Genomic DNA, 72,089 nt, shown 5'->3' with positions numbered 1-72,089 from the left:
GGCTTTGACTTTCGGTCTACACATTATGCTTTGATTGACTGTTCTGCTGATGTTGTGCAACTCGCTCTACCTGCTGCTATTTACCCTCCCGATAGTGCTCCGATGCAGCTATGTTCCACAGAGCATATTCGCCTCCTTCACTGTGCCGTGACCTACATAGGTGTCTCCCGCGTTCCACCTGTCCCAGACGGTGACTGCACCGTATCTCCTAAGCCGGATGTCCTGCTCTCACATAACGTCCCTTTCCCTCACACCATCGTTACCATTTCGGACAACACATCCTGCTTTCCGCTTGTGAACTTTCGACTGTGTACACAAGTACTCCCGCGCGGAATATCTCTGGAACAAATAACGCCAGCTAGAGACTACCACATTACGGCTTTAACTTGTGACAGCTCCTCGTGTTCAACGCTTGCTTCATCTCGTGTCCCTGCAAATTTGAATGCCCTAACAAAAATGATCTGACCTTCCTCCCCAGCGTGCCCAAGAACTACGTTGCCTCCTTGCCTCATACTGGGACATATTCGACCTTGGAGAACGCCCTCTAGGACAAACATCAGTCGTAAAACATAGAATGAACACCGGTAATGCGAGCCCGATCCATTGGCGACCCTACCGCGTCTCGCCTACTGAGCGACATATCGTCCAACACGAAGTTGACAAGATGCTTTCACGAGACATCATCGAACCTTCTTGCAGCCCATGGACATCCCCTGTTGTACTAGTTAAAAAGAAGGACAACAGTTGGCGATTTTTCTTCAATTTGAATATTTCATTGTAGCCGCATCTTTCACTTTCCACCTCGCGCTCTCTTCTTTCATGTGCCGCTACGCTCCGTCTTTGCTTTCATCTTTTGCTGTTGCTTATTTGCTCGGTTACGAGGTGTGGCGCCTAGGCACAGCGACGCTCAGCGGAGGAACGGGCGTCTAAGACCAGCGCACTAATATTCCATGATTAATCGCATGTCGAACACCATCAACTCAGGTTTAGTACAGACGTGTACGGGAAAATGCTTTGAGCACACCTTAGATTGCTTTTATTTCATTCACACCTTAGATATCCATTCGAACAAGTTGATAGCACCGTAAGGTGTCGTCATGTGGGAGAATAAAGTGGGCTGGGCCGAACTAGTTCACAAACCGCTTAATCTTTGCGAATTGATTTCTTAACCGTTACAAAGTCTAATTTCTCCGCAATCAACCGGAACAAAATTGAATCGCGTTCAACACCGGCCCAATTGCTATATTTTTCGGTTCGACATCCTTGCAATCATAGCCTGGTGTCTGTCCTTGAGATTCACATTTAAAATTTGAAATCTCTTCAACATAAGACTGTTACGTTTATCTACAAAAAATAGAAATGTGCGGATTTACCTTATAAGATCTCTAATGCTTTCAAAAGTGACCCGTCTTATGATGTTCATTAAACGTAACGTGAAATTCGACGTAAGCATGTGCATACATCGGCAGCATAGTCTTTCAATGTATACACCTCTAAGCACTCATTTTTCCTTTCTGCAATGTGCGAGACGAACCAATAATATCGCGATTGACCAAGTAATAACTTTCGCCTAAAATTAGAAACACTAACCATTACCAAATGACCCCCTCGTTCATCCATTGCGAGCGCTGAATATAACACCCCATCAAGATTTCAACTTTACAGCGAAGCTGCTAGCCTTAACTATGGCGGCATTTTTCGCTCTGTGCTTACACAAAAAAGAGTAACGCCACCGCGGCAGCCAGAAAGGCGCTTATGTTTGAGTTTCCGCATAACAGAATTACGTTTTCCCGCATATATGAAATACAACGTGATGCTATCATGTCTACCGGTTCTGTAATTTGTAAAGTCGTACTTTACAAATTTTACAGCGCAGTTTCCTTTTAGAAATTGAATTAGTTCTATAACGCACTTGCCCTAGGCGGAGGGCCTGCAAGAATGAGGCTTTTTGGTCAACTTTCTGTCAGGTGCATGCGCACGTGGCTAACGTGTGCGCGCACATAAGAATGTTAGCATATCGAAGCAACTAACGCTAAGAACGGCTGTAAGGCGCCTTGAATTCGAGACATATAGAATAGCTCAACTGCGGCGTACTACAGAGGGGTAATGTGTTCAGGGAGGGTCCGTGACTGAAGCTGATTTTGTGAAAGCCGGCAGGTGGTGTTCCTTCAGCATGGGCTTTATTAGTAAGATTAGGATGAAGAACAATATGGAGCTGAGCGGACGTGCGCCGCCTCGACTCTCGCAATCGGGACCCGTTTGGACCGGATAGCATCCTCGGCGCCCTCGGACCTTAATGCATCAACGAGATTTCAAGCACTGCACAATGCTGAGAGCAACTTCCCACCTTTAGGACGTTTTTTTGTCTCCGCAGCCGGCCATGAAATATGCGAGTCGGTGACCGGATTGTAAAGCCTATGCGCCGCTAAGGCACGATAACCATGGAAAACACTCGTAAGCTGGTACCGCAACACTATGGGCTCTGAAACAGCGACCGATTGTTGCTACTCAAGATGCATACGATATGGAGGAAGAATTGCCAGCCACAACCGCGTCAAACGATCCCAGCTCCGAGAACGGTGACGACATTCAAACGCGAACTGACCTGACCGGTCGGCCCGCAGACGAAACAGACTAAGCCAATTGGAAACTGGCTCTGACAAGAAGCCAGAAGATGCAAAGGTGGACAATTCTTGCTACAGCAGCTAACGTCCTGGTGACCGGCTCGAGTGGTCTGGTTGTGGGGCGTTATCCAAGGCATCGAAATAATTACGACCTCAGACGAACTCCTCGGACATCTAAGGGTGCACACGCAAGGTGTCACCATTTCGCACGCACGCATGGTGGGAGAGTCGAAAACAGCAGTGATAACCTTCGACGGACGACTCGTGCCAAGGTACGTACTGTAATATGGCGGCGAAGTAGCTTGTCAGACATACATACCTACCCGGCAAGTGTGAACAGTTTTCAGGCAGCAGGAACACCGGTCCAATGTCAGTCCCACACTGGATGTCCAAATCTGCGCACACTGCCTCCCCATCGGCCCCCAGGACAACCATACCTACACGCCGAAAGGCGGCCTCTGTGAACACGTCACAGGCACACGAGAACGCCCCTATCAGCAGAAAACTCTCCGCCAACGCCCAGCCCGCTGAGACCAGGGCAAGAGCAACCCCGCAAGATGCCGCAACAGCAGCATGCAGCGAGACCAACAACTATCACAAAGCAGAGGATAAGCAGACAGACAAAGAAATTTACTAATGGTCCTGAGGAACACCGTTGGGGTACCTCCATTTTCAGAGAGTCCCCGTTGCCGTCGCGGGCCGCACCCACGTCGGGGTAGGAAGATCGTGGTCCTTCGCCCTGTCGCAGGCCCTCTGAACAGCCCGTAGTTGCTCTAAGAGGTCGCAGCTTTTAAGGGCTGCCTCCCAGTCGGTTAGAGTGGTTAGCGATGAGTTGCGTAACGCCGGGCATTGCCAGAGCATATGGGATAAGGAGCAGTACGCCTCCCCACAGTCTGGACAGTGGGGTTTTACATTAGGCGCAAAGTGACTGAATCGGCCCCTGGAGGGAAACGACCCCGTTTGTAGCATGCGAAATACCGACGATTGTGGTCTATTCAGTTTAGGGTGTGGTAGTGGAGAGGCTCGTCGAGCGAATTGATAATGTGCCAAGATTTCATGGAAGGTGAGAAGTGAATCCCTGTGCAGTCCTAAGTCGCCGCCCGTGAGTCCACCTGAACCACCGCGGTGTGTAAGACTTTGGGCACAGTAATGGGCCAACTCATTGGCGTTAGCAACCTCAGAGTGCACACTGATTCCCATATGGGCCGGGAACCATTTGATGTTATGAAAACCAACAGCGCACTCGCTGTCGAGGATGGCCGCCGCCTCCGTTGAGATCGAGCCGGAGGCGAAAGCTCGGGCTGTAGACCTGGAGTCTGTAAAGATATTAGGACGTAGATGGTCCTTCAGTGCTATAGCTATAGCAACCTGCTCGGCTACTGTTGCGGCTCGGCTACTGTCAACCGAAACTACGGCATAGTAATCAGAGCGCTCGTACTGGGCGGCGTCAACAAAATATGCCAGATTCGGAGTGGCCGCGGCCGCTTTTAACAGGGAACGAGCCCTGGCTACCCGGCGCCCTACATTGTATGGAGGGTGGACGTTACGTAGCATGGGATCTACCTTGAACGAATCTCGGACCACGGGTGATAGGCTCACGTTGCGCTCCGTGATTTCCTGGTGACCGCTTCCAACGGATTCGAGGATGTGTCTCCCCGCTCGCGATAATAAGAGTCGTATTATTTGGGCCACACGTTGAGCCTCGATCACCTCTGATAGGGTGTTGTGCATGCCTAGTTGCATGAGACGCGCGGTGCTGGTAGAGAGTGGTAAACCCAGCACGCGCTTGATGCTTTTGCGCATGAGGGCGTCGATTTTTGCCTCATCCCGTTTAGACCAGCGTAACGCGGAGGCTACATTGTTAACGTGGCTCATCAGAAACGCGTGGCAGAGTCTGAGGAGATTGCTCTCGCTTAAACCCCCTCTGCGGTTCGAGATCCTGAGGATAAGCTAAAGCATATTCTCCGTCTTGGAGGTAAGGCGTGCTATATTCTGTGATCTACCCCCACGAAATTCCAGCAAGAGTCCGAGGACCCTGATGGTATCCACTCTGTGGATTTGTTGTCCGTCCCTCGTATAAAGGGCTATGGGAACTTTATCTAATGCTGTGGTGCACCTAGCCCACCGTCGGGTGGGCCTATACAATTGAAGTTCGGACTTGGTTGGTGACGATGGTGCCGCTCTGACCGGGACACGTCCATAAGCCGCTCAAGCTCCAGCTCCCAGTCGTTTCCGGAACTACACCCAGCGTGAGGACTACGCCAAGACAAATCTCAAGAGCAACCAAGAAAGAGCCAATGGAATAAAAACAGAAAGCACACACCCTTCCAAGGCGGCGACAGCAGTGTCAAAGTAAGCTGGCAAGCACAGTTAGCGCCACCATTGCTGCGCATATAAACGACAAACACAAATTTCAGGAGAAACAATCAAGCACATAAGATAATTAGAGCTCCTCAGAATTAAGCAGGGACAGCAAGAGCGCCTCATGGCCGAACTCCGCGCCCTAATCCGTGGCCTTAAAAAGACAAAGGACGAAGGGACTACACCTTAAGCAAACTTGCCAGGGGTAGAAAATGGCGGGTACTTTACCATGACCACTCTGCAACAAAAGGTGCAACAAATGGTGAAGCAGATTACCTAGGCAATAACTAGAGTCAAAAGCTCAATCAGGAAAACATATGACAGCCAGCAATGTAAGGGACAAGGTAGAGAAAATCTAGCACATACTAGGACCAGCAGCCCAGTCAATTGACTCGAACACCTCAGACACCTCAGGCAAATTCTCCCTCTACTAACTTGGGAAGTACACGCTAGGCAGAACACGAACAATTCGACATATGGCGGTGGAACTACCGTATATATGGCAGGAAGCAAGGAATTGTCAAACAATACATCAACGCACACATAACGCCGCCTACCGTAGTTCCCCTCCAGGAGACCGGACGAAGACCCATCCTTCAAGGATACGAGGTTTACAAGGGCCCAACAGAGGGAAATGTGGCTATTCTAGTCAACACGACTGCAACAGCAATTGGCCACGATGTTATTCCGAACACAAATGTAGATCACGTTATAGTAGAAATTGTAACGAATGAAAACAAAACGTAAGGCTAAGAGCGGAATTGTTGTGGTCAATCTCTACTACCCCCAAAACAAAAAAAAGGCCACAATTTTTAGAACACTTCCAAGGAGCATGCAAGCTATCCAGTAGCAAACGTTTGATCATCAGAAGAGAATTCAACGCCCGCGACACAAGCTCGGGCTATTCGCACACAGATACAAGGGGGAAAATGATTATAAAGACAGCAGGGGACCTGGACTTCCAATTGCTCACAGACCCAGCCACCTCTGCGCGAATCCGAAACAATGTAAATAAGTACATGAGCTTTGACACAGCATTTATCAAAGGAGGAGAGGACATGTCTTGGCTAAATTTAGAAGGGACACTAGGAAGTGACCATTGTATACTGCATACGAAAGTAGCTCCAGGAGTCGCGAGAAGATAAATTGGACAAGCGAAGATAACGAACAGGATGACGTTTCGAGCAGTTAGCGAGGAACAACTTGGCAACATAACCACGCTCAAAAATGGTGTCAAATCCTAACGGAGATCGAAACTATTGCAGAAAACAGATAGAACGAAAAGCAGACATACCGAAGGTAGACGAGCATCTTATACGCGTGTGGGATGCCAGACGTGGTCTAGAGAAACGCTGGAAGTTCCAGCAGCATAACAGGAAGTTCAAGCGTAAGATCGCTGAAATACAGCCAAAGCTGAAACCTACGCCATTGTGCCAGCTTGCCTCAATGGGCAGCAACTGAGCGACTTCTTGGCTGGCACATTAGGTGTGGCGCGCAGTTGGAATATTCTGCGAGCATTCTTTGATCCCTTAAAGTCCAACGGAGAAACCATTAAGGCGCTTATGATATTTATTCACACTCTTGAAGGTGCGGGAGCTGAGCTGCTTGATAAGCACGAAAGGAATGCTTCGGAACGACCAACCGCCTAGCTATTACGGCCAGTATAAATGCGCTGAAAACTACGCATTCGACAGCCCCATAATAAAGGAAGCGGTCTACTCAGCCATACGGAAGAGCACCGAATATACTGCTCCGGGGGATGAGCGCGTAGGAAACGCAGCGATTCGCTACCTTGCAAAAAGACCATTCAATATTTCACAAAATTCATAAATGACCAATGGGAAGCAGAGACCGTACCAGCAGAATGGAAGCACGCTTAAGTAATACTCATCCCAAACCTCGCAAGAAGCTCCAGCTTGAGAACCTTAGGCGGATATCGCTTACGTCAACTCATAGAGACTCCAAAACAACATGGAAAAGAGAGATTTGAACCCGCACACTATGTTTGCTTTCCGGACAAAACAGGGCGTGCTCCTCCATCTTATGGAAGAAGTCCTCAATAACGTCACAACAAGAGGGGAACACATTGTTATCACCCAAGACATCAAGGGGGCTTGACAATGTCAGCCGTTAAGCCATCCTCACTGGACTAAACCTGAACTGCGGTAAACGCATGCATGGCTATGTAAAAGCATTCCTCTCAGACAGACGAGCTACAGTAGGCATAAAGGATTGTCCGCACAAATAGGCTCCAAGTCTTCAACAAAGGCACACCACATAGATCAATAATCCCACTGTTGCTCTTTAACATAGCCATGATCGGACTTGCCAGAAAATCAGAAAGCATCCCGGACATAAGACATGCAATTTACTCGGATCACATTCCGATTTGTATCACCAAGAGCGCCCTGGGAGAAAAGGAAGCAAAACTACATGAAGCCGCCAACTGCGTCGAACAGTATACTATACAAGGAGAATTACTGCTATGCTCAACGGAGAAATTCGAGTTACTCAAAGTCAGCAGACACACACTAAACAGGATGGTACCCAGGGACAGAAGTCTCCGCCTCAACGTGTACCTCGTGGGCCAGGAGATAACAGAGAAGACCATGATACGAGTCATTGTTTTGGGATCTAATCTAACAAACAGAGCAACCACACCCAGACGCTCCTCAAAAATAGAACGCAACAAGCTACCAGAATAAATAAAATAATCGCCACTCGTTGAACAGGACAGTGGGAATAGGAAACTTTGAAACTAGTAAAACGCACAGTCATAATCAGTGTATAGTCTACCATATCAATGGCTGAATCTCGATAAAGAGAAGAAGCAGAAGTAATCATTCGTAAAGCGTACAAGACGGCACTGAAACTCCCAGTCAGTACGCCTCCACAGAAGCTCCTTGCCTGGGGGTGCACAATACACTCCAAGAACATCAGGAAGCTCAGCTTCTGGCACCAAAAGAAAGACTCCTACAAACACCAACGGGCCGAGCACTCCCCGAACTCCTTGGCTATACCGAACATATGATGATATCAAGAACACCTAAATTACCAGGTGAAATCTGTAGGCAGCTCAGAGTGAAACTGATACCGAAGAACTTGGAAGCGAACTTGCACGAAGGCAGGTGGGCAATACGTCCAGGATACATCCAACGCTTGCACTGCGCCAAAAACGGCGTAGTGCACGTAGAGCGCAGCCACCCAAGATTATAAACGAGGATGCTGAGTGGCCACGGTCATCAACGCAATGTATCGCGAAATCACAAGCGCCTCAATAAGGCAAAGCCCCGTGACTGAAGCTGAGGAGCTAGCTGTCGCTCTAGCAGCGGCGGAGGACTTTAGAACTGCCAAAAGTGTAACAATTCTAGGTGATTCTGAAGACGCTTGCTGGCATCTCCGGAACGGCAGAATATACCACCGCGACGGCGGGCGGCGTAACACACCACACAACACAACCACCGCCGATCCAGCAGAAAATAATGTGGGTGCCGTATCCTGCAGGAAAAGCGGTGGATGAAGAGGCGGACAAGGTCGCTCGAGCGTTTGCAGTCGGAGCACACGAAGAACCCGCCACCGAAAGTCTACCGGCTGTTCCACATGAATACATCACTTTATTGGCACGCCACAGTGGAACCCGGATACGATATCCTCCCCCAGATCGGTCACTCACGAGGGCGAAGGCCACTGATCGGAGGCAGCTCCAGAGAGGAATGTTCCCCAAATTAGACCTACTGAGTAAAATTTGCCCCACCACATACCCAGCTAAATGCCCGAGGTGGGGTCAAAAGCCCACCTTGTATCAGACTAAATGGGAATGCAAACTTATACCAGCCGTACCCAAAATGAAATCCAAGTCCAGTACAATGGGAGACACTGCTGGCAAGCCACCGCTGCGAGGGCCAAATTGGTATCATGCAGCCAGCACGCAGGGCAGCAGAGGCCATTGGAGCCCAGGACTAAGGGCCCCACCTATGCTAAACCTAGTCAAGAGCCTCCAAGAAGACAATGACGGACTTCAACACAAGATCCTGCAGAGATCACTAAGTATTTTTGATGATGACGATGTTTAGTAAGGTTAGTAAGAGGCGATTGGACGATTACTGCAAGAAAACTAGGCAAACGACAAGCAACACAAGCGTACAAAAATGTTTTAAATAGATTTCCGAAATTTTGGTGATAGGAATTCTTTTGGGTAACTTAAAGCGAAGCTTCGGATGCCTATTCCTTCGACTTTCCCACTGCTGCGGCTGCTGTTGCTCCTCTGGTCTGTGACACCGTGTCAGGGGGTAGTTCAGTGCGTATGTACACGTGCCCGGAGCGTGCTAGAGATGGATAGTAGCAGGAAAAACTCGTTTGGACTTTCGCACCACGTCGAAGCTGCACAATGCTCACTGGAGCTCCCTTGGTGTCGCCACACTATCCACTTGACAGCTGTAATTTTGCGTGACTCTCGCAAAAGCAATGCAGAAATTGCAGCCCTTAGCTTTCTACTAACGTGCAAATCACGAGGGAAGCTAAATAGAATGTTAAAGAGGAAGTGGTGAGGAGGCACACAGTGGCGGGAAGGGACCCACTCATCAAACGAGTGAATAACAATCTTGTCATCCAAGCTCGCATCCCTAATATAAAGATGGCGGGGAGATCGGTAAGATGACGTGAGAAGGCAAGGGAACGCTACTGCTATAGACACAACAGAGGTTGCGGGCGAACGGGTAAATTGAATTTCAAAGTACTGTACGCTACGTGTCTGCCATTTCTGAAAAATAAACACCATGCAAATTTGTTAAGCGAAAAATTTACCCAGCACGTGCAGAAACAGAGCCACATCATAATGCACCCTAGGGTCTACGCGACGCTACGGAAGCGGTCACGTGTCAAATGGACACTTGTATGCCGCACGCGGTACCTTTGCGACTATGGCATTTCTCGATATCATGAATTTAATGTCAACTGCGGTAGCCGCGTTTAGGCAGCGGCCAAATTAAAAAAGAGTGGTCCACTTACATTTTTCGAAGTCTTAAAGTACACCACGGTGTCAAATAATACGATGTCCGCCATTACGGCGTGCCTCATAAATCAACTGTTGTTTTGGCATGGACAGCCCGATAAATAAATTATAGTTTAATACTTCTGCCACGTTGCGATGTGCAATGTGAGACAATGAAGTACTCGACCCTCCAGAGGTGAAGTACGGCGCTAAATACCTCAAGCAAGCACCCGTTCCTCTGTGATCTGTGTACTACGCGGACTAACAGCAGTGGTGCAAGCAAGGTAACGTATAACATGAACTCACTACTCTCGTGTTGCACTATACTTTTGAGGAATTAAACAACCGCAGTCAACATCAACGCTAATTTTCGGCAAACAGAGGAAACAGCACAGAAATTTCAATTTCCTTGATTTGCATCGACTTCCACAGTGCGTGCGATCCGCATATTTTTTTATATTTTTTTAAATTAAAATTTCCACGTTGGACAATACATTACCAAGAGCTTCGTGGCGCAATACACCGCCGCGCTTCAAAGAGGACGCTGATAGCAACCATCCTTCCATCCATCCATCCTTCCATCCATTGACCCATCCATCCAATAATCTATGCATCCGTGAAGCCATCCTGTTTGGAAGCTGCTATGTTCCCAGGACATGATCGGCAATTACCGCTTGTTATGTCGATAGCGTTTGTGAATGTTTGCAGCTTTATATATTATTGCGATGTACATTTTTCCCCTTCGGCGTCATGTTCCGTGTAAAGCCCAAGGGCGACAACATGGTCGCCGCGCGCCGTATGCTCTATCTGCCAGTGTAAGCACGCTGGGGGGAGCCGAGGACGACGGCTCAATATGGCGCGCGCGAGTAAGGAAAGTGCAGAGCAAACACGCCGTCTTCCGTCGCGCGAATTGCCCTCGTGGTTAAAGGAAAAGAGGTGGAGGGCGGTGTTATCCTCCCGCAGCAATTGAGTATTTTGCGACCGGGTGCAAGGAGAACTGACGTTTCCGGCTAAACCTCGAGTGGCAAAAGGGATGAAAGCGGTGACGTTCAACACCACCCGCATGGCTCTGACTAATAGAAATAGGAATAATGTTGGCGGTGAGAAATTAGTGTTGTCAATTTTTATTAAATGCAAAAAATTCATTTCACTTAATTAACCGTGACATTTTTACGCATAGACATAATCTTTTCGGAATTACTGTTCATCCTTCAGAATTATTGCACGGTTATCTTTAACAGGGATAGGCGGGCTAGTTGGTGGTGGATATTGGAATGCATCATGTAACCGCGCAAACAACAAAGGACAAAGAAGGAAACCGCGCCTGTCCTGTGTGTTTGCTTCTTTCTAGTTTGTTTGCGCGGTTACATGACATTTATCTTCACAACAGGAAAGAAAGGGTACTCATATTTCTTGTAATGTCTGATACTAAAACCGTTAAGTTCGGTATTTCTGAATGTTAAATTATTGGCCCTATGTGTTTTATTTACATGTTTAAACTGCATATACGACTAACTTCCAGTAATTTCCTATAACATGCGAACGACGACAATCTATTTTCTTATCCCCATGACATCAACAAACTAACAAACAAGCATCGTGGCAACATTACTAAACTTCGTTCATTGTACACAAAAAAAAAAAAAAACGGGTGTGTTACCTATAACTGCTGGTCGAACAAAGCACATAGTATATTCTTGAAGCAAGAAGAATCGGACGAAAATCGACCTAAATATTAACTTGTTTCCTATCATGCTTACGGATCAATGCAAGTTTTCTGCCGTCATGTTAAATCGTAGTGTGAAATTTAGGGACCCATAATAATCACTCAAAGTAAAAGACAACATATGGTATTAGTATACAGTTAAGCGCTAGCTATTTTTGCAATAGTCCCACCATGGTTGAGCTTTACTACGCTTAATTACATTAGTCCCTACAATACGTGCACATTGTAACGCACATTGAAGACAGAGTCTTGCAAAATAGACGCTTCTCAATAATGGCGGGCCAGAAAGAGAGCGCGCAGCCTACGTTCTTCATCGTCGTTCATGGCGCCGACTTTTGCGCGCGCCGCCCTGAGGTGCGGGAGCCCCACATCTTGGCGTCAATTGCCCCCCCCACGCGAAAAGCGACCGTCTCGGTCGCGTCAAATTGCTCTTGCGGCGACAAGAAATGGAGCTTTCCAGGTGCATCTCGGCGTTCACGTACGCGCATAGTATGGTTTCATACGCACTACATGAACAACTTCAGCGCGAGGACGATGACGGAGCGAACCGGGGTCAGAACTGCAGGGGACGACTTCGTAGGTCAATTCGCTGAGGCGGCGCGTATCCTTGTAGGGACCAAAATACCGACGGATCCACTTTTCCGAGAGGCCACGGCGATGGATGGGCGTCCAGACCCACACGCAGGCGCCGGTATCCTAATGGACGTCGCGTCGACCCTGGTTGTATCGTAGGGTGTCGGTATGCTGTTGGCTCCGGATACAATGCCGAGCAAGCTGGCGTGCCTCTTCGGCTCTTTGTACGAACTCTTCCAGGTGTTCGCTGGTCGGACAATTATCAGCCAGAGGTAGCATGGCGTCAAGTGCTGACATCGCAGGACACTGACGCCGAACTACACTGCTTTCTCAGCATCTCAATTACGTCATATCGCGGTCGTCGTAGTGGAGGATCTTCAGCGTTCGCAACGTCAGCGACCTTACCTCCGCAGGTCGCTGTACTCAGCTTTGCAGCGAGGCAGGGCTGGGTGAGTGACACCTTGTTGCTCTCGGCGTGAAGAGGGGGCTGGAAGACCTGTTTCGGACGGGTGATGGTGACCGGGGTTCACAGAATCGTGGGGCAAACGAGGTCTAGGCGTCCGCGAGGTATGCTTCAATCTCCAAGGGGCGTTCACCATTCCGCAGGACCGGCGCATCCAGTAAAAATTCACGGAGGCCAGCTCGGCGTTAAGGACACGCTTGATAGAGGTGATCGTCTTCACCTTAATTAAAACACAAGGGCCTCCGGTCTGCAGTGCACCATGCGTCACTTTTGCGAGGTGGTCGTATTTTAGCCATGAATGGCGTGCGGCGAGGCCTGAAGTCGCCAGTTTGTTGAACGGCGCTCACACCATGAAAGTCCGGGATGTCGCTCACATCGCCAAAAATCGGGGACCACGAACTTCGTGCAGCTTACGCAAACGACATGCGAGGTTTTGGCTGCCGTACATTGTGCTGTGGTGTCTCGCTTCACTCTGGAACTTGGACTGCCTGCCTGATTTCCTCCCGGACGACCTCAGCCAGAGCGAGTCACTGTACCGATTCTGGAACCACGTGAAGCTTTTGGAGCTCTTCTGGAACAACACGCCTGATGAGCTCCCACAAGGCGTCGGTATTGTCGAGGGGTATAGCGAAAGAGTCACGCGAAAGGGTTGACACGTCGCGGTTGTACTGTGTTGTTCGCTACTGCAGTGCCTTTTCCATTGGTATGGCTTCTGCGAGAAACTCTGCAACGGTCTATGGTGGGTTGCGTACTAGGGCACCGAACAACTCTTGCTTGACACCGTGCATCAAGTTCCTGAGCTTCTTTTCTTCTGGCATGGACGGATCCGCGCGTCGGAAATGTCGGTCCCCGCTTCCCAGCTTTCCTTCCTTGCGCGCCCGAGATTGAGCCGCCATTGTCGGCGCACGCTTTCACTCGCCCATACAGCGCACGACGCGTAGGGCCAATGTTTTGACGAAACAAACCCGGTACGTCCTATTCCGCACACAGCACCCGTAGCAACTGCTACAGGAGGTCGACCCACCTGGACCTTCCTCTCGATGGCGTTCCTTTGGCGTGCGCTCTAAAACCCCTCAATTTTTCAAAAATTGCGCCATTTTTACATCATTCCGCCACTCCGCTCTCCCCGACGTGCCCTCCTCCACGCCTCCTGTCGGCCCAGCCTCCTCCGCTCCCCCATTGGCCAATCTGTCAAGTAGAAGCCGGCGCGGCGCTTTTTTATATATTTTTTTTTCCTGCACGGTCCGACCGCCATTATTGGCCCTGCCCGACGAATATACGTGCAAACAGGCCGATCGAGTGCGTTAGCGGAACAAATCGAGTCTGTTAGGGACGAGAACTTAATTGTGAGGCCGTGCTGCTGCGCCTTCGGTTGCCGCAACCGACACAGCCCCGGCAAAAGGCTTCTTTCTTTACAAACTGGCGAGCGCAACGCACAAAGAAGAAAAGTGTGGATACATAGGATCGGGCGGGTTGACTTCAAGAATGTGGCAAGAAAAAAAAAAACGCACGGCTTCCTGAGGTGCCACGGTTCCTCACAACCTCTTCTTTTGAGCCTAATTCACGCCTGCCGCTTTGAAAAGTTCATGCTGTACGTGCTTTTAGCGCGTTTAAGTTGAATTTTTTTCGGATTTCCTCTCTTTGTTCCATGCAGTTTCGTCTTGCGGCGAAAGTGTACGCATCCGCAGCTGGCCTGTGACGTAAAAGCGACCTTATTCATGCTATGTTTTGAGCTCCACCAGAAGTTCGTATATTCTCGAAGCTTTTGCAAGGCTCACTATGACTTACGGATGCAGTCGCTTAGCTTCGAATGCAGGCCCACGTGTATTGATTTGGCTTGTGGTGATTAACGTTGTTAACTTCCCGAAGCGACTAAAGCTGTCAGGTATGTCGTAGTGGATGGCTCCGGATAACTTTATTTAGGTCGCCTGGGGATGTTAACCGTGCCGTTTGATCGTAGTTGTACGTGAGCCGGTAAATTCTTCGTTGGCGTTTTGTAATTTTGGCTAGCACTAAGCCAGAAATTGGCACTTCCGCGTGATTGTATTTCTTTATTGGATCTTATTCACTAGTTGTAACAACGTGTCATTATTTCGTATTATTGACGGCGCCTCCAGGGCACCAAAGCGGCAACTGGAACACCTGTAATGTCACGCGCTCTGCAGAGGCCTCTGTTAGCCGTTACGTGTGCCCTCCTGGAGCAGTACCTGTAAAAAAAAAGCGAATCCCGAAGACACTTCCTATCCAATACAGTGGTAGATAAATCACGATGGTAGGGTACTAGCGTGTGGTGGCACAGGTGGTAAGGAGATCGTTTCTTCGTGACAGCGTTTTAAGGTGCATTCGCTGATATGCGGCGCCTCCGGTGGAAGATGCAAACGTTGTCGTATGAGACACTGCGCTTCTGGTCGCAGCGTCTGCCATCAGAGGCCCTCGCAGACCCTACACGGGGTTCCCAATTCGTTCTTGAGAAAGTGGCACTCAAAGTGCAGGTTGGCTTCCGCGTGCGAGTAAGGTCCTATGGTGAGGGGAGCACACACATAACATAGAGTAAGACATGTTTACAAATACCCACCTCTCAAAGCAGGCTAAACGCCTTCTTTTATATCAACCAAGGTTAGTTCTTCGTGTATTTCTCGTTTCAAGTAGTTGCCTGGTTTTTTCAGGAGAGTTGAAAAACCATTACGTATCCTCTGCCCGTTATTATCCTTTGTGGCATCTGTGTGTTTACGGTTTCCTAAGAAGTCAGGTGTGGATGCTTTCCCATATATTACCTGACCCTTCGTATTTATGAGTGCCATATAATAATCATGTTTTGGTTGCCTTTCATTTAGAGCAACAAGAGATGCTATCTCAAATCTACAGAACTTAAACTATTGCTTTGCAGATGCAGGTCTCTTAATTGGCTGTGGTGGTCGCCCATCGTTCTCATGGTACTCGCCCTCATTGCCTTGGCGATCACTTTCTACTATATAAACACCGCAGGTGCATCCCTTGATGTCATCTGTAGACAATATTTCTCTTTCGCTCTTACCGCTGTTTTCATGGCTTGTTGCTGATCGGTTATTGCCGATGCAACAGGCGCGTTCTCTCGCGAAATTGAGCTTTGGAGTGCGATGGTCGCCAAATGCCAGCTATTATAGCTCCCTGAGACGTCCATGCACGAAAGCTCTGCGATGTCTGAAGCAAGACTCATACGATTGTCACGCGGGCAAATGTAGTAGAAATTTTAGTGAGTGCACTTCGTTGCTTGCGTGATTCGCAGGCTGTCACACGGGAATGCTTAGTGACACTCGCTGCAGAGAACACTCGGCGACGAGTGCGTTCGGTGAACTCACCGAACGCACCCTTGAATACGTGAACCTGCCTAGGCACTACGGCGGAAAAGCTTCTTTGTTCGTGTAGCGTGCGTTTGTCCCTAGGCATGCTGACATGGCGGAGGGGGATTGAGTTTGTTTGCGCTCGGAAGCTGGCTGCCGGCGCGGTCCAGCGCGCACTGAACCCCATTTCGTGATCGCTCTGTCTAAAAGTACGACGGGGAAACTTTCTCGCGCGAGCGGCGCTGGTGCTGAGTCAGTGACGCCGGATTATAACTTCACCTACCTTCAAAAAATAAAAAATAAAGCAATGATTTCACCGAGGGAGCCATAGGGGCCGTAGTACAGCCCGTGCCTGCTCTCCCTAATTTTTCAGGAACATTTTTGAGCGGTTTCCTTTGAATGAAATAAACGCACAGCACCTTAGCAACCACGGCTAAACGAAAAGCCAGGATTACTGGCTTTGCGTCTCGTCTTACGTTTAGGTTAGCTTTGCGTTAGCTTGTGTTACGTTGGGTTAGCGTCAAAAACGTTATGGTGCCGCAGCGTCACAGCGTTTATGCCGTGCGGATTATTGTCTTTGAGTCTCGGCCACGTTATGTTACGTTAAGTTAGGCTAACGTTACCTTAGGTTGGGTTACCTTAACGTTGCGTTACGCTAGGTTAGCGTAAAAGCCGGCGTGCCGCGGCGTGTTCTCACAACGGTTACGCCGTGAGCATCGTCATCCTGTCCCGGCCTGGTTAGGTTGGATAAACGTTAGGTTAGGGTAACGTTAGGTTAGGTTAGCGTACAAGGCATAGGGGGCTCGGCGTATTCTTATAGCGGTGGCGGGGTCTTCGAGTCTCGCCGGCGCCCTCTCAGCTTCTCGCGTTCAGCCGCGGTTGCTAAGGCGCTGAGTCAAGGAGCGAAATCCCCCACATTTTTTCTCTCGCATCCGCTCTTACGCGCGCATACGCGCAAACGTCCGGCGCCTCCGCAAGTGCCACGCCCCGCTCTACTTACTAGAAATTCTAAATACGCCGCCCGGAGCCAGGCAAACCGTCTGTTCTGAACACGCCCCGCGCACTCCCTCCATCGCCGCATTGAAAATTCACTTCGCCGCTTAGGCGCTTCCGCTTACGGCGTGAAGTCGCTTTTTCTCATAGCGTGAATTGACGTAAGCGGGTGCGTTAGCATGGGTAGTGATCTATCGTTCTAGCCACCCCTTTCTAGAGAAGAGCAGACATCGCGGCGGCAACATTTGATGATGATGATGATGATGATGATGATGATGATGATGATGGTGGTGGTGGTGGTGGTGGTGGTGGTGATGGTGATGATGATGATGAAACTCTGCCTTGGCAGCTTGATACAGGGCTTCACGCTATGTGATGGTTGCGGCATCATGAGAACACGCCGCTGGCGCATTGAAAGCGTACCAGAGCCGTAGGTGGCAGGGGGGGTGGGGGTTGAAGCCTGGAAGCCGTGACTGTGCACTTGGCACTATAATATTGCGCACTAATCGTGTTCTGCAGGTAGGCGCCTCCATAACGTATGTTGCTTTTGTTCTCTTTAACAACAGAAACAAACCTTGGACAGACTATGTCCATCTAATCGTTTTGGCGGATATGTACGACAAGCATGCGCTGTTGTCGATTACGTAATTCATTTTTGCTTGACGTGTCAGTGCTTAGGTAATAACGGGAGATCTCAATTGCACCACGGAAGTGACCTGCTCTTCAAGAAGACAGTCATGTTCTTCACGAGTAATCAGCAGGCTACAATGATCGTGGCTCTGGGGGCGGTGCACGGCGGCGTGAGGAAGGCAGCCAAGCTATTTCCGAGGTGGCATTGTGGATAACGCCCTGTCTGTCAACAAAACTTAGAACATACGACTTCCTTTGCGAGACGGGTAGCTTCACCAGAAAACGACACAGGATTGCGACGGCAGTTGAAGCGGAAATGGATGTTTCGGCATTCCTTGCAAATACCCCCCCCCCCCCCCCCCCTTGTAGTGTGCGCGACGCCAGTGTTGAGGCCGCACCTGCAAGGCCATCAGTGTGGAGCGTTTTAAAGGACCTCTCACCAGGCCCCATAGCAAATTTTGCTTATACGCTGGAAGTTGTTACGTGTCTTTTGGGAGCGTTCTGCCGCAAAACTTTTTCAGATCGGCTCAATAATAGCCCAGACAGGAATGTTTCAGTGCCGCGAACCCATGTTTGCAGCAGTCCAAAGCCAAGCAAGACGCTCTCCACTCGCCCCGTCTAGCCTAGGGAAGCGAAAGTCCTTCCCCGCGCTCGTCCATATCAGGCCTTGAGGATCGCATCACGCATGCGTCACAGGCCTCGCCTTCACTTTTTTTTTTTTTTTTGCTCCGCGCTTTTTTTTTTCGGGGCTACGCACTTCCGCTGACAGCGTCCTGCGCAATCTGTTGTCTCCTTCGAGTAGCGCAGAATTTTGCGCGCTGTGCACAAAGAAACATGACTAGCGGTATAATTCACTGACGCACGAATACTGAGGCAGAACAAGCGGATCACAGAGCATGATCACGGCACTGCAACACGGTACAAAATGACATTGTTTCGGTACCCGCGCACGTGACTGCCCGGCGGTGGGAAAAAGCAGACGAAGTGTTACTACACCTCTCTTGCTTCGGTGCGAAGTAAAACAAAAAAAACACGCATGCATTCCGGGTGTGTGTTTCACTATTTCTGTAAATTTCTATTCATCAATTCAATCAACAGATCACACTGATAACAGATGTCTTGAATAATTATCGAAGTCACGCGTGACCACGAGCGACGTCACACTGCGGACACGACTACGTAGGCACAGGGCACGACTCCGTTACCGTCCGGATTGCAACGCGGCGGCTGCGAGAAGGAAAAACGGCGTTCGCTTTGAAATTTCAGATTTTTCCGTGGCGCGTGGCGCTCTAATACTTTGCAGACACGATCATTATCGCACAATGTGTTCTCTGCGCTTGTCAGCTCAACATAGCCAGACCTGGCGAGAGGCCCATAAAAAAATGTCATGTGCACCCGTATCGTGTACATATTCATCGAAAACTTGAAGACCGATATTTTGAAAACACTTAGTGAATTGGATTTTCATAGAATGTGAAGGACTGGACTTTCTCACTCGCGTGCTTTCGACAGATGGGGCTAATATCTTCACAAACGCCCAAGTTAATCATCACAACGCGCACTACTGGAGAGATAGGAATCCCCACTGGCTGGCCCAAACACCACAATAACACTAGTCGTCGTTTAAGGTGTGGTGCGCTTTTTTGATCAAATCATTCGTACCCATCGTTTTTGACAACACACTAACGACGCAACGCTACGTCAACTTCCTTGAAGGCCCCGTGAACGACCTCTGTTGCAGCGCTCCAATTCCCCACCTTCGGAACATCTGGATTGAATACGATACCCGCCGTGGCTTCTTAGTGGCTATGGTGCTGGGCTGCTAAGCGCGAGGTTGTGGGATTGAATCCCGGTCACGACGGCCACATTTCCTTGGGGGCGAAATGCGAAATCACCCGTGTACTGAGATTTAGGTGCACGTTAAAGAACCCCAGGTGGTCCAAATTTCCGTAGTCCTCCACTAGGGCGTGCCTCATAATCAGAAAGTGGTTTTGGCACGTAAAACCCCATAATTTATTTTTCAGCACGATGATATTCCTGCTCATAGTAGTAGCCAGCCTCAATCGTGGCTCGACCAGCTTTTTCCTGGACAGTGCACTGGCCGGCAGCGGCGTGTACCCTTGCCTGCAAGGTCGCCGAACATGATACCGCTGCACTTCTTGTGGATCTACGTGAAAAATCGCGTGTATAGCAGCGGTACCAAACCGCACACCCTAAATGCAAAATAGGCAGCATCTGCCGCGAGATTCTAGCGTCGTTGGTCAAAGCTGCAACAGCACAAGTTTTGGGAAGAAGCAAGTACAGGATTGCTTCAGACGGTTACCGTTATGAGCATGTGCTGTATAAGTGACATTGGAAAATAACCTCTCCAAACTGGGATAAAACGTGACTGCTTAACGCACCTTCTTGATGTCGCCTTATCCTTACATAAAAAAAGCTTGCGAAAACATGGAAATAGGTAAAAACTGCTTCATTTTGCCTCTTTTCCGGAGTTCAAGAGACAGAAATGTAAATGGCTAAGACACTTGCTTCTTGGATATGGTAAAAACTGCTTCCTTCTGCCTCTTTTTCGGAGTTCAAGAGACAGAAAGGTAAATGGCTAAAACAGTTGCACCACTGGATGTTTCACTGCGCGTGAATGAGACGCCTTACCTCCTTTTGGTTTATTTTTTATTGAAATAAAGCCGTGAGTAGCTCTGTACAGTGCTTCCAAGAGCTGGTTTTTTTCGTGCTCTTTAGCGCGCAATTTTTTTTTAACATTTGTTGTATTTATTTTGTAGCTTTCTTTCTTAATACGCGAAGGTTAAAGCTATCCGGAGTGCCTCCTGATAGAGCTCAACGTTCTTACGTCCACATAGGCTCACGTTTATCGTACCAAGCTAGCTAGGTCGCGAAACCTCTCCAGCAATCGTACATGATGGAGCCTTGTACGATGCGGCGATAAACTAACGCAACCGTATATCTTTGAAGGGTTGTTTGGAGGCGCTTGAATAGCGACGCGCCATCTGTTTCTTCGTTCGCATATTTTGCGGGCTTTTGTTTTCTCTTCGAAACAACAACCAGGCACACCTCAGAACGAAATAATTGCTTCATCAGGGAATTCTTTAAGGTGCCCTACAACTTTATAGCTGTCATGTTTGCAATTCAGCGATAATACAAAAGTTCACTAATTGAAAGCCATTAACTAGTACTTCGTGATGAAAAATACTGCGGCTGAAAGTACACACGACTGCCGCTCCTGTGCAGTCGGGAGAATTTCTCTAGGGCTGATTTACTTTTAAAATCTTGGTCCAATTAAAAGGAACACCGGGTATACATGAGCTTCAACAGACAGGAGGAAGAGCGGAACATACCGAACTAGGGATACATTGTCAGATAGATAGCCACGATGAAGAATGGAAAACCGCAGAAATAAAGAGCTGCCATCATCCGCGTGCAAGATACGCGAGTTCCTTGGTCAGTTGCAATATCGAAGGCTCAGTCTCGCACATATCGCCTTTTTCTTAACGCAAAAGGCCGCGTGCATTTCACGTCCACGCTGATCACCAGTACCTCCATATTTTGCATTAATCAAACAATGCACGACAATCACAACGGGAGCTGTGCGCGGCTATGTGGCTTCCAATACACCCGTTCCCTACATTGGAATGTTGCACGAGGCTGTAATTTACACAACGTCCAGTTTGGCTGATGTAGCGTCAGCAGCACGGTAGGGTAATCTTAAACACTACGTTGTGACACCAATCAACAATTCTTTTTTTTTATCACACGTAGGAGGCCCGGTGTCTTCGCTATACACCTCTAAAGCGCCCGTACCCACGTTGAGCTTCTGCGTTGTACCTCGTAAACGAGCGAACGATCAAAGTCAAAGACGAAAGCGAACGCCGAGCGCAGCACTGCATGAAACAAGAGCGCGCGAGCGGCGCCAGGATGAAATTGGAGGATCTGGGGAGGGGAAGCGACCTACGCATATGCTCAGATGGTGGCGGCTACGGCATCCACCACCACGTGGCGTGCTCATCTGCGCTTTCGATGGGGGACCAGGGTGGCGTGAGCTGGGGAGGGCTACGCTCGCCCGCGGCGTCAGCTGCTGAGGTCAGTTCGCGGTACCAGCATGTGTGTCGTGTAGCACTGCTCCTTCAAGAAGCGATGGCGAAGGGCTACCAGTAAGGCCCGATGTGACGCTTTCTTGGGTTTTGTCGCCGCCGTCGCCACAGGTGGCGCGATTTTCCCGCGACAAAGTGCCGCTCTCATCGTTGGTGGATGGAAGGCGTGAGAAGAAAAGCGCAGTGCCGTGCAAGACGGTGCGCGCGGCGACGATGGCTGCGATGTAGCACCAGAGAAGCGCGCGTCGTCTGTATTGATACAAAGCGCGCTACACGCCCCACATTGTTCTCTTTACAATATAAACCTATATACAATCGTGGTAAACATATTGGCAGGCGAAATGAGAACACGTAGAGAGCTGCGCTCAGCTCTAGCATAAGGGAATATCGAAATCGTCAGTAATTTTTATTTTCTTTTAAAAAACTAACTCCGATGCATGCCTTATGTGCTATCTTTTTCGTACAATGAGACACTTGGTCCAAATAAGGAATGACCGCAGTTTTTCAATGTGCAGTGTTATCTTTTGGATTGCTACTCTTTGTCATGTTCTGGCATTGTTAATTCCCGAAACGACGGCCGACGCGGGCGCCGGCACTGGATTTTCAGCGACATGGGGCCCTATCCCCTTTAGGGTCGCTAGAGAAAACTTTGGCGCTGGTGTCTGCAAGAACTGCAGTGGTGCCGGTTCCGACAACATGGGAGTTATGCGAACTACATGAGATTTGCCTAAACTTTGTCCTTTTGGCTTCAGGCGGCTTCGTGAGTTTGTGAGCTCATCATTTGCAACAAATTAATGCGTAATAAATGAATAAACAAACTGTAATAAAATTGCCCGATGCCAGGACTGAAACACAGGACCTCTAGCACAGAGACCCAATATTGAAAGCATGACGTTATACACGCGTACATCAACAAGCGACATGAAACGCCTTTTTGAATTTATCTCGGTCAATATAGTGCCTCGAGATTTTGATGCGTTTCGATTTGGCCTCCTAGACAAGTTGAATCGTAGCAGTTACTAGGGATTGCGCGTCTCTGCGGCATCTTCTGCACTTAGGAAAGCATATATTGTTTTGAAAGTTAATACAAGAAAGGAATATAAAGCGTTATCAACAACTCCACAAGAATACCTGAATCCATAAGCATGAAGATCACACAAATACTTCTGCATCCTGTCATTCCCCTGCTGGCTGAACGATTGCAGCGCGAGTTTCGTATAATAATTATTGTACGAAATTCTATGGGTAGTCAGTCAGCTATTCGCAGTTTGATCACGTGGGAGTCAAAACCGCTGCGCATTGTGTGAAGGCACGACCACGATAAGGCCGTCCCTAAGCAAGATTCGGCAATAGCGCGCTTCAGAAGATTCGAATGCGCCGAGATGTAAGGTAGGAGGCTTTTCTTGGAGCGGTGGCATGCAGCCAGCTCACATGGTCAGATAAAAAGAGTTATAGGTCAATGAAACCTAGTGTGTTAGTAAATTCAGTCATACTTGGAAGAAGACTACGAAGGCGCTTCTGTGCGCACGCATGCAGAAGGGCCTCCACTATCTTGTGTTTTCTGGCCTGGTCCGCTTGGTCCGAGGAAGGAACCGATTTTATCCTCACGTTGAACAAATTAAGCAGCATGGACTGCGTGACTCCACTCCCACCTGAGTACGCCCAATTTAGACCACTTTTTCGCCTGAAAACCGTCGTTAGGCATACCTCCTTCTTTAAGTGGTCGCGGCCGGACAGGCCCGCGACGCCACGCCAGCATGGAAGTCGTCGTGGAGGGGACGTCCATCACCCCGAATACCTCGCAGATAAGGGATGGCACACGCTGCAGCGTGTCAAACGTACACAGTGTAAGTCACTGATAAGTTCGCCCCCCGAGAAGGCGAGCACACCCGGAGTCGTTGTTAGGCCTAACCCGGCGCGACACCTCAAGCACGCGAGGGAGCCCCCTATCCCTCCGCACTACTTCAAAGTGGTGTTGCGAATCAGCCGTGGTTTTTATGTGTCCGTACAACACCCATCGAGCGTCATGGAGGCACTGTGTGTTTCAACGGGGCTGTCAAAGCAAGCTTGCGGCAAGGACATGGTACGTTTGGACGCCGTCGGCAACTTCGTTGTCGTGGGTACCGAGGATGGGGACCGAGCCGACAGTTACGGGACGCTATCAACGCTAGAAGTGGGAAGTCAAACCTATCTGATTAAAGCCTACTTCCTAACTAAAGATCAATGGAAAGGCATTATCTACCAAACTCCTCTGCACCGCACCCAACAGCACATTCAGGAGAATTCATCCAAGAGCGGTATGAATCCCCAAATAGTAAGGTTCCGCCGTGTAGGCGAGTCAGAAACTGTCCTGCTAGTCCTCAGGAGACAGGAAGTTCCCCATTACGTCATGTACGGCGGGGCATGGCACCGATGAAATTTACTCCGGCGCAGAGTGCAAGCCTGCTTGATTTGCTACCAGACCGCGCATCGCGAAGACGTCTGTGCGAATCGAGGCACAACCAAGAAGTGTAGAGAAAGCGCAACACGCAAAACGACTGACGGGCCCGAGTGCACGCCACTTTGCCTGCTGTGCGGCAAGAGCCACGTCATGGGAAGCCGGGAGTGCCGGAACTAGTTTGAGACTCCTTTCATCATCCGCCAGGGCCGACGCCAGCGTCGCGAGCGGCGGGTGCGAGAGCAGGAGGAGCAGCTGCGATCGCCGCCGCCACGGGGCGACGGCCACCGCAGCCGGTCGAGGGAGAAGCGCTCGTCGTCAGTCTCCTTCGCGGACGGGGGGTCGACCTGCGACGGCGGCGCCACGGCCAAAAGATGTCGGTCAGCGATTCGGGGTCGAAGCCGGAGCCGGGGTCGAAGCCGGAGACGCTGCGGCCGGTCCAAATCGGGGAGCACCCCGAGGCAGCAGCCGGGGGGCCAATGCAACCGTGGAGGCCGGGGCCAACAGCAGCAGCAGCAACGAAACCAACAAGGAGCCAACTCACAGGTGACGCCCCGAAGAAACTGTACCAGCATAGTGGCAGGGAGGGGGAGCGAGATGCATCCCGAAATAGATGCACTTTAGACAGCTAGAGTCTACAGCAAACCATCGAAAATATGCAGACAAAGATCACACAACAGGATACAAAGATCCGCGTCTACGAGAGCGGTCGCTTCCCACAACCAATGGACAGGGACCGACGCCACAGACGGCAACCAGCGCCCTATCAGTTCCCTCCTCGACATTCCCGCTTATTAGCATAACAATAACTACAGAAAGTGAAGAGTCCGAGATGGACACCCAGGGTCCATCGCAAAAACGCAAAGGAAGCCTCATTCACAGGACTCCTACTTCAGCCGCAATTGAGGACGAAAACCTAGTGAAACGCGTAGAGCAACACGTTGAACGCCCGGTCAAGGCGGCTATGGACGCCATCCTCCCTGCAATTTTTGAACGCATCCATGAGTTACAGAACCGCATGACGGCACTCGAACAGAACCACAGCACGCTAGCCCCAGAGGTCGCACAATGCATCCCAAAATTAGCTCCCGTCAAGCCGTAGCAGACTCTCCCTCACCCCGCGGTCGTCCCTCAGGCGGCACCCAGCAGCGTAACCGTGGTCCTCTGCCCTTCCCGCCTGGACCAGGCCATCCACACACTCCCCAAGAATCAACATGGCTGTAACAATCAATAACACCTATCACGTTTGGCAGGGAAACTGCCGCGGATTCAAAAAGAAGGCCAACCTTCACCAGTATGTTAACAACACGGCACAGCAAGAATCCTACAAACCTGATATCATAGCGCCACAAGAAGTCAAAGTGAAAGCCGGCCTTTCCTTTTACCGGGCTTTCCACTGCCGTAACAACTCCAAGAAAGTCACTACGCTCGTTCACCGAGAACAGGTGACGGCGATCGACGACATCGAAACTTTTCCCCCCTCGGGCATCTCCAAAGTTTTTGAGGAGATCATCCCGATGCGCACGTCAGATCGCAGCCTATTCGTCCTCAACGTATACGTCGTTCCGGAAGATGACCCGAAGCTCGATGCGCTTTTTCGCTCAGCCCTCAAAGCCAGCCACGACTGCCACCTGCTCATCGTTGGGGACTTTAACGGCGGTCATACTCTTTGGGGATACCTGAGTCACACCCGCAAGGGCAGACATCTAGCAGAAGCCGTGCAAGAGTTGGGCCTCATGCTAATCAACGATACCACCGCCCGCACCAGAATCGGCAGCCGAGGTCAGGTAGACACCAACCCGGACCTGACGTTCGTCGTGCACTCGCAAGACTACGCCTTGACGAACAACGGCGAAACTCTGGGAAGCGATCACCGCATCCTTCCCAGGGAAATCTGTGCACGCGGCAAGCGTCGCCGGAAGCATCGCTTCTCGGTTACAAACTGGGACAAATTCCGCGAGTCCAGAAGAACGCGAGCCAGTGAGGGATCCATCACCATTATGTCATCCTGGACGATCCAACTCCTGGGCGACGTGGAAGAGCATACGGAACATCTTGACCTGGAGGACACCCCGGGAACCTCCAACGTCGACAGCAGGCTGCTCCACATGTGGCAGGCAAGATCGAGCATGCTCCGGCGTTGGCAACAGCAGGGGAAAGGTAACCAAGCCCTCAAGGAAAGAAACACTCGACTCAACACAGCGATCTCCTATCATGCGACCGAGGTCAACCGGCAGCTATGTACCAAATACGTGATCGTATGAGGGGACGCCTCGGCGCTGCCCGGACGTCGCACCTCCTACGCCACCTCCTTGACCCGGACACCACCAAGGCCGAAGGCAGAAGAAACATGGCCAAGTGAATCCACAGGCATGCTCAGGACCCGGGGGCGTTCCTGGCCGAGATGCGGGACAAGTACGTCGGCCCGCAAGTCAAGACACCGCCACCTGCAGCCTACCGCGGCCGGCCGAACGCGCACATAGACGCAGACCTCACGTTCGCTGAGGTATTGGCCGCCGCCTTCAAGCTCCGGACGTACTCGGCACCGGGTCCATACCGCGTGACCAACAATATCCTGCGCAACCTGGACAAGGCCGCAATGGAGCAGCTCACCGAATTCATGAACGAATGCTGGAAGACGGGTGCCATATCGGAAGAGTGGAAAACGTCCACGATCGTCTTTATACCCAAACCAGGCAAACCACTCAATGCGGACAACCTCAGGCCAATTTCACTCAAATCATGTGTCTGCAAACTGATGGAACACGTGGTCCTGGACCGTCTCAATGAACACGTAGAGGACGGGGACGAGTTCCCCTAATCCATGTTTGGTTTCAGGCCACAGCTCTCTGTCCATGATGTACTCCTTCAGTTAAAAAGGCAGGTGATGCAACCCGAAAGTCCGGCGGACGCTCGCCGGTTCCGGTGCCTCCTGGGCCTCGAGCTGAAGAATGCTTTCGACAATGTCGACCATGCAGCAGTGCTCGAGGGCCTGACCCAACTGGGGGTTGAGTCAGGCCCTCAGCGCAGACCTGGTCACCTCAGCGCAGACCTGGTCCAGTGGCAATAAATAATGTAATTCTTCAACGTCGGCTGAAATACAGCTCACTTCTGACGGACACTAGTGCTGAAGTTGGTCGGATGCTTCCTGTGGCTTGCTGTTAGCCCACGGATTTTCCACACCAGGACAGATAGGGAACGCTGTAGGACCCTTCCCACAAGGCGCTGCCAAGTGCCTTCTTCCGAAACGATGTGTCGGACGGGACCCTCTGCTTTGTGAGTCTTCGCCGAAAAGAAGACTAATAGGTTCAAGCGCTTCGTCGATCGCCCTGGAGACGCTGGCTTTTCAAGTCCGGCCTATTCACTAAATTTGGTAGCAGCAGCCTTGACCTTTAGAACATTGATGTTGATGACTTGGAAGTTGTTTGCAACGGTAGCATCAGCCATCTTGTTGTAGACGACAGTGGGTGCAAGAACAAAGTCGCCTTGTTTATCCGCTTGAGGTAGCTTGAGTACTGCTGCACGTTGCGACGCGATAACTGATATCTAGCGAGACCTACAGACTTGCTTCGTGAACCATATGCAGTCGACACCATCTTGAGCGCACCTGTCTTCAACATTCGCGCGACCTGAAGTGTTCCTTACCAACTTGAGAAGCACCACCTGGTTAACCTTTGTTGGCTTGGCTTTTTAGTTTAGTAGAAGACAATTTTTTACTGGCCTAACTACTGTAACACACAGCTTTGCTGCTGTACAAATTCTTGGTGTATTTCATTCCTGCGCGAAGAAACCAGAACTACTGAACTTCTTAATAACAACGAACTTGCGTTGATGACCTCACCCCACGCGGTGCCCTAGCGGCTATGGTGTTGCACTTCAGAGCACGAGGTCTCGAGATCGAATCCAAGCTGGCGCGCCCACCCTTTTTTGGGGACGAAACGCAAAACGCCCGCGAGCCCTGTATATTAAAATTCTTCCGGAGTTACCCATCACGGCTTACCTCATGATTAGATCATGGTTTTGTGAGGTGAAGCACCAGAAATAAATTCAAAGGTTTTTAAGCTGTTTTTATCTGACCTTGTGCGCTGGGAATATGCCCCCCGCTCCAAGAAGAGCAGCATATCTTACAGTTTGGCGCATTCGAAGCTTGTGAAGCGCGCGATTGGGAAATCTTTTTTTGTGGGGCTGCCTTGCCGCGGCCGTGCTTTCTCACAATGCGCAGCAGTTTTGTTTCCCACCAGCGCAGACTGCGAATGGCAGGCTAGTGGAAAAAATTGTCGTTTAGCAGACTTAAAATGTCGTTTAGCAGACTTAAAACAGCCAAAAACATGAAAACGTAACAATCAAAAAAGAGAAAAGTTCGCATTCAAGAACCGCGGTAATTTCTGATTTGCACCGAGTGTGTCATTGTATAAGAAGGTAGAACATAAGGCACCCACCCAATTTTTTGTTTCTGAAATACAAATTCCGCAGTGTTTCCGAAAACGTGAATAGGCAAGACACAGGCCTAGCAGGTGTGATAAGGAAAAAAAGAAGGTTTGTGGATTGCTGTCAGAGCGTAGCGTATGAAATTACCCTCTCTTGCGGTCGGTTATATTTGCTAAACTGGCCGTTGTGTGAATTACCGCCTCGGAGAACATTCCAATTTAATGATGGGCTGTGCTGGCAGCCACCTAGTGGCGAATAGCGCCCGTTTTGATTGTCATGCATTGACTAATCATTGCAAAATGCTAAGGCACTATGGTGACCAGTGTGCACATGAAATATACGAGGGCTATTGTATCGATAAAAAAGGCAGTATATGTGCGAGTGTGCCTTCGATATCGCTCCTAACCAAGGAATACGCATATCTCTCACGTGGAGTATGGCAGTAATTTAGTTAGCAGAGGAATTATAGAATAGTGGTAGCAATACTTCGTAGCTATCTCTCTGACAATGTATTCGTAGAATGGTATATTCACCTTTTCCTATTGTCCATTCCAACTCCTATATATATTACTGTGTGCGCAATAATATAACGAATGAAAGTCAGCGCTTCGTCTCTCTAAGCCAAGTCCAGTCCTTTGCGCTGTTACGTGTCTGCATCATTTTATGACTCGTGGTTGCGTCCTCAACTGCTAACTGTATAATTTACTATTCGGCTTTAGAAGAACACAGAGTCCATTGATGAATCTGGTCAGAATGTTACCCCTTTAAGTTCATTCCAACTATCTTAAGATGGTGACGATATATTATTTTCTGTATTTTCCGTCCTTCGCCAGCTGCTGCAAAGCTAGGTGATCAAGTATCACAGTTATTCTGTTTCAGTTCGTGAATGCAATATGAAACTAAAATAGAGGTACTAGTCATTTAGTTAGGTACAGCTGAAATGAAATTCAGTTAATCACTCTCAATTGGTGATACTAAGGGGTCATTTGAAATAGAATACAACCAGGTGACACCTTCTCCATACATTGAGATTTTAAGTTCAATATTTCCGAGTGTTGCCGGTCTCCAACGCATAGGTGCTGGAAGCTTCACAAAAATATTCATTGCATCAGCTTACTGAGGTGCAGACTCACATTTATTGCACAGAAGCTGGGAGGAACTGAAAAAAAAACACATCAAAGCACGCCAGCTGACATCATTGTGATGTTCAAGTGCACATATATGTCTGGCGACAAGAAATACTAAGTTACAGAGAAAGAAGGCACTGCTGAATGATTAAAGTGCGCGTAGGAAGTTGAAATTAAAGCTATACGTTATCGTCATTGAAGCAGTAGTTTGGCCTAATAGCAAACAATGTATAAGTAAAGACCAGGCACTCTCGTTCGTATACTGTTATGTTAAAACAAGTCATACGTTTAATAGGGATCGCCATCTAAAAAGCGGCTAATGTCCTTATCGTTCGCGTTAAAGGTTTTCGCACTGTGATTTCATAGATTTCGATGTATAAGCCTTCATAAAGTCATTTATCTTCCTGATAAGCTTCAGCCTTTTATATTGGCCAGTGTATTCCACTTTGGCGCAAGGACTGTCGTCCATGTCTGCGTCGATGTCGTACACAGCAACGCCGTAGTCCATGTCGATGAACTCTGCTTTCACGGCGCATAGCTGCACAAATAATACAAGAAGACAACAACACAAGTTTGCTGAAATACCCATGCTTTAATTAGAGCACTAAGTATTTTTTGTCACTATGCATGAATAATTGTGTCTGTAGATGACGTCGCTACTTGCGAGTAAAAAAAAACATTTCATTAAATTAGCTGTAACTGAAATTCAGGAACTCAGTTTCAGTTGAAGAAATATGGGTACCCATTTTGATCGAATATTACAACTTGCTGACGATTTATTCATACATCGTGATTTTACGTTTAGTACTTTGTAATGCTCCCACTCTTCAACGCACGCGTTTCACAAGAGCACCAACAATTTCACATGAAATGAGATTGAAGGTGCAATATTTGCGTACCTCGACATGCTAGTGTAATAAAATTGCCATGCAAATAAACTAGTTCGTTAAATGAAAATATTTAATCCACTTAGAAGCATCTGAGAGAGCCTTGAGAACTTCTCTTGTCAAGTACCTTCGCGTTAATTTTCATGACCTGTGCTACGTGTCTTGATTGCGGCATGCTCGTGCTCTCCTTAGCCTTAACTGCAATTTCATGTCGTCTTACAACTGTGTTTAACTGCATTTTATTAATTGTAACCGCGTGCAGAGCATCCATCTATATTGGACTGCGAAGGACAACGTATGTTACCCGCAGTGGTTGCTTAGTGGCTACGGTGTTGGGCTGCTAAGCACGAGGTCGCGGGGTCGAATCCCCGCCATGGCGGCCGCATGTCGACGGGGCCAAATGCGAAAACACCCGTGTACTTAGATGTAGCTGCACGTTAAAGAACCCCAGGTGGTCTAAATTTCCAGAATCCCCCACTACACCGTGCGTAATATTCAGAAAGTGGTTTTGGCACGTAAATACCCCATAATTAAAAAAAACAACGTATGTCCCGTTCCTCGCTATGACGACGCACTGGACTAGTTCCAGGGCACCAGTTATTTATCGTCAATCGACATTTATCCTGGTTATGCGCGAATTTGAGTGAACCTAAAGCACAGTGATAAAGCAGACTTTGTTACTACAGGCAAGCAATGCCAGTTCTGCTTAAGACCCTCTGCCACCTACGCACGCTTGGTGAAGCCTCTTCTTGGAGGCTCCAAACAGTCCACTATTGTGTTCTGGCACGCAGTCTACAGTTAAACTCTTCCATATTTACCTTGGGTCTACATAACATCAATATCCTCGCAACCTCGTAGATTCGAATGGTGCGCAGCCTGCCCCTGTAAACTTCGCGCTGTCTGTCATTTCAGAACTGATAATTTTCACCTGCGTGCACTGCTGCAGTGGACTGTGCTTCTACTTCAGTTGTTTAACCCACAGCGTTACAGATATGTCGCGCTTTGTAAACAACCAGCTAAAGACAACCCTCCTTACACCGCATGCATGTCTGAACCGTATGCTCATAGGCATGTTTTCCATACCATCCCCCATTGTGACCCTTTTTCTTCCCCTCTTCCCCTTCCCTTACATAGAGTAGCAGGCCAGATGCTCCATTATCCGGCCAACCTCTCTATATTTTCCACTCATTAAAATACTTCTTCTTCTTCCATACATTTTGTAAGTATAAACATGGCACCGCAAAGAGAAAAAAAACATGGACCTGGGCGGGACACGTAAACTGGACGCACATGTACAACTCGAGTTTCCATAAAGGTGCAGGGAAAGTTGAAACCTGATTGTGCATTTATCATTTTTACAACACGCAACTCATGCCAGTGGCCATGCGTGCCAGCGGAAATACGCACGCGGGCAGCATGTAAACTACTAAAGTGACCGAAATTGCAGTTAGAATGAAGAAGTGGATACCAACTCTCAGGAGAAGTCACCCGAAGTGCATAAAGAGAGCATGTGAATCCTACCAACAACGAAAACACAAACGAGAAAAAGATTGCGCGTTCGCGCCTTCTGCAACACCTCCTCTGAAGTACTAACGAGCAGGCACAAACGTATTCGGTATATTCAAGCCTATAATATTTTAAACAAATGAAATGTCCCAGGATGCACACCACATGCACATGCACTGGGTGTCCCACGTAATTTTAGCCACATTTAAAATACAAGTGCCTCGTAGCTGGACAGACCAAAGGTACTGTTGATGCGGACTTCCTTCCTGCATCTGTTATAACTCTGGCTTGAAAAGGTAATTGAATATTTGACTTCAGTGCTTTGAATGTCTTTTGTTTATGCTGGTCGTGACATGTCACAGTACTTCTAAGAAACTATATTGTTACGGTGAAGTGAAGGAACATGTTGATTTGGACTAGAGGAAGACGAAGTCTGGCAGTTGCCAGAACGCCATATACACCATTTGTAAATATACATTATTTTACTACCGTGGGCCTGCTTTCTTTCTGCGACATTTTGGTGGAAGGTGCAGGGTACAATCACGGAACTTCGCAGCGGACGTCATCTACCTGCCGCCACAATGGCAAATCAACTGACACAAGCGACAACGCTTCAGCAGCCCGTGCCAGCGGTCATCCTCACACTTGCGCGGGACCCGGGGACATTTTGTGCCACGGACAACGCCAATCTCGAGGACTGGCTTACGGTGTACGAGCGAGTGTGTGACAACCACAGGTGGGATCCAACAATGATGCTAGCCAACGTGATATTTTATCTGGGGGGAACTACGAAGCAGTGGTACGACACACATGAAGCTGACCCAACGAGTTGGGACGTCTGCAAAGAAAAAATTCGAGACCTGTTTGGCAGACCTGTCCGAGGTCAGCTGACAGCAAAAAAAAACTTGCGTGCCGCACTCAGACGTGCACAGAATCCTATGTCGTGTACATACAGGATGTGCTGGCCATCTGTCGCAAGGCTAATGACAACATAACCGAGGCAGACAAGATTGGTCATCCACTGAAAGGTTTTGCAGACAATGCCTTCAATCTCCTGATGTGTAAGGATTGTGCCACTGTGGATGCAATTATAAAGGAGTGCCGGCGCTTCGAAAAAGCGAAGGGCCGGCCACCGCGTCGCTCAAACTTTCGACCGATTGCCCAATACCGCCGCGACATCTTCTTGCGAAGACCCGCCGCGGTTCGTTTAGCCTGCAGGACCAGAAGAAATAACGCTCATCGTTTGCCGTGAGCTTGAGGCGATCGCCCGGCTCGAGTTCGTTCAGACTGTCGGGAAAGCGTACCCGCTATCTCCCTTATACAAGTGGTCGTTTGGGAGGAAATAGCAAGTTTGGGCATTTCATCTCTCTGCTCGGTACGCCATACAAAGACCTACCAGATTTCTTCGGCCGCTCGCTCCCAGAACCAAAGCTTTCCGCCACTCCGCCACCCAGCTGACTGGCGCACAGCGGATGATAAACCCATCTGCTTTGATTGTTCCAGTATTGGACACATCGCCCGTCATTGCCGCAATCACTGGTCGTCGCCTCCTCAATGGTCGTCTCCGAGAGATTACCGCCAAGTACCAGACAATCGTACTTTCTCGCCCTATACGCCGACTAGGAACATCAGCGCCAACAGTGCTCCATCAAGATCCAACCGCTCCCCGTCTCCGCAAGGTCGTAGGTCCCGTTCGCCTCTCGTTCACCGCTCTTCGTCCCCCTCTGCAACTCGTGGCGCTTCTGCGTTGACTACCGTCACCTCATTAGGATACAAAGAAGGATGTTTATCCCCTGCCTGGCATTGCTGACACTCTTGACTGTCTTCATGGATCCCAATACTTTTCATCAATTGACCTCTGCTCCGGCTATTGGGAGATTAGCGCCGATGAGATGGACCTCGAGAAAACCGCCTTCGTCACACCGGATGGTCTGCACCAATTTAAAGTCATGCCCTTTGGTTTATGCAATTCGCCAGCTACATTCGAGCGCGTGATGGACTCTGTTGCGCAGCTTGAACTGGTCTACATGCCTCTGTTACCTCGACGACGTGATTGTGTTTTCGCCGAACTTTCAGAGGCACCTGCTGCTCCTCACAACCATACTCTCCATGTTTCGCAGGGCTGGCCTTCAGCTAAACTCTTCCACGTGCCATTTCGGTCACCGTGAAATTAAGGTGCTCGGCCATGTCGTAAACGCCGCCGGAATCCAACCTGATCGACAGAAAGTTCACGCCGTGCGAAATTTTCCTGTACCTTGTTCAACAAACGATGTCCGTAGTTTTCTGGGCTTATGCTCTTATTTCCGGTGATTTGTTAAAAATTTTGCCGACATCGCTCGCCCTCTCACTGACCTTCTTAAGAAAGATGTCTTTTTCTCTTGAGGACCACTGCAGGACAAAGCCTTCTTTACCCTGATTGAGCGGCTTACAACTTCCCCGATTTTATCACACTTGGACCCTTCTGCACCCACTGCAGTACAAACTGACGCGGGTGGTCATGGCATCGGCGCTGTCCTCGCTCAGCGTCAACAGGGCCATTACCGTGTCATCGCTTGCGCTAGTCGCCTTCTTTACACGCCCGAGCGAAATTACTCCATTACTGAGAGACAATGTCTCGCGCACGTATGGGCGGTCGCCAAATTTCAACCGTACCTTTTCGGTCGGAGCTTTTGCGTCATAACCGATCATCATGCCCTCTGCTGGCTCTCCTCTTTGAAGAATCCAAATGGACGACTTGCAAGTTGGGCATTGCGTCTACAAGAATATACATATTATATTATGTATAAGTCAGGACGCCTGCATAAAGACGCTGACTGTCTGTCACGCAATCCCGTGGATCAGCCGTACGATACCAATGCAGACTTGGACATCAGTGTTCTATCCCTCTTAGGCTTCCTCCATATTGACGACGAGCAGCGCAAAGATCCTGTTCTTCGAACACTTATGGAACGCCTAAGCTCGTCGCCCAATGACCCGTCCGTTCGGATGTTCGCCTTGCGCGATGGAACTTTATACCGTCGCAGCGTTCGTCCTGACGGCCCGGAGATCCTCCTCGTCGTTCCCAAGCACCTTCGACTCACCATGCTCCAGCAACTTCACGACGCTCCTACTGCTGGACAGCTGGGCATCACTCGTCGTTACGACCACCTGTGGCGCCGCTTCTTCTGGCCCGGCATTTATCGTTCTGTGCGCCGTTATGTCGCTTCTTGCGACCTGCGTCAGCGCCGGAAGACGCCTGCTATGTCTCCCGCTGGTTTGCTTCAAACAATTGATATACATAGAGCCCTTCTTCCGTGTGGGCCTGGAACTCCTTGGCCCCTTTCCAATTTCTATCAAAGGAAACAAATGGATTGCTGTAGTAACCGGCTATGCCACGATTTATGCCATCGCACGAGCGCTGCCAACCAGCTGCGCTACAGATGTCACCGACTTCTTACTATACAACGTCATCCTGCACCACGGCGCCCCTCGCCAGTTGCTGACGGATCGCGTCCGCTACTTTCTATCGAAGGTCGTCGAAGATCTGCTCCGCTCCCGTTCTACAGAACACCAGATTGCTACCGCGTACCTCCCTCAAACGAACGGCTTCACCAAGCGACTCAATCGCACACTAACTGAAATGCTCGCCTTGTACGTTTTCGACGGTCACCATACATCACTCTCGCATACAACTCGCCCCGTCACAACACTGTCGGGTTTTCACCATTTTACCTTTTGTATGGCCGCGACCCACCTTGCCCTTTGACACGTTGCTACCTGCCTCAGTACAATCACCCAGCACTGGTTACGCTCGCGATACTATTGACGTAGCCGCCCAGGCCCGAGATGCCGCCCGTGATCGCCTCACAGTCTCCTAAGCTTTTCAAAAGCGACGTTAAGACCTTCGGCACCGAGAACACCATTTTTCACCTGGCTCGTTTGTCCTTCTCTGGACGCCTTCACGACACGTCGGCTTGTCGGAAAAACTACTTTCCCGTTATTCTTGTCCGTACCAGATCTTACGCCAGCTGTCCGACGTGACATACGAGATCACCCCAGTCGGTCAGCCTTCAGTGTATCTCAAAGTAACCAGCGATGTTGTTCACGTCGCCAGGCTCAAGCCCTGTGTCCCCCCCATTAAGTGAGGCTCTGAAACTTTCACCGGGACAGAGCTACCCCACCGGGAGGGTGATGTTACGGTGAAGTGAAGGAAGAAGTTGAATTGGACTAGAGGAAGACGAAGTCTGGCGGTTGCCTGAGCGCCATATACACCATATGTAAATATACATTATTTTACACTCGTGGGCCTGCTTTCTTCCTGCAACAATATTTTGCATTCCAATTATGAAATTAGTGCGAATTAACAAATGAACTTCTCAAGTATTATATTTCAATGAAAAGTGTGAACGAGAAAATTCTTGTGAAAGATGCATAACTCCCAATACAGCATTCTGTTGCTCAAGGTGTGCTACATAAAAGTATTTTTCCGAGCGCGAAGTAACCCCGCGAATACACGCAAAACTGCCACACGACTGGCCGCTCTAGGCAATTCGCGCGTATTCGCGGGCTTCCCTGACACTCACAAAGAAACTTTTATGCAGCACGTATTTAGAAATAGAATGCCGTATTGAGAATTTGTCATGTTGCTCTATAATTTTCTCATTGTGCCGTTGTGAAATACATGGTACAGCTAAGTTTTTTTTCGAACGTGAAAGAAGACCGAAATATACATGGTGTGATCGGTGTGATTTTTGACCGCCAAGCTAAATAAATCAAGAGAAATCGAGGGAGAGACGTTCCATAGAAATTGCGCCGAGTATTTCGCGGTTTGTCTTCGTTATGGGGGTTGTTGTGAAACGTCCATCGTTGAAGAAATCCTGAAAATTGCTATCTGACCGGAGCCGTAGCTTGTGTGAGCGGTACATGTCACCAGCACGTACACGCGAGCAGAGCAGATTAACAGTTTCAGGCTAGATATGGTTCTGCGATTTCTATCCGTTTGTTAACATGCTACGTTGCTATTAAAGCGACGTTTTTTTCACGCTGACTTCAGGTAGTGCTAGTTCGTGCTTTTTCGGGCCGTTTCGCTATTTACATGCGCTGTGCGCTGTAAATATTACGCGGTGCCCCTCACTAGAAGATATGGTTTTCGGATATCATCTCCATTTTCTGGTTCGCTGCTTCCATGCCACTCGGGATATACGAAACGCCACAATGTTAGCGTCGTATGATTTTACTAAAGGAACAATTTAAAGAATACGCAACTGCACTGAAACGCTGTGTCGATGACATAACAGCATTGCATTCGACGTTCCTAGTCCTACTGCGCGCGTGACCCTTTAGTTTCATCCTGTGCGTGGGGGCTTTCACATGCATTTCTTCCGGTTAAGTAGGCTGCTCAGTTGAAACTCGTTGTTTCCACCGCCAAACAGTGTTGTTTACCAAGCCCACAAAGCGAACGTGCGAGTTGTATATCGTTATGAATTTTCTACAATAGCGCATTTCACGCTTTGCCTAGGAATAAACAGCATCTTCAATTTATTCTGGAAGCGTTATTACACGATAAGCATAACTTAAACAAGAATGTGCCTTTTTTTCTCGTGTATATTTTTTTTCCTCCATGGGAACCTATAAACCTTTAACCTGCTGCAGACTTTGTATCCTTACCACACCTGTAATAACTGTCACTTATAAAGGTAATTGCATATTGCACATTGAATTTCGTTTGTTGATGCTGGTCATAACATATCACAGTATTTCTGAGAAACTAATTGGCCATAAACAACCCTGCCTTACCTTGCTTTTCTCTGACACGCATGACACAATGTGGAACGCATGACACAATGTGGAAAACTAACAAACACCTTGTGTTTATAAAGTGTAGACAGCGTAATTACCGAAAGCAAATTAAATTATGCAGTGCAGTCAGCCTCTTAATTCTCTTCCTGCGAATGACAATATCATTTCAAGTGCGGACGGATCTTGCATGTGCACAACTAATGAAGTGTGTATACGTATCACGAAGCATAAGCAATGCCCGACCAGACAGCAGTAAAGTTCCTGAACTTTCAATTGCAAGTATTACTGCATTAACTGGTATAACCACATCCTGTCGTTACTGTGTTTATATATAAAGTATCATGCAAACATACCATGACACTTATACCTTATTCATTTTCTTACATTGTGAAATGCTGCTGCTTACTGAGTTATTCCATGATACGATTTATTGTGTGTCCAGACTGACAAAAAATTTTACTAGCCGAGAAAACGCGGACTGAAGTCCTATAAATTCCACCCTGTCGAACTAACTCAAACTGAGATTCAGACCAAATTATACTCAGCCAAGCTTGGTGGCACTCATATTCACAAAAATCATCCTCAGCCAGGCTCACAGGAAATTCGCCTCGCGGGTTGGTCCAAGTGTCGGTGAGCTGGCTCTTGAATGAGTTCACCGTACTATTAATACATTACTTGATATCCAAGTTGTGACCTAGCTGTGCACCACATAAGAAAGCATTGTATGGGAGTCCGTGCTGCATTTATTTTTTGGTTATTTATATACCCGCCGTCGTTGCTCAGTGGCTATGGTGTTAAACTGCTAAGCAAGCAGTCGCGGGATCGAATCTCTTCCATGGCGGCCGCATTTTCATTGGGGCGAAGTGCGAAACCACCGCGTACTTAGATTTAGGCGCATGTTAAAGAACCCCAGGTGGTCCAAATTTTTGGAGTGGCCTACTATGGCGTGGCTCACAACCAGAAAGTGGTTATGGCACGTAAAACCATATAATTAATAATTATTCAAGAAAGTTATTTGCGTAGAATTTGTTTGATCTGTTTCATATTGTCGCCGATACTGCACGTTATCTTGGACATTACTGGGTGCCCAAATTTACTACGTTTCAACACTAAGTTGATTGCAAAAGAGATGGCTGCGGTGCAATATATTACAAAAACGGTTACATCACTGCAAGTACGGCAACGAGAACATGATAGAAACATATGTGCACAATAAGGTGCACACGAATGCTAAATACATATGCAGAGGGAATCACACTGCGCTCGAGTTGGCCTCCATCTTTTCCCAATAAAAAGCGCAGGCCTGCACTGCGACCAGGCTAGGCATAGCCATGCCACTTACCGGGTTCATCGGCTGTAGGATAAACATACGTGAACTGTAACACATACCGGGAGGTGGCTGCTTCATACGCTGGCAGAGTGCGCAGTCGCCCACTCGACCACCCCAGACAAATACATTCAGTCTGTACTTGCATTAGCCACTATGTTATTGTCTATGCTTGCAAAGGTAAATAATTTATTCGAAAGTTCTTCATGAAGAAATCTCATATAAAGCCTTAAGAGATATTGGCAATGGTAAAAACGCTCCCCCAGAACAAATGTAGTATACAGTTCACATTTAACCAGCTTGTCAACAGCGAGAAAAGGCACCAGTCCGCCCTGTTTCGTGCATTGGTTTAGGACGAGTGAATCAAGCAGACATAAAATTGTACCAATACAACCCGTTCTGGAATACCAGAAAGCATGAGGCCTTTTTTGTACTTTTTCATTTTGGTCGAAAAATTTAGTTTGAAATGGCTCTTATTATCATTACTTAACATTGCTCTAATGCAGGCTACGTATATTACTACTTTAACAGACTGGGATGTTTGTTATTTTCAGTTAAAGAACATAATCTGCTCCAGTTGCATAGCTTTTGGTTAGCTTCCTACTTTACGAATGCCCCTACGAATACAGAATTCTAGCGCTTTATTTTGTTAATAAACAAATGCACTCTCAATAGCGTATTCATGCTTGCCGTGGGGCTACGCCACCATACTACGCTATGCAGCACATTGATTTATGCCTCTTGGTGCATATTCACAGTATATTAGCAGCGCAAGACGAAGGACGAGAATGTATATAACGCCCATGTCTGTTTGAATGTTACAATATTACACACACAAGTGAATGCATCTCTTAAGATATCTGTGGTGTCGGCTTTTGCACCTTTCGAAATATTCACAGAGGACCTCTCCATTATCTCAGTACACACTGAGATACAAAGGTCCTTACGCTAGCCCAAAGATTGAAGTTTAGAACAGAAACTTCATTGCACGTTCATTTATCACACAGAGAATTTGTGGCTTCCTTCAGGGACAGACATCAACTTTGAGTTGGTGCTTATTGCTCGATTTGGTGAAACAATATGACTAGCAGCAGGCGGCGATTATGTTCATGTAACGGAACACAGCAGGCCGCTGTCTGAAAGGAGAGGAAGAGGAAGAAAAAAAGGCAGTGTTCGTGCCCACCATGTTTGTCTTCGTCCGCAACCTCCTGCGCGCGTCATACAAGTCAGCATGATTAAGACCTGACAGCGGCCTCATCGGCCTCACATCATCACGCAAGTATTCAACAGCATGGCGTGAACCCTGAGCGCACAGCTCCACCACCGACACCGACCAGCATCATGACCGCGTCACCGGAAGCCCTGGACATACCCAAGTACACCGGATCATTGTACGATTGGCCCGTGGAAGACTGGTTCTGCTTCTTCGAGCTCCGCGCATCCGCTGCATCATGCTCAGAACGGGATATAGTCGCCAACTTCAATGGCTACGTCACCGGTGAGCTATTTCGGTTCTACCTCACGCACATCTTTGAAAACAGCGAATCGTGGGAGAAAATCAACGAAGCGATGGTCAGTCGATTTCAAATATACGTTTCAGATCCCTCAATTATCCACCAGCTGGGAACATATAACGTCGGTTGCTGCACTCATCCACTGTCTCCACGTAGTTATCTTCTTTAGAGCCAACCAAAGTCACGTGTTAGTAGACCGTCGACAACTATCTCGTGTAATGATCCTCCCCAAAAGACAAAAGCAAATCGCGCGCCTACTATTACTTCACCAGGCACAATGGATAAAGTAAATCCTCCGTTCTCTGATAGATATCGAAGTCGCTTTCCTTCAAAGCCAAACCTTCCATCAGGTTTCACTTCCGTGCAGCAATGTCCAATATATGCGTCTTCATCCCGTTATCGTACTCTTACTACCGCTAATGAATCGGATGCGTTCACTGCGTCTTGTACGTGCCTTGCGCCTTGCGCAGGATTGTCTCTGCTTGTTCCGTTTCGCTCTTGATCATGGGGTGGTAGGGCAGCAAGTAGATTACCCTGCTGACTATGAGGCTTCTGACGAGTTTTAGCGTGTCGTCTTCTTTTATCCCATGCCTTCGGTGGGAGACTCTGGTTATCATTCTGCCTACGTGTTCAGCCAACTTCCTGAGTGGGCTGAGTGTGTGGCTACATTCCACATTCCCAGCACTCGTATCATGTTCCTCTCCGGGATGTTTTGCCCCTCCAGTTTCACCTCGAGTGGTGCATCACTGGGGTGCCTTCCTACCCTCAGCAGCTCATACTTCTCTGTAGAGCAGGCTAGTCCTCTTTCCTTGACGTATCTTTCTATGCAGCTTGCTACTTGTTGTAGCTTCTCCTATTTCTCTCCCAGGGATCCATGGTTCACCTAGACCGTGATGTCATCTGCGTACATCGCTTGGTGCATGCCCTGTATTCTGCTGAGACTTTCTTCTAGGCCGATCATCGCCACATTAAAGAGTGTGGGCGAGATGACCTAGCCTTGGGATGTGCCTATGGTTGGGGTGGTGAAGACATCACTCCTCAACTCCCCTAGTCCCACTGTGGCCGTTCTGTTGGTCAGGAAGTGTTTGACATAGTCATGAATTTTTCTCCCACAGTTGGTGTTATTTAGTCCCTCCATTATAGCGGCGTGGCTGACGTTGTCAAAAGCGCCTCAAATGAAACCTCAACTTCTATAGAGGCAGACGTATCCGTAGAAGCCCGTGGTGCAATCACATCCACTGCGGCATCGTCCAGTAATCAAACACCTGGAATTTCAGGTTGCATGGATGAAATCAATAGAACAAGTCAAATTAAGCCATCTTATTTTCCACCGGGACACCACAATAAACCACCAACTCCTTAAGTTCACTTCGCGACATAGAGCATTTACCTCGATCAGCAGCGAATGAAGAGCTGACATACGGCATTTTAGCTGCTTTGCATATTTGGAGCGTTTTCGCGCACACAAGACGCCAACAAACTGCTGACATTGCAGAGGAATTGATGGCACCAGATATCACACATTGCCAACTAACAGAACTGTCCTCTCATCACGACGGCACATGGATAGCAGCCTTACATGTGCTTTCTGAAGAACCTCACACATGGACCTCACCATTAGACAAGTCACAGCAGGGAGCGTTCTTTTTAAACTCCAAGAACAAGTTCAGCTAATGCAAGGAGGAGTCCGATACAGACAATGGCGATGTCTAAAAAGGGCACCATCGACAGAGGAGATGCAATACAAAGGGAGGCATATACGCACAAATTAACTCAACCGAAGAACTCAGCACTTATGGCATTTTCCTACAAATGACCATCGTCAAGAAATTTTACAACGCCACCAATCAAGCGTGATACGAGAAATGCGACAAGAGCGCAAGCAACGGCGAGTATGATAGCTACAATTTTCTGCCGTACTAAAACAAAAAAACCGCCATATGAACAACTTCGTGCAACGAGCACTAGTTTCACACAACACACATGTTCAACCACCACAAGCGAGCTGACTTCATGTCAACGGTAGCTCTCCAGTGACGGCAATCAACCGAAGTCCACCCAATCTTCATTCCGCATGCACTAGCCTCAAGTGCAACCATAGTGCCCTCCCCTGCAAGGAACTTCAATCTTACTCAGTTGTATCAAGAGTTCAACTTGTACTACGATCAATGTTCATGTGCTTCGGCGTGAGTAGATGTCGTACGGAGCGCAACAGCCAGGCCCGTCCCCCAGAGTTATGCTGGACATCACCAGACTGCGATAGTTTGTGAGCTTTAATTAGTATGTAGAGATAAATCAGAACATTGGACCAACTGCACCTAATGACATTTAATTATTTTGTAGTCTGCCATTGTTCCCTCTTGTGTTGCTTGCTGCGCGCTCTCTTTTGGGGGCGGAGGAATGTGTAAGGGAAGACAGCAGGCTGCTGCCTGAAAGGAGAGGAAGACGTAGAATAAAAGGCAGTATTCGAGCCACCATTTTTGTCTCCATCCGCAACCTCCCGCTCGCATCACACAATGTGGACATACTAGTAATGTACACGCAGTGCTTTTATGAGGTGCCGCTAAACACGGGTAGCGCAAGGGTTCACCTTGCTGGCATGACGAATTCGCTGTAGCCGAATTCCGAATACTGCATATGCAATGAGGGTTCTATATGAGCTTGCTTACTGGTCGTCTTGTAAGTTGTTCTAGGTCAGGTAGTACGACACGAACATAGCAGGCACATCAGACAACCCACAGCGCCTAACCACCAGCTGCGAAGAGCTGTCAACATCCGCCATGTCTTCTCGCAGTGTACATCAGGAACCACTGTTTCAAACTCCCCAACAAATTTACACGTGAATGCATTTTAGGCTAAAAGCAGGAGCATTATTTGCTCTGAATAAAAGCAGGTCAATAATAATATAACGCACAAGTTTTTAACACATTTGAAAAATTATGCGGCGTGTGTCACGAAACATGGAACCAAGCAACGCCGGACGTCGCCCCACGCGCATCGTTGACATCGCTATCGCGTGAAATGGGCCCTCTGAAGATCACATTGCGACGCGTGCGAGTGACCGATTTTTTTCGCTCCAGTCGTAGCATCTGAAGCAGGTTTGATGCGTGTTCTTTGGTCAAGCTTGAAACTATGAATCAGAGTTTTGTTCTAGTAATGGTCCCTTGAGTTTCGGGCTGATAGGTCAGATAGCTGAGCGCTAAAATCACTAGTATACCTTTTACATTACAGGTGGAATTGGTCTATGCTTAACTGAATTTGTACTCCTGAGCCTTACTTATATTTCTAAATACCCTAAGCATTCATGTGATCTTAAACCTGGTGCTCTATATGTCTAAAAAAACAGACCCTGTGGATTAAGGAATGCTTACCTCCGGACCCGTGCGCTTGATATTACGCATGTGAGCGATCCAGATACTCGAAGAGCTCCAGCTGTTGGAGTAACATAAGAGAGATAGCTTCGCAGAAGCTCCGTTGGAATGCTTTCTACTGATAAGGCAGCGTGGAATTCCGTACCTAGGTGCAACTGCCTTTTTGCCTGTGCCTCGTGGGGGCTGTTGGCGTGGCCATGCTTTGCGCGTTGCTAATAAGAGACCTACTATAAACCACTTCGTGCATAGCAACGCTGTCTGTGAGAGTGCAAATGCAATTCTTTCTGCTGCTGCTGCGCAACACGATCACTGGTGTGATGACCCTGTAAGGCGTCCTATAGTCACTGTTATTAAATATGTGGTTCTACGCATTACCATAGGGTCTCACAATATTGTAAGAGGCGTAAAGCACGTTGTCTGATTGTGCGAATTAAAGCAAACGTCAATTATTTTCTGGTATCACTATTACCATTCTTCGCTTATAGAAGCAAGAAGGCTCGACCAGCATGTGCACACTCACGGAGAGCTTTTCGGAGGCCAGGTTAACCTTTAACGAAGGAGACTGCATTTGGCACGCAAAGGTGAAAAGAGCAGCTGCGCTGGCTCATATTGCCGTAGGCATATCTAAGTCGAACAAAAATATTTGTATCAAGCACGCCTTTTACTAAAATGTTAGGCACGCGCGAGAAATGAGCCACGTATCATAAACTTCTGCCGCACTTGCTCGAACCCAAGTCGATAAACAGAAATCAAGATGTCCAAAAATAAATTTGAGCTCATTTGCAAGACGTCCACAATGCATGCGAACATAAAGCGATGTACAACATCAGTCGCTACTCTTCAAGTTGATTATACGTGACACATGAAAAAACCCTGACTTGAGGAAAGGTATTCGGAATTATTCATCTACACTATCATCAGGTGATTCCCTGTCGCCCCATGCTTATCTTTTGCGATCTCCTTAGTTAAAGCAATAGATCATATTCACAGTATCAATCAGGTGATAGAGAAATGTGCGGAATATAACCAACCATTATATATAGCTTTCATTGATTATGAGAAAGCGTTTGATTCAGTCGAAACCTCAGCAGTCATGGAGGCACTGCGGAATCAGGGTGTAGACGAGCCGTACGTAAAAATACTGAAAGATATATATAGCGGCTCCACAGCCACTGTAGTCCTCCATAGAGAAAGCAACAAAATCCCTATAAAGAAAGGCGTCAGGCAGGGAGATACGATCTCTCCAATGCTATTCACAGCATGTTTACACGAGGTATTCAGAGACCTGGATTGGGAAAAATTGGGGATAAGAGTAAATGGAGAATACCTTAGTAACTTGCGCTTCGCTGATGATATTGCCCTGCTTAGTAACTCAGGGGACCAACTGCAATGCATGCTCACTGACCTGGAGAGGCAGAGCAGAAGGGTGGGACTAAAAAATAATCTGCAAAAAACTAAAGTAATGTTTAACAGTCTCGGAAGGGAACAGCAGTTTATGATAGGTAGCGAGGCACTGGAAGTGGTAAGGGAATACATCTACTTAGGACAGGTAGTGACTGCGGATCCGGATCATGAGACTGAAATAATCAGAAGAATAAGAATGGGCTGGGGTGCGTTTGGCAGGTATTCTCAGATCATGAACAGCAGGTTGCCATTATCCCTCAAGAGAAAAGTTTATAACAGCTGTGTCTTACCAGTACTCACGTACGGGGCAGAAACCTGGAGGATCACGAAAAGAGTTCTACTTAAATTGAGGACGACGCAACGAGCTATGGAAAGAATGATAGGTGTAACGTTAAGGGATAAGAAAAGAGCAGATTGGGTGAGGGAACAAACGCGCGTTAATGACATCTTAGTTGAAATCAAGAAAAAGAAATGGGCATGGGCAGGACATGTAATGAGGAGGGAAGATAACGATGGTCATTAAGGGTTACGGACTGGATTCCGAGGGAAGGGAAGCGTAGCAGGGGGCGACAGAAAGTTAGGTGGGCAGATGAGATTAGGAAGTTTGGAGGGTCAACATGGCCACAATTAGTACATGACCGGGGCAGTTGGAGAAGTATGGGAGAAGCCTTTGCCCTGCAGTGGGCGTAACCAGGCTGATGATGATGATGATGATGATGATGATAGTTAAAGCTATAGGCAACTCAATGGCAATATGCAATGCTGTGCCAACCTCTTTTCTAAGATGGCATCTGTTACTTCAAACTATATCACTATCTGCGACTGCAGTGAAAGAGTTGCTGTCGGGCCGCAATGCCAATTTCGGAGAGCCGACGTCACATGTCTGTGATTTTGCAGGTGCGACAGCCAGGGTGGCTTGGTGGCTGCGTTTGTGTGACACGCTATATAAATATCGAAACTTAATACGAAAGTGTTATGTTATTATTGACCCTTCTTTAATGGAAGCAAATAATGCGCTTGCTTTCTAAATAAACGAGCACTCTTATGTTTTGTGGTGACTTCGTGGAGCGCAATTAGGCGGGTAATAATATTAAAGTCTGCCAGTGGAGGCGGATCTCCGAGTCTAATTGAAAGACTCTCCATATCCGAGTCTAGAGAAAGCACGCGCTACCCGAACTAAGAGAGAAGGAAGAAGTGAAGAAGCGAAAGGGAATGAAGGCAGGAGAGCTTTCAACGATGATCGACTGAACGCCATCGTATCACGCATCACGGAGAGTGCAAGGGCGACATAAAAATAGCGGGCTACTAAAGCGACTGTTATAGTGGCCGTTGATTGTAAGAAAGTCAAATCAGCTAGTTTTCAGCACTATGATAAGGTTATGTTACTGCTTGCCTCTCGAAAACAGAAGTAAAGGCACCGCTAACAAATGCTAACGCTGCTGATTTGCCATCAGCTGCGTGAGGCACTGCAAGAACGGCAGCACAATTACGAAACCGCCGAATTTGGCGAGCCGACACCGGTAAAAGCGCACTGACGGAGGCTGCAGAGCGCTCACAGGACCGGATACCGGCCGGACCTCGCAATTTATCCGAGGCCGTCGGCGAGAGCAATTCTGGGCACTCCAAAACGGGTTTCAAGCGACCTTAAAGAACCAAGGGAATGAAGTCGTAGCGCTCTTTATCGACCATCAGAACAAGATGACGCGCTCTGCAACGCTACGACACCGCCATCCGAATGTGCCATAACATTAAGTGCGAACTGACGTAGCTGTAGTTCAGGGCTGTTTAGAGTTTTGCGGATAGTGTCTTCTGTGCAGTCGCTGTGTCGGTGCATTCAAATGTATAATAGCAAATGTGAAATATACAAATCATATAATAAGGCACGTCTAGACATTGCAGTTTGGTATACTTTGGTAGTTACCCTTGGAAATATAGGTTATTAAAGGTGCAGCAACCACACGTAGTCCGCTAAATGTTCAAAGTTTAGTGGTTTCTAAGCAGGAAAAGATGACACTACACAATATCAGACACATAAAACTATTGAATTTGCACTTACACGGAAGTACCCTACTGCAATAAACAAAGTAGAGTGTCTATTCCAAGTAACAGCGTTCAATATTCAACTGAAGAATATTTACTGCGATATGGTCTGAGTTGCTTTTAGTCAGATTTAACGAGTACATGCACCTCACAGGTGAGCTAAATAAAAAGAACTTGTTAATGGCGCGGTTAAGCGAACGGGAACTATATGCATAAAAATAAGCACGAATAGAGGGAAAGTTAATGGTCGCGCCTTAGTCGTAACGTTGTACTTCGGGTGCAATCCTGCCATGTCATCTCCCATTGATAAAGCGTTTCGGTGACGTTGCAGTCCTTTGAACTTCTCCGTACGCGCGATTTAATCATAATACTTTTGACCGTATCAAGGATACCACATAACTGTCACTTTTGTATGACGAGTAGCTAGCGCCCACGCAACAATAAAAAAAATGCGACGGCATCGGAAAGCCATTTTGGTTGGTGGGGGACACCTCGGAGACTCACAGCACGTATGGACAAATGGAAATGCATGCAAAATATGTACTATCGCAACCTGTCAGCACATGAAGCCAACGTTAAAAGACACTTCATTTTGACCGACCCGCGGCAGGCTGCTGTCTTGCCTACGGTGGCCATGCCATATGGAGGCCGTTTTTGCTCGCAACGCCTCCACCGCGTCCCCGTCTGAAAGGGGCCCTCTCACGAAAGCTCGCGCTATTGCTCTTTTTCCTGGCACCAGGTTTCACTACAGGTAAATAGTCACGCCACCTCGCTCGAGGCAGCGCCGACAAATCAGGGGTCATCGAGAGAAGAATGCACGGCGATTCCGACGGCCATTTCCAGCTACCACGCCACAGGTGGGCGGAAGCTTTCTCGATTTCTGACAACGAGAGCTTCCCCCCAATTTCGATCCGCGAAATTGTAGCAACTAGATGGATTTACATGTTTAAAACTCCTTCGCTCCTCCCCGCCTGGTTGTTGAACCTGCGACTTCGCTATGGCAGCAGGCTTTGTAGCAATAGCCAAGCAACACGAAGTCGCAACCCCAGCTAAGGCTGCTCTGGACGCACCTTTGACGCCCAGACAGCGACATCAAGGAGGGTCCTCCTAAGTGCCTCGTCGTTAAAGCAACTACCTTTCTTAGGCGGCTTAGGCCATTTTCGTGTCTACTGGTCGGTGGTAAACCGGCTTCCGTTCAGGTTGCGTAGGTCATGCGCTCTAGAGCAGGCCATTTGCAGAGAACGTGGTCTTTCCGATGGCGGTGGTCGAAGGTCAGAGGCGGTGACGAATGGACAAGTTCCGGGAGCGTTCGTCGCCGTGAGCCTTCGGCTTCCGCCAGATGTCGCCTCGCTCTTTGTGAAGCACGTGCAATTGCGCGACAGCTTTGCGATGCCTGAAGGTGTAGATGCTGCACTTCGGTCGATGGTAGCACAATGCGAGAATGCGTTGAGCTTGCTGATAGAGCTGGCTGCTTCTGGCTTGTACTATTATGTGTTGTGACTATGCAAGCTATGCAGCACAGTGCGTTGTGGCTATCAAAAAAAAAAAACTGCGGAGTTTTACGTGCCAGAACCACGATATGATAATGATAAACGCCATAGTGAGGGACCTCGCATTAATTGTAACCGCCAGGGGTTCTTTAACGAGCACCCAATTCAAGGTAGACGGGAATTTTTTCATTTCGTCCCCATGAAGAAGGTGAGGAACATGTAGCAAGAAATTCATTATTTACGGCGAAAATGCTGCATTTATTCCCAGTACCAGCGACACTATTGGCCGGTGGTAGCGCGCCACCATGCGGTTTTTTACCGCTGTATTCCTTCTTTTTTCTTCGGTTAAAACACATTAGCTTTACTGCAAGTGAAAATGGTGAGGTTTGCCTCGCAGATTTACCCTGGTGAAAAATATGGCCATTCTTTGCATTTTTATAGCCTGCATGTTGCTCCATAAAGTCGGTGACATGCATGTTGCGTTCAGAATTTTCTAATTGTCTGTACGGAGATTTTAAAATTATGATGACAAAGTGATCAGTTCGAAGTTATCCCTTTTGCGACTGATGGCTTTTCCGAGCCAAGATGCGCCTGCGTCACTGGTTGACATTCGCCATGGAGACCTTGGCGCTAAAAGCGAAATTCGAAATGGTTAATAGGTACATCGTTCTTTTTGTGGTCGTAATAAAAGCGAGATTGTTTGAATAACGCATGTTGATTAAGCATAACATCGTTTTGTCTGAGCCCCTACTGCTATTGAAGTTCACTAACTTCTTTTTTCTAAGTTTATTTTCTCTCTTGTACTGCCCTAGACAATACCACTGACCGCGAGTCCGGCCTCCTGACCAAATAATTTTAAGACCGCTGGTGTAGGTAGCAGACCAAGTCTTGCAAATCTTGCACAAGATGCACAAAGTTTTTTTACCGAACTGTATATGGCGTATTGATTCTTCGTGCAACAGTTTTCCACAATAAGAATGAAAGCGGCGGAGTGTCTTCTTATTAAGCATTGTGCGCGCTGTTTCGTAAACTGTAAAGCTGCTTCAAAGTCCCACTTTTACTTTAGAAATGCCGTGAACTACCATGTCCAGCCATATCACGTGCCTCAGTTGTTACTATAAGGTTATGACCTGACCGATCATTAATTCGTTAAGGCTGTTCCGAATTATTTAGCTTCATCCGAAATGGCGTGCAAGTGGGGCCACAATCACAAATAGTTCTGCCATACACAGTACGAATAGCATTAGGTCTTGTAAAAGGCTAAGCAACAGTCTCAGTGCATTCGTTTACTATAAGTACGCAACGACCTTACCTTAGCTTTTATACTCTGCTCTGTTTCGACAGTCAGTGCGTGAGTGCTGTTGGAGAAAATGCCGGACTTGTACGCGGGGTCGTACCGGTACTGCCCACGGGCTCCTTCACTGCATACCTTGCGACAATCACAGATAACAAAATCACACAGTTGGCAACATGCATATTAAGTTCTATTGACACAGTTCATGCGAATACCAAGATTGCACAAATAATCAACAAAGTTATGACGCTTTACATCATAAGAACTTAGACCTTAGCTTCAGCGTTTACAAACAAGATGTACGAGCGAAAAAAAAAGGAAGAAGACAAGGAAAGAGCGGCAAGTAGGCTATGGTAGTGCCTGTATACCGTGTTTTCTTTGCAAACTTCTTTTCTTATACCAGCTTTATTAACGTTAGCTGGAACACCATATATTTTTTTATTAGTAGAATAGCCCACATTTCTTTGAATTCTACTACCCATCAACCACGATGAGTCGCATGAGATGCGGGTAGAGGCAACTCTTTCTCCCACCTGTTAGCACAAAACTTTAAAATATACGCATGTCGTCGTTCCCAGTCCATATTAAATATTGTGCAAAAGAGACAGCTTCGTTAAATATGGGATCTTTCTTTTATGAATGAATTGATGGTAACTCAATGCACTCATATAATACCAACTGCAGTCGACAGAGTAATTAACAGTACACTGAGATTGAAAAACACAGTTCCAGGCTACCGCAGGTTCACCATATGCACGGGCATCCAAGTGGTCTCGCTGTATTGTACCGATGCACATTGCTAAGTATTCTAATCATTTTCGGCCACACGCATCTAGATGCCAATTTGTCCAAAATGTAATCCCACTTGAATGACTTGCTTAAATTTATGTTATGACTTGAATGATGCCTACGCCACTTTGGCTTCTTCGGTAGTGTCCGTACCACCTAGCAACGGTGTCTTTTTTGATATTTCATTATTGTTGCATTAGAAAGGGGGACAGGTAGAGGGGGAGAGGCAGGGCTGCACGTCTTTACAGTGGCAAGATAATGGTAATCATAAGTCAAAACGGTGATGCGCAAGTATGTTTCGGTAACTTAAATCAAAATTTGGTGTCACGTGAGCAATTACACGCCTTGTCATGCAAGCGTAGCAGCAGTGTCTCACGTCTCCCACCTTTTCTATTCTGCAGTCTTAGTGCAGAACCCCCATGTATTGTACCTTTTCTTACATTTACATAGCTGACCTTTACTTTTGTGTGTTTTTTTCTCCGAGATCCTGTGAAGCTATTTAGAGTTGACAGCACTGCCACGTCCACACGTACAAACGCCCCTACTTGTGGTAACGATGACAGCCGTCCCCATCCAGTCAGCTTCCGCGTCACCATCGCCATATGACGAAGAAGACGTATTTTTGCGCGTATCGTTATCACCTCCACTGGCGATAAAATCTCGTGATTTTTCTGTTGTGTGCGTTTCCCATGCGTTGGCTGCTCGACTATCGCTCAGCTATGGCAGCTTGCACTGCCGTACCCAGGGATTGTTACACCCGGACACGTCGCCTCCACCCCGCGAATTGCGGCCTTCCAGGCTTCCCTTACGACACTCTGACCCTCCCCGCTGCGGCAAGAGTGAGCGCGCCCCCTCTAAAAAAAAAAAAAAAAAAAAAAAAAAAAAGTTCTGGCTGCGCATCTGGAGGCTTGTATTTGTTCGGGGTCTTCATCCTTGGAAAGATTATGAAATTGGTCATTTCTTGCGCGTATTTCCGCAACCTCAATGGACAGAACTGGAACGCAGGAAGGTGCAACTATGTGCCTCTAAAAGAAGTTGATCAGAACATGGGGATGTTTGCTCACCGAGCCGCATGCTTTCGCATAATCTGTTTACGGCTGTTCAAACTGCTCAAGCCAAGAAATATTTAAATTATCGAGAAAAAAAACGAGGGGCCGTTTATGGCAATTTTATTTAAAGGGGCGTAAAAAATGCATGAGCCATTTCACTCTGTGAAGGTGGGTGCCCCCAAAGCCGCTTAGCGCGCGACACAGAGGTGACACATAGTTTTGAACAAACGTATGATCACATTTATTGTCCTGATCTGCAGTCATCATGACGATGTAGGTGCGCACACACATTCGCGTATCGCCTATGTTATTGAATGTGTCCGTCACGTAAGGTGAGTGGCTCATACTTCTGGCGCTTAAGCAACCGCTCACATCCCAGCAAACGCAACCTCCCCATTACGACAACAAAAGTGAAATTCTACGCTGGAATGATGAGCGCCAACGAAGCTAGTTGTGGAGAAGACGATGACGAACCCGTGAGCAATGTTACGAGCGCGTTCGCGCACTTGCGCTTAGGGGCGGCAACGAGTTAGCTGTTGAAGAAGAAGGCGCTCGAGCCATTACTGATGATAATTCTATGCGCAACTGAGCTACTTGTGGAGGAAGACAACAATGACGAAGACGGGAGGAGTGGCACGAGCCTTACAGGTCCCCGAGCCCACAGAGGCATGTGCGATTGAGCTTGAACCATTTCTGTACTATTACTGAGATCGGCTCTTATCATAATAGTTTCTGCACACCGATGCCCCGGAACCCTGGATCCCAGCAATATACAGCTTCACTGCCAAATTCACCGACGCTTACGATACTCCCTGATGCAATATCTTCGCTGGCCCGAGAAGCTTTCCCGCGCGGCACGTTGCGCAGGAAGGGAATTGTGGTGCGACTGCCTCGCTAATCTGGAGATCGCGAGAACCAGCACATGGGAGACGCTTGTGCGCGATTCACAGCAGCCGCCGCGGACAGACCTTCCATATGTCGCGCGCTACACTGGCGCCATCTCGTAGCCATTGTCACGGCACTACGCTTTTCTTCTCACGCGTTCGCCATATCCTCCTCCGCTTTCTGCCTCATGGATCCGCTGCACCCTCCTCTCCGCTTTTCTCCTCGCGTAGGTCATCCTCCACTGAGCTGTGCGCTTGCTTTCCTCTTACGCTGCTTGCTTTCATCTTAGTTACGACGCGGGGGCATGCCGACACTCGCTGCAGGAACTGGGGCCTGAGAGGAGCGTTCTAAAATGACTTACGGGAATGAAGGGAACGCGGCAAGCGAACAGCCAATACCATAAGGCGGTGGAGGAACACGTCAACACGTGAATGTATATTAGAGTGGCTGTGAAAGCTGGGACTGCGATAAGGTTTTTATGAGCTTTTGAAATGGAGCATATATGACACTTAATATTACTGAAACTTGAGCAAGATGGAAGACATTTATTAGTACGAGTTAATTTTCCTATGATAACTATGTCGAACTGGTGAAAACGCGCTTTGACTTCAATACCTTAGCAGCGGCTCCTCCACTACGATTCAGGGGTCTCATTAATTCATGTCCCTCGAGCAAATCATATTACTTATTCCCGTAGGTAGTAAAGGAGACCACTGTCATTTTGTCCGATAACCCAGTAAAACAATGAAATTTGATTTTCTTACGTTACCGTCAAATAAATTTATCGATAGTCCGTTTTGCCTGTCAAATATGCTTTACAGTGTTACCCTTGGAATAATACCGATATCCGTCAGATATATTGCTTGGTTTGCAGGCAGAAGCATGGTGTGAAGGCTGTAAGCAGCTACATCCTACAGATATGATCGTGAACGTTAAGTTTGCGTTTTTAGAGTTTTATTGAGTTGGTTTTTTTTTCGGCAAACATGACACAATGGGGAGAAGGTGCCTGAGAAGACATCTTGGTTCGCTTTGTCTTTTTTGTTAAGGCTACTTAGTTATCGAAGGAAGCAACGGCAACTAGAACTGAAGAACCGGTATGACATAGTTTTATTGTGATCCATTAGTGCAGCAGGTGAGGAAGAACTTTTATTCCCGACGTGCTTAAAATTGAGGCTCACCTTATGTGTCACAATTCACGTCGCAATACTTTGATTCGAGCTGTTACACGCCGAGGCGCTTACTGCGAAGAAGCCTGCTTTTAAATTTTAACGCGACAGCGTTAAGGAGTGCGTGTCGCAGAAAAGCCGGTGTCGTCGCTGTCGGCGTCCACGGCGTTGGCCGTGAGCGATAAATCCCGGCAGGCACTTCATGAATAAAAAACAAATTGCAAGATAGGTTGGGTGGGAATCGAACCAGGGTCTCCAGAGTGTGAGACGGAGACGTTACCAATCAGCCACGAGCTCGATGCTTCAAAGCTGGGCAAAAGCGCCTCCAGTGAATGCGGTGTTGCCTTAGAAACGAGCCGTAGAAAGTTATACTGCGGTGTATATCGGTAATTATGAACATGTAACTTACAGAAGTCGCCGTTACACGAGTAGTGAAGTGCGTTTCCGCTACATTTCTTCAGCACTTTCCGCATACGCAGAGCCATCTTGTGGCAAACACAAAAGACCCCCTCCTCTCAATATACGGCGCTGCCCCGACAGGTGGCACGCCACGCGCGCGATGGGGTTGTGCGGGGACAGGTGCGAGGTGCGTCGCGTCCCGGACTCCCTCTCCCCTGACGACATTTCTCCTTGCTGCCTCACGGGTTGCAGAATCAAGCGTCCTTCCATTCTTTAGATCACTATCTGTCTATCTCTCTGCCCGTGCCGATCACGACGTTTGGCTGGCGTGCATCGTTTCCCCGGGGCTCCGAGACACCCAGTTCTTTGGTTCGTTCCGCTTGCTCAGGCGCACGTTTCGTTGCCGCGCCGAACGCTCCATTGCTCGACGCTCACCGCGTCCGATGCGGGGTGCCTCGTAAGTGATCGCTGCGCCGTAGCCCATTGTCTTACACTCCTTGGTGGGTTGACAGGAACGCTGTCGCGTTCCACTCTTGAAGACGAAGCTTAAGCTTCCTCCAATTTTTTATAGAGATGACGGCTCAGAATGGTGTTTCATCTTACGCGGAAATCGTAACGGGAGTTCCACAAGGATCAATACTTGGACCTCTTCTGTTTATAATATATATTAACGGCATGTGTGACATCTCCGAGTCTCCTGAATTAGTTATGTATGCAGATGATGCTAACATATTCTTTAAAGCTGCTACTATAACAGAGTTCGAAATTAAAGTTAACAATTACCTGAAGCAAATCTCTTGCTGGTTACAACATAATAAGCTACAAATGAATTCCTCCTAAACAAAATATATGATATTTGCTCCTACTAATAAACCACGTAACTACAATGCGGCTATTCTTTTTGAAGATAGGCTGATAGAGCAGGTAAAATGTCAAAACTTTCTGCGTGTGTGGTTCCAAGAGGATTTGGCCTGGAACATGCACGTTATTAGATTTGGAGTCGCGCCCGTAGGACGATCGGAGGAACTTGGGGCGACAGGACTAGGCGAGCAGGATTTATCTACAGTATCTAAATTTTAAACAAGTGATACATTGACACAGTCTAGCGTGACTTCCATATGGAGCCCGCAAGACGAAGCATACAGCAAACGAGCACACAGCTCAAGAGTACGATCACGAGCACAGAGCACGACGACGAGCACTCCTAGCAGCCGACAAACAGCCGTTTTTAAACACTTCGTGCTCCCTAGATCCCTAGGTGAGGCAAAACGTTCGACGACATCGTAAACAAGCCGCCTCTCTGCGGGATAGTTTACACACACACGTACGCACAGTTTTCACTGCCGATTAGCAGCGTCAAACGTCAACGCAATCGACCTGCTGCTTGCCCATTATCCTGAGTCTTGAAAGGCGCGTTGGTTCCCCGAGCTGACCAGGCATCGTGGCCAGCACTTGTCCCTTGTCCGGCGCCTCTAAATCCCAGAGCTGCCTTTCTCCTGAAGTCGCCACGTGTGTCAGCAGACTAGGTCGGCGGTTGCGGGTACAGTAACAATAGTTGTTCCGCTGATCGCGTTTAGCCATAGCGGCGCCGAGGGGGTGAGGAAGCGCCACCTCGAGGTCCCCACGAAATGAGTCACCGTAGCAATTGTGGTAGGCTTCCATGGTTCTCTTCGGGGAAGCTCGCAACGCTCGCAGCTGCAGCTGGCTGAGGAAATGTTGCCATCTCGGCAGGCCATTCCTAACAACATCGACAAACTTGCTATCGAACTAAGCAGAACTGTTGCTTGCTTATACAGACTGAGCACTCTGGTTCCCCCATGGTTGAAAATTTCATTATACTACGCACTCTTTTATTCTAGATTAACCTACTGCACAATAATTTGGAGCACTACTTCGCAAAAGAATTATAACAAATTTATAGTGCTACAAGAAAGGGTGTTACGCGCATTCGAGGGATATATTATGGCCCTGTACTAAACTTTAGTACCGCACCATTTTTTATGAAACATTCTATGTTAAAGGCAAACCAGACGTATCACTACAAGTTGCTGCAATACATTAAACAAAACAAATCATATTACATCGTGAATGTACCCACCAATCCGCATTACAGCCTTCGACAACATAACATGAGAACGCCAAAAATAAGAAACAATTACGGAAAACAACTAGTCAGTTATCAGGCACCTTCAACTAAATCGCCTACGTGATTTTGAACATGAAATTATATACTATTCGAATAAATCACAAAATAATTTTCTCATTCTGAACAATGCTGAGTTTGGCTGATTAGAACCACAGTATAAATTGTCAGTCTTTTGTTTCTTTAATTTTCTGGTTGTGGTTGGTCTGAAACAAAATGCATCATACTTTGAGTACCCTGTTGGTTTCTCATATTTCTTGTATACATTTTTCGTTTCACGAAAATATATTCTGTCTCGTGACTCTCCAGTTGATTAGAGTATGTATGTATGATGCATGTTGCTGCGCACGGCCTGCGTGCCGAATCGTTGCGGGAGCAGAAGCCTCCGTCAGGCCACATGGCCTTTAGCTTCTGCTTCCTTTCTGTTGTAAGAGGAGAAATTCATTCATTCATTCATTCATTCATTCATTCATTCATTCATTCATTCATTCATTCATTCATTCATTCATTTGGCAATATACATCTTCGTTTTGTGATAGAGAATTGAAACGGCGGTATTTTTTGTACAAGGTTCATTATACTGTGGGAGTTCGCATAAAGAAATCGCTGATATAGCACGCGCGCTTTTCTTGACATGAACATATTTTTTTCTACATCGAATGTATCATAGTTTGCCATGGTCATTTTATATCTCGCCGTGATTGTTGTGCTTACAACATGAGAGGGATATTTTCGTTCTGGAATACCTATTGGTGTGCCCAGCTACAATAGATCGTTCAATGATTTTGCTTTGCCGGGCCGTAAAACGCAGAACGACAGCAACAAGTCAAATTCCCCCTGCATTAAATTCTAAATTCAACTTCATTGTGAGGCTGCCAACTTAATATTATGATGCATCTCTTTCATCCTCCACATAGGGCTGCAACAATGTTTCATCATGCTGGAACTGAATGTAGTGACTAAAATTTTTTAATGCAAATCGAATAGATGTGTTTGAAAGAAACTGGCTAGGTTTTCCACTCTTATCTCTGCTCTCTACATTTTTTGTCGTTTAGACGAGGTTATTCTAGCTAACAAACAAATAAATAAGCCTGGTTAAGTCCATAAACAGAAGTTTCAACTTACCGAGTAGGGATTGACATCCACAGTTCTTGTGACATTGTCGCATTTTTCGAATAATCCCACCTTAGAACCACTTGCCGTGAACCAGCGCGCCTTTAGGGTCATTGACACTGCATATACAAATTCCCTAGTTTCATTCGGTTTGCAATTTGCTAAATAGGTGCGCATGGTATCCAGGAAATCCACAGCCTCTATCTATTAGAGAAAGCAAAGGGCAACAGTTAATCAGGCAAGCTTTTTAGAGGCATAGATTTCCGCGCTGCAGCAACTCAACCAGCTTAGGTCTTCTGCTTTGATGTGCTCCATATAATGATACACTAGATTGCGACGGCAACACAGGCAATCACGAAATACATAGCGAATGTGTGCCTTATGATACGGCCGCTACAACAGAACGCACACGTATGAAAGAAATGGAACAGGTGCTGCATAAGCAGCACTAAGCAATTATAACAGCGAAACCAACGCTGGCGGCTAATTCTTCGTTTTGTTTGACTTATCGTTATTATTCTATATTAACACATCGTTATTATTTAATATATCACGTCTTGTATTCACTAACTGACTTGTACTCATTTCCCCTGCATTCAATAATTTTTACTGTAAGTAGGTTATATCCCCAGTACCCACCCCTCATGAAATCTTCCTTGTTGGACCCTTAAGGTGTAATAATTCAATAAATGAATGAATAAATAAATAAACAAATAAATAAATAAATAAATGCCAAGGCGCTTGCATGAAAGAAACATGCGAACGCGTCGTGTTTGAGGCGCGCACCACAGCGGGGCTGCTTTTCCCATTTCCCGGTGCACACGCTGTACCGTGTGGAGGCGCTGTCGCGAAGCCTGCGCATACCCAGCAGCGGCAGATACGCAGGGATCCTAAGCTGGTGTTAAGGAGAGCCTCAAAGAAAGAGTGGCACGCACTTTCTGACACACATTGATGCCTTCAGGAGGTAGCCTGTTTGGGTTTATTGGCCAATTGCCTTCACCAAAAAGATCACGCAGTCGTCACGCCTGTGGCAGAAAGGATGTTCCACATCAGCCGCCACAGTTTGTAAGTGGCGGCGCTGGCTAACACTCCCATGGTTAGTTCTCGTAGTAACACAAATACCGCAGAAAGTGGATGTAAAAGTGGCGCTGAGGTAGCTCAATTGGTCGAGCATTGTAGGCATAATGCAAAGACGTGGGATCGTTCTCTTATGATATAATTATAAAATCGGGCCCATCGGTAAACTCCTTCTTTTTCTTCATTATATATATATATATATATATATATATATATATATATATATATATATATATATATATGTGTGTGTGTGTGTGTGTGTAACATTCTACGACAAGCGTGCCCAGAACCGAAGCACGATCCCTTTATACTTCTTCTTCCCCCCGTTCCCACCAGATCTGTCCTTTGTCATCTCGGCCCACTAGACTCACCCGGGTAGTGGAACGTGTACGACAGATGAAGAAGCCAGACCGTGTACACACAGTCAGAGTTTTCTTGGCCTCGCAGGACATTTTAGAAATTACATTGTGGCGACGAGCGACCACGCAGACCGGTAAAGTTTCGGGCTCTCGCAGGAGAGGAAGAACCGACACTCCATCTCTTAGAGTAGCATTCTTTTTTTTACCTCCTTCGGAACGCTAGCCCCTGCCGGAGCGTGCCAGCCGCTTGTGCCTCGTGTAGACGCGAGCGTCTACGTCATTTCTTGTGCGACGCCGATGCTGCTGCCGCTACAGAGCACCCCCCCCCCCCCCCCTTGAGAGGAGGAAAGTTCGACGAACGATGGAAAGGCCACGTGACGCGGCGTGTCATGGCGTTGGTCTTGGGTGTCACGAGCCCAGGCGGCGGCGAAGGATGCAGCAGGGTCGCGTCACATAGTGGTCGAGCTGATGGCGCGGGTGCTTCGATGTAGGCAGGTTTGAGATGTTCCAGGCCAATTGTGTCTGATCGGCCGTTGACATTCACAACAAACGTCGTCGGACGACGCTCCAGAACACAATATGGCCCGGAGTGGCGTGGTTGTAAAGGCTTCCGCACGGCACAGTTACGCACGAAAACGTGGGTAGCAGAGGTGAGTGCGGGAGAAACATACGGGGACCTTGCTTCTTGTGAACGTGTAGGCACGGGGCATATCTGGCTGAAGAAGGCTTGCAGTTCGGCAACGTATTCGGCAGGTGATGGCATAGGCGTTTTGGCGGTGGCGACAAAGAAATCGCACGGAAGGCGTAGGTGAGTGCCGTAAGCTAGCTCAGCACAGGAGCAACCTAGCTCGCTCTTGAGTGCGGCTCTGATGCCAAGTAAGACGAGGGGCAAATGCAGGACCCACTTCTCCGGCGATTCATGTGCCATAAGGGAGGCCTTGAGATGCCGGTGAAAACGTTCAACTAGTCTATCGGACTGCGGGTGGTAAGCAGTTGTGCGAAAACGTGTCATTCCGAGTAGCTTAAGTAGCTCGTTGAAGAGTGCTGAGTCAAACTGTCGACCGCTATTCGATGAGGTGCAGCCGCTGGCATGTCGCGTCAGAGTGAACCACGCAGAAACGGGTGAAGAACGAGTTGTAAACGGAGAGAACAGGGATGGCCACGTAGCGCTTGCAGCTCATGGTCTTCCATCTCCAGCCGACCTAGACGTTCCTAGTGCACAGTTGATGTAGAAATGCCGAGGGAGGTAATGCGGAAGAGTACATCAGCTGCCTCATTTTTAGTACCTTTGATGTGGGCGCTATTGATGTGGGCGCTTAAGAGCTCCTTACTCTAGCAGCAACGCGCGTCGTCCACGTTGCCGATGGCTGTACTGTTCCTGTAGTCGGTATGTCTACAGCTCACGCCAGCATTGCCGGTCGCAACACTGCTGTCCTTTTTAGCGTGATTGCTCACCGTCCGCGCGAGCTAATTATCGGCCCTAATTTCCTCTCAGCGCATTCGGCTCTTCTCCACTGCTCAGCCAGCACCCTCCACCTAGAACTGTCTATTCTTTCGGCTACTTATGATGTAACACCCAGCCGCTTTAGCCACACCAAGCTCATTCGACTGCCGCCCAAATCATTGTCATATACTGAACTGCCATCTTCCCCGCCCGTTCCCGATTGCGACTATATCTTCTCTCTGCTGACCGACATTCCCCTGCGGTGTGATGTGGCCGTGTTTTACACATTTCTGACCATGATGGTCAAGAGCACTAGCATCCCTGTCGTAGGTTTCAGCTTAAGCAAGCAGATTGTGCCTCAATTAATTTGCATCGCCCAACTTCAGCTTTTAGGTGACCATCACGCGGCGGATTTCTCACTCGACGCTTCGTCTGAGCCTACCAGTTTTCTAAACACTGTCTCTAGTGCTCATCCAAAGGTTTATTATTGCGACACAAGCTTTACCTCCACAAGCCAAAGACCTCCACCGTGTTTTGTTTTCCTACAGGCATGTCCTTGACTTCGATAATCGCCCCTTAGTCCAGGCGCTTGCTGTCAAGCATTGTATTGATACTGGTAATGCTGCTCATATTCACCGCAGACTAGATGAAGTCTCTCTATCGGACCGCCAGCTACTTCAAACTGAGGTTAACAATATGCTCATTAAAAGCATCACTGAGCCTTCTACAAGTCCATGGGCGTCGCCGGCAGTATTGATTACGAAGGAGGACGGGACGTGGCGTTTCTGTATTGTTTACCGCCATTTGAACAAAATCACTAAGAAAGATATCTATCCGCTGCCATGAACCGAGCACGCGCTTGACTACCTGTACGGTGCCAGCTGGCTCTCCTCTACTGGCCTTCGAACTCGATACCAGAAGGTCGCCTTCGATCACATGGACAGAGGAAATAGCCGATTTATAACAAGCGACGGATTGCTTTACAACTCAAAGTTATGAAGCAGGGTTCGGTTACGGGCTACTTGGTATTCCGCTGTTTTAGACATCACTTACTGCGCATAAATAGACAGGGACCAAAAGAACGACGACGACAAGCGCTGACTTCCAACTGATTTTAATTTTTGAGTAACACGCACATATACTGAGACACCAAAACAAAAGCGCCCCCCACAAGCATAAAACCGGCATGAGTATGCATTTAAAATTTAACAAAAACCATGACCGCCGCCTTAAGATGAACGAGAGCGCATATCTGACCTCAAAAAACCAGTCCTTTATCTGTTAATGCAATTACCGGTTTACTAACCAAGTCGCCTTCAGCAATCGCTGCTGTTTCATGATAAGATTAGTGCATTCATTAGACTGCCTAGCTAAGATACTAGTTTCTACAAAGAGCGGGATACAGCCGCATTGTGCGCGATTGACACCTAGAAACCCTTCCCGCCCTTCGCGCACTTGTGGGTACCTCCAGTATCTGCAGTATTACCTCGTCTAAACGTGAATTCGATTTCACCACCGATCCTCGCCCAATTCGTCCCAAATTCCCTAACAGAATTGCGTACGGATGCCAGTGGTCATGGTGTTGGCGCTTCTTCAGCCCACATACAGAGGGGCCAAGATCGCGCTGCCAGATCTCCAAGATCTCTTATGCAAGCCGCTTCCTTTCACTTACAGCGCAACGATTCTATTGCGGAGCAGTGATGCCTTGCCTTTGTCTGGGCGTTTGCCAAGTTCTGTTCTTACATTCACGGCCGTACCTTTTCCGTAGTAACCGATCATCCTGCTCTCCTCTGCTCGCTTTCCACCTTAAAGGATCCCATTGGTCGGCGTGATCATTGGGATTTCAAGCTCCAACAGTTACCATACTCTGAGATTCAGAAGACCGGACACCTGCGCCAAGACGCGGATAGTTTGTCGCTTTACCCCTTCGACAGCTCCGACGTCCCTGACATCCAGAAAGGTACTTGTTTTTTTCTCCGTGTCAGGTTTGCCGTATACGCGTAGTGCGCGCCGATGGACACGCCACTGGATAGTGCTTCTCTGTCTTATTGACGTTTCGAGAGCAAAATAGGCAACACCCTTCGCAAGTGTGGGGTGGCCAAAGCTTCAAGGTATGTCGAAGAAGAATTGTGGCAGAGTGGTGGGCTAAACTACCGGCGAAAACGTGCCAGCGATACGGTTCTAATCATTCCCCGTAAAGCCTCATCATTGGGAGCAACGGTAGCAATGGATCGACCCATCGGCGAGAAATTTCTTGTTTTCAGCCTTTCCTCTGTCGCATCGGTGTTTTTTGCAACTTGATCGTAGTTAGACTCGTAGGCGACGTAGTTCTTCTGCAGTGCAGCATGCGGCTTAAAGTCATTTCGCTAAAGTTCGGAAAGCCGTTTGCCGCCTATATTGTTTTCCGCTTCCTTACGGCGTTGCGCTAGCTAGGCAGCACGACTGCACGAGCGCATTGTGTTGTATGTTAAAGCTACTGAAGCTTGCAAGAACTGAAATCGTTGGTTTTATGTGGCCCGGTAAATCCGCGCACCTGCTGTCGCTAACTTCAAGTTTTTGCATCTATTTTATGCATGGCTTCGCACATATTTGACTGTTGCTGGTTGATTCGTGCGTAACGCTTGTTGGTTCTTTTGAGCTGCGAGGTTTTCACCCTGCCTCGTTTGTAAAGGGGAGAAATCGCACTCTGTGTTATCGTAATTATACCAAGCAAGTGCTTATTTAAAAGTGTTATTATTTTCGCCCGCGGGCATCTTCGATATTGTGGTTTTATGGGAAATGTGTTTAGAAGATAGGTAAATCAGGGCGAGAATTGCTAATATTTGCTGCATATGGTATTTTTGTTCTATATATGGCTGAATATTTCGCGACACGTTTGGGAAGTCCTCCCACCTCGATGCTGTCTGAGCAGACTTAACAAGCCGAGTGATTTGTTTGTTTCACAACGTAGTCCGTTCTTGCTGTGAATATTCTACTCAACTGAATTCTTTCTTGTTATGCTTACGCCGTAGAGGACTAAACCCGGCCTTGCCGCTAGCACTCATCTACATTTACTGGCGCTGCTCCGCCTTCAAATATATTTTGTGGCACCTCCCCCTAGTTACAGTAAAAATAGGCACTGAAAAGTTAGCTTTGTACGTTTCAAAGCAGCTCCCTTGGGGAATTTAAAATGGCAAGAACGGCAGCGGGAACGGCAGTTCATCGGGATATGCAGCAGAATTGCATCGCAGGTACAGCACTAACACATGAGAGGTAACATCATTTTCCTACCCGCTCCCACAGAGCTTTTATTAACCCGTGCGTTTGGCGACTTCGTTGACTAGTGTACGTGTTTCCATCAATAAATTCGCAATTACTCTTCTTGAGGCGACTTTGCCTGCACTTATTCGGCGACGTCACATGTATTCACCGGCAGCAAACTCACAACGGCATATGCAGACATCGCAGCGTGCGGATTTGTTAGATATAAGTCTGCACTAACGACGGGTACTTATTATTGAGGTACAGAAGGAGAATTACGGCAAGGGTAGAAGTAAAAGAAAAGACGATCCACCTATCGTATTAATCAACAAAATTTATCGGCTAGTTAACATGACCTCCACTTCATGTGAATGGAGCTCGTGGAATTTGTCTGCGGGACGCACCTGGCACATATGTGGGCCATCATCATCATCATCATCATCAGCCTGGTTATGCCCACAGCAGGACAAAGGCCTCTCCCATACTTCTCCAACTACCCCGGTCATGTACTAATTGTGGCCATGTTGTCCCTGCAAATTTCTTAATCTCGTCCGCCCACCTAACTTTCTGCCGCCCTCTGCTACGCTTCCCTTCCATTGGAATCCATTCCGTAACTCTTAATCACCATCGCTTATCTTCCCTCCTCATTACGTGTCCTGCCCATGCCCATTTCTTTTTCTTGATTTCAGCTAAGATATCATTAACTCGCGTTTGGTCCCTCACCCAATCTGCTCTTTTCTTATCCCTTAACGTTACACCTATCATTCTTCTTTCCATAGCTCGTTGCGTCGTCCTCAATTTAAGTAGAACCCTTTTCGTAAGCCTCCAGGTTTCCGCCCCGTACGTGAGTACTGGTAAGACATAGCTGTTATAAACTTTTCTCTTGATGGATAATGGCAACCTGCTGTTCATGATCTGAGAATGCCTGCCAAACGCACCCCAGCCCATTCTTATTCTTCTGATTATTTCAGTCTCATGATCCGGATCCGCAGTCACTACCTGTCCTAAGTAGATGTATTCCCTTACCACTTTCAGTGCCTCACTACCTATTGTAAACTGCTGTTCTCTTCCGAGACTGTTAAACATTACTTCAGTTTTCTGCAGATTAATTTTTAGACCAACCCTTCGGCTTTGCCTCTCCAGGTGAATGAGCATGCATTGCAGTTGGTCCCCTGAGTTACTAAGCAAGGCAATATCATCAGCGAATTGCAAGTTACTAAGGTATTCTCCATTAACTCTTATCCCCAATTCTTCCCAATCCAGGTCTCTGAATACCTCCTGTACACACTCTGTGAATAGCATTGGAGAGATCGTATCTCCCTGCCTGATGCCTTTCTTTATTGGGATTTTGTTGCTTTCTTTATGGAGCACTACAGTGGCTGTGGAGCCGGTATAGACATCTTTCAGTATATTTTACATAAGGCTCCTCTACACCCTGATTCCGCAATGCCTCCATGACTGCAGAGGTTTCGACTGAATCAAACGCTTTCTCGTAATCAATGAAAGCTATATATAAAGGTTGGTTATATTCCACAGATTTTTCTATCACCTGTCTGATAATGTGAATATGGTCTATTTTTGAGTAGCCTTTACGGAATCGTGCCTGGTCCTTTGGTTGACGGAAGTCTAAGTTGTTCGTGATTCTATTTGCAATTACCTTAGTAAATACTTTGTAGGCAACGAACAGTAAACTGATCGGTCTATAATTTCTCAAGTCTTCGGCGTGCCCTTTCTCATGGATTAGGATTAGGATTAGGATGTGGGCCATGTTGTCCCAACCACCGCTAACATCGTGTCCACGCCAGCTGCCATAGAGGTCAGCGTCTTCCCTACAGCTATCAGCGCAGAAAAAGCAGTGTGGCACCCGAACAAAGGAGAAATTGCAGCTGCGAACTTCAGCCGTCCTTGCTTCAAAGGGTTGTCGTCTGCTACTGCTCCAGCGCGTACTGTTGGAAGCGCCCGCTAGGTGGCCATCAGTGGCGCCTCTATAGGCGGTGCACGCGGCGTATAGCCGACGAGCACGGTTGTGATGCCTCCCTCAAAGTACTCATAGGTGATTTCGAATCGGCACTCGACGACGCTTCCTTGTTTCTCTTGGTTCACTGGTGTTGTACATTGTACCGTCGTAATGTCCTTCCCGAAGGTCCCAATCTCCTCCTGGTCATCCAACGCACCTCCGTTCGGCCATTCTAAATATCTTCACAGCGGGCTCATCGCCGGACATTTTGTAATGTCTCTAACTTACGACGGAGAACGCCGCCGCTTCTTTCGACCAGGTCTTGCATCTTTACTGCGACGTTCCGTCGCAGCCCATGAGTCATGTCAACGCCGCAAGAAGCTATCTCTGCTACCTGCTGGTAACCTGAAGCCACTGGAAGTTCCGGTAGAGCCACTCGCTCGTCTTGGCTTGGCTCATCCTGGGCACTTTTCGAACATCTGCGTCTGGGAACAAGTGACTTGATGTCGCTGCTCACTACACGACCAGATAGGCCAATACGCGCTCTCTTGCAACCAGCTGCGCAAATCATGTGGCAGATTTCCGATACACGACGTCATCTGGATGTATGGAGCTTCATGTCAAGGGCTCACAGATTAGGTTTGTACCTTCTTATTCGTGGTCATTGATCGCGTCTCCTACATTCTGCATCAGCTTACCGCCATACACCATCCGCAATCCAACGGCCTGACCGAGCGATTGAACAAGATCATCACAGATATTCTGGCGAAATAGGTTCGAGCCGATCACTGCAATTGGGACATCGCCCTACCTTACCTTACCTTCGAATAAAATTCTTTTGGTCTTGACACTGCCGGTTATTGCGCGTTCTACCTGTTGTATGGCGGTGAAGCTGCACTGCCGGTAGAAACCTTGCTACTATCAATTACGACATCAACAACTGAATATACCCGCGATGCCATCGCTCAAGCTAGCCGCACTCGACAACTTGCACGAACTCGCGTGTCAGTGTCACAAACGTACCGATGTTTCGCTATGACCTCTGTCAATGTGGCGTGCAATTTTAGTGAGCCTCTTATTGCTGCTTTGGTTGCCTTTTCGTCGTGTAAGCTTTTGCTAGAAACTCCTGTCTTGCTAAAGTGCCCCATGCCACATGAGTCATCAAGTTACTGATGTCACCTACGAAATTATTCCCGCCAACCTCGCCACGCCCTCTGCTCCGACCACCAGTGATATCGTTCATGTCGCCAGGCTCTAAAACGCCGAAAAGCAAAACAATCGCCACCGAAATCACCGTCAATTATCGTGGCTTTACGCAAGCAGCACAGTAATTGGTTTGCAATGATTCCCACAGTGTGTGGGATGAGCATGACTTTTCAACGTTGAGACTCCTAACGCTGACGCAACAATTCAGGAAGCATACTTGCCAGAGTGTGGGTATATGGCAGAATGTTGGGCACCTTAGGAGGCTCGTATATAGACGGAGGTATTATCACGCAGTTCGTCAGTTTTCCCTTCAGGATCTCAACTGAATCATTAAAGTGAGGCTGGGCGTAGTTTAGATACGTGGCGTGACCCAGGGCAGTAAAAACAGTAGGTCTTATAAATAGCCTGAAAAGATAAGGTGGTAATCCTTAGCAGATTTTTTGTTGTTCTTGCACACAGATCAAAGGAGCACTGAACAGTTAAAACAAACGCGGATGGAGGTTGTAAGTGGGCTTTAAAAACGGCACATTTACGGTAATTATGATGCCGCATCCTTAGCAAGCAGAAGTTATGTAGCGTTACATCACGTTGACATTGGCATCCTTGCTTTGAAGTGCACGTTTCAGACGTTTGTGTAAATGCGCAATAACATGGCTACATGCAACATTTATCAATGCCTTACGACTGTCAGTGCCATGCTCATTTTAAGATATGCAGAAATTTATAAAGATACAATAGGTCAGTCCGCGGTGCGCCAAGTAACTGAAATACATTCGAAACATTCGCCTGCAAAAGGAAACTCATTTGCTGGCGGGAAAATGCAGGACAACCGGGCTGTGTGGGTGCTTGCGAGATATATACGTGTGAGCTGCAGGCAATCATTTTAACCTTTCCCCTTCTTTGGCAAGTGCAGGAGGCAGTATTGATGTGCAGTGGAAACCGATGGCTTATTGGGTACCCAGGGAGGCGTGGCTACATTTTGCGACGAATGCTTCTTTTAAACGTTTCAGTTTACCAATCTCTAGATTTGCATCTCGATTGGTATGCACGCGGTCTTATCAATTTCAGGCGCCTTATCGTGTGTTCATCGGATAAGATGTCGTGCGTTGTAATATGGAAAGCTCGTGCATATTTACGGCATTGTGAGATGCTCGGAGCTAGTACACCATCAACGTCTCGTAAGAGGACTCAGGCAACTTTACACCGTATTCCTGTTAGCATAGTTTCATTATCTCGTAAAAAAGTGTTACCTTGCTTAATGTCTCCACGTTAAGGCCTCTGCAGATGAGCACGGCCTAATGAGGCCAGCAGATAAGAAGGAAAAGGGAAGTGTGCGGGAATTTTTCGATGTTTTTATACGTTCGTAAAAAAAAAATAATGAAGTGACAGCAACAACAACAAAAAAAGAAACTTGGCGCTTCTGGCAGCCGAACATACATATTTCGCACACAAGTGTCTAAGAGGGTGGATGTTGAAAAAAAGCCTACTTTGAGCGCTTACGGCGATCCTGTTACCAGCGGCGGGCGGCCCTTAGTGATGTACTCCTTTCGTGCGAAATCATCAGCCTATATATATGTTCACTGCAGGACAAACGCCTCTCCCGGCGATCTCGAATTAACCCTGTCTTGGGCTAGCCGATTTCAAATTTCACCCGGAGATGTCTTAATTCCATCATTAATAACGATTAGCGTTCTCTGGAAACTCTCAAGCACTTTCAGGAGAGCAAACGACTATGTGTTTGTGTCTAGCCATTTTCTCACAAACTTCGGACCCGGGTAGTCCATTTTTCCATGGATACAGCCTCTGGTTTCTGGCTCGATGCTGTTGACTAAGGTTCGAAACCAAGCGCCGGAACAATTACGGTCGCTCCATATGTGCCTCTCCTTATGAATCTTTCACAACATCGTGGTTCACTCAACTTGTTGTACTGGGCTCTGGCCACTTAAACGAGTCTTTTCATGCCAATTTGGATCCCTGGTTAGTGTCACTGGGTATGCCATTCTTTACTAATGGTGCACAGATCGCGCGTTGCAAGCTTCCGCAGCGTGTACAGTGAGATACACGAAAAACATGTCTGCATACAATGACCTTATGCATGACGCATTTCAGCAGTGGTAATGCGGTGTGTCCCTACATTCCTTTAATGCTAATAACCTTATCGCCAACTTTAATTGGGAGATGGTTTCTTCAGGAATCTAGATTTTTCTATTTTCTTCATCTATACTTGACTACCATATGTTGAGATTCCTTATGCAGTAAAGCCCACCCACTTCCAGCCCCGTAATCCGTCTCACGCAGTGATCGTCAAGGGATGCTCACACTTGTCATGTCACATAACTGTGTCATCCTTCTGTAATCCTTCATTCTTGCCAGAAGGAAGCATTGATGGCATCTACTACACGCCCTTCAGCTATATGACTTTACATATACAGCTAGAGTGGCGTGACCCGGACGTGGTGTAATCGTTACGGGTATTTGAGGGAGAACAACAAGCAAAGTGCATGGTGATCTGTGACAATGTCCAAGGTTTAAGTTAAGGTTGAAATATAGCAAAAGCCCACAAAGTGGCTATGCATTCATTTGCAGTCCCAGAGTAGTTCGCTTCATCTTCGGTGAGGGTTAGGCTGGCGGAGGCCACGACATAACGGCCACAGACAGATTTTTGTTGTACTAGCACTGCGCCCAACCGACGCCGCTAGCGTGAATGTGAATTTACGTAGCAACATTCGCATCTAACATAGAACTGGTTGCCTGGTAAGTAGACGACGTAAGGAGGAAAACGCGGTGTCGCACTCATCAGATGAGATGGCAAAGTCACTGGCATCGGCAAATAGCGGTGTCAGGGGTGCAATGAGGGCAGCGAAAAATTTCGGGAAAAAATACCGCAATAATATGACCACAGGCCTATGTAACTACGGCGTGCAATAAGTGTCGTCGGCTTAGGAAGTTCAGCTACAGCGCCCATAATAGTGGGATCAGGAAGTGCGCCACATTCGGAAACATCATGGCCCAATTTAGTTAATTGTTTTTCACCTAAGAACACTTTATGTTATTCTGAAGGCCTGCTTGCGTAAGACAGGTCAGAACTTGTTCCGAGCGTTGAAGATTTGTCTGGAAGGTGCGCGCAAACACTACAACGTCGTCTAAAAACCACAGGCATGTTTGCTAATTTAGGCCACGCAAGATAGTGTCCATCATCCGTTCAAATGTTACTGGTGCATCACAAAGGCCGAAAGGCATGTCATTGCATTCCTAGAAGCAGTTGGGCGTCACGAATGCGGCATTACAGCGATCAGCCTAAGGAAGCATTCGGCTCTTTGGCGGCAGACCAGTGCATCGTCTATACGCGGTTGTCGAGAGCTCAGTTTAGCGGAGGCAAGGAACATAAGTTTTCACAGGTTGAGGACGGAGAACCGACTGGTTTTATTCTAGAGTAAAGGTACGTTTGCCGAGTGGCAGTGGTGCCGTCCCAGTCGGAGAGCCACCTCGGTTCCAAGAAAGAACAGGAGCAATGACCCCCACGGCTAGACAAGGCGAGGTAAACTGGATTTCAACAGCGACTTGCTCAATAGCGAAAGCGACGATGGTACTAGCAGAATCGCCGCGGCGGGTCTCTAGCTGCACTGGGAAATTGTGGATCCGAATGGTTGCGCCGAAGTTGGTAGCCAGTGTTGACATGCGTAGGCGCCTTCTCCAGTGCACTGTCAATGTGGTTGACTGTTTCCTTCAGGCGCGAGAGTCGGCCTCTTATCTCTGAGACTGTCGCAGCTGTGGTAGGTAGCTGTGCCGTAGAGGAATAGTCGTGCATGCGGTCAGCGACTGCAGTTAGTCACCAGTACCATGCGTGTGGACTGTGGGAGGCTTTTCAAGAATAGCTCGAGCAGAATTTGAAGCTGGCTCTCGTTTGCGGACTGCTCACCCAGTAACTAGCGCAAATATAGTGCAAAAGTTGCGACGGTTATTGGTGGCCGAATTCCTGAGAGAAGAGCTGTTGGAGCCGAGTCTGTTGCGATGGCTCCAGGCGCTGCATGACCATGCGTTTCAGGTCTAAAGCATAACAGCGAGTCGGCCTAGTTGGAACAGATTCATCTTAAAACTTTTGCGCGCAAACAAACAGGAACGAAGAAAAGGGCAACACAAGTACGAGCGCTTACCAGAACTGCTGGGTTGTTTAAGCCATAGTTCGGACAAGTAGAAAGAGGGCCGGAAGAACTAGTAATGAACTGAAGCATAACAGCGAGTCGGTCTAGTTGGAACAGATTCATCTTAAAGCTTCGTCGCATGCTGTTGCCGTAGGTGTACCCGCTAGCAAGTCGTCGATAGCATCGGCAATGTTGCAGGGTAGCATGGTGACGACGTACAGGTACTTTGCTATCTGTGAAGTGACGTGCCGGAGTTGAAATCGAGCATCTACTTGCATAAGCCAAATTCGGGGATTCTTAGTCCAAAAGCTGCGAAGCCAAAGCTCTGCAGAGATGACAGGAGACGTAATCAGGCGTCGTCTCTGTCAGCAGGTGTGGGAGCAGCGTCGTCTAAGGCTAATGTTCGAAAAAAAAGTAAATGTTCTGCATGTGCACTTGTTGGGAGCGTGATTTAGCAGAGGCAAAGAACAGACGTTATGATAGGTTGTGAACAAAGAGCTGATTGGCTTTTTTTCCGAGTAGCAGTGGTGGCGCTCCAGTCGGGTAGCCACTTCGGTTCTATGAAAGAGCAGGGGGCAATGACCCCCCATGGCGAAGCAAGGAGAGGTAACTGGCTTGCCGGAGCAAGGAACAATGATCTCCCCGGCGAGGCACGGCAAAAATGACGGATGGTCGCTACACGGTAAAGGATAGACGTACCTTCGCCTCATCATAATCAGACGAAGATAATC

At 47.9% G+C, this 72,089-nt stretch overlaps 1 long non-coding RNA gene across 1 annotated transcript; it reads right to left on the bottom strand.

Moving 5' to 3' along the window:
- Positions 1–29,819: 29,819 nt before the first annotated feature.
- Positions 29,820–58,269, bottom strand: LOC129384745 (uncharacterized). The gene is made up of 3 exons (XR_011893697.1): positions 57,946–58,269; positions 50,408–50,524; positions 29,820–30,316 (listed from the first exon to the last, which is right to left on the bottom strand). It is a non-coding gene; the product is annotated as an uncharacterized lncRNA (long non-coding RNA).
- Between the last annotated feature and the right edge of the window lie 13,820 nt (positions 58,270–72,089).

This window comes from Dermacentor andersoni, chromosome 4, assembly GCF_023375885.2.
Source record: "Dermacentor andersoni chromosome 4, qqDerAnde1_hic_scaffold, whole genome shotgun sequence".
NCBI classification, from domain to species: Eukaryota; Metazoa; Arthropoda; class Arachnida; order Ixodida; family Ixodidae; genus Dermacentor; species Dermacentor andersoni.
Note: the sequence above shows the minus strand (reverse complement) of the source record. Positions and strands in the feature narration are given on the sequence as shown.